The 72,089-nt window shown below is 41.8% G+C and overlaps 1 protein-coding gene across 3 annotated transcripts; it reads right to left on the bottom strand.

Moving 5' to 3' along the window:
- Positions 1–12,819: 12,819 nt before the first annotated feature.
- Positions 12,820–48,733, bottom strand: LOC148017227 (uncharacterized). Of its 3 annotated transcripts, none has more exons than XM_087663122.1 (7): positions 48,478–48,733; positions 47,461–47,602; positions 47,230–47,377; positions 47,075–47,150; positions 13,483–13,594; positions 13,303–13,394; positions 12,820–13,181 (listed from the first exon to the last, which is right to left on the bottom strand). In XM_087663122.1, the coding sequence occupies exons 1-7, from the start codon at positions 48,520–48,522 to the stop codon at positions 13,134–13,136; spliced, it is 663 nt and encodes a 220-aa protein (XP_087519248.1). In that variant the 5' UTR covers positions 48,523–48,733; the 3' UTR covers positions 12,820–13,133. The 3 variants fall into 3 exon arrangements, with proteins under 3 accessions (XP_087519248.1, XP_087519249.1, XP_087519247.1); XM_087663123.1 differs by having other exon boundaries at positions 12,822–13,184; positions 47,075–47,123; XM_087663121.1 differs by having other exon boundaries at positions 12,827–13,184; positions 48,478–48,721.
- Between the last annotated feature and the right edge of the window lie 23,356 nt (positions 48,734–72,089).

Raw genomic sequence — 72,089 nt, 5'->3', positions numbered from 1 at the left:
GTCCCACTTCAAACCCCTATTAATTTATATATCTTTGGAAAGCTCTTAGTGAGTAGGTCCTACAAATGCAATCTTTGACAAGTTTGCAGTGCATTTGAAAACATGTACCATGCCTTCATTTTTTAAGGGAATATTTTGGTCAAACTCCCTTAGAAAGCTATGTCAAGACCTCAAATTTTCCCTAATGCAATATAAGAAGGCAATGAGTGCATAACTACACAACAAGAAAACTTCAAGCATTATGATGCTTGTCATACTCACAATTGGCTAGCTCCATTGAACCTCACAATTAACTAGCTCCATCAAACCTCACAATTGGTTGGCTCCATTAAACCTCTAGCCTTAATCGAGGAGGACTAGACAATATTCCTACCTAGTGTGTAGCATGTATCCCTAGGCATGCACACATCTTCTCATAGCTACTGAGTACATTGGGATTATCCCACCAACACCGAGGAAATTTTTTTACAAATAGCCTAGATGCAGTATAACATATGAAACTAAATGAGCACATCCAAATAATTGACATAACAATCAAAGAAACACAAAGATTAGCGTGGCTCAATAGCCAAAGAATAGTAATATTGATTAGATTATACTGCACACAAATACAAATTACAAAAAATTACATGTCAACCACACAAATATAAATGGCTCACTTAGGAAACACATAGATTAGATTATTCCCCCTCCATGCATCAAATGATTCCAAATATAGGTCCATAAATCCTCAACCATCTTGCATCATTTATACTATTTTGCCGTTTCCTCCTCAACTGATATAAAAAGGGATAGCTTGCTAGAGCAACCATTGTCTCTTCATCTTGAGCTTGTGTGAGTGTGATTGTGAGCTCTTCTCTCTTCTTCTACTTCTCCCCTTCATGACTCTATTGAATTTTGAATATTACATGGAAGCTCAAGAGTACACATGAAGAAAGGAACAACATACTGGACCATATGGATCCAAGCTTGGAGCTTGTCATAAGAGGCAAGAAAACATCAAGGTAAATGGTAAAGTATTTTGGAATAGACTGAATTGAGTGATTGGCTAGTTTGTATTAAGAGCACGGATGCTTAAATATGACCATCTCCATCTCAGATAGAGAGTAAAGTGCCAACAACGTGTAGTGATATGCACAATGATGCTTGCCATTAGAGAGTGGTTGAGATCATCTCTGAGAATTGACTACATTATTTAATACACTAGTCATTCCAAAAAAAAAAATATTCTTGCATAACTTCTTGATGTATAAGCTACATACAAATTCTTGTACATAACATAACTCTAAGAAGGTTGGAATCCTTGCACTTGCTAGAAATCTTAGCACTCGGCCAACCTTCTTATATACAACTTTGTCCCCCATTAAAATATATAATCAGGTCTCCTTGACAATAGCATACTTCCTCAATAATAACTTTGAATAGATATAGCTGCAAATCATTGTTTGGTAATGCGAGCATAGCTAAAACATTCTACTATGTAGCACATTGGCATATCTTTGCATGAATCGCAAATAACTTTCACCGCTCAAGAGACATTAGCATTGCTATGGTTTTTTCTACAAATCAAAGAGGTGAATGATTGCATGTTATTTATGAATTCTTCCATTGGCTTGGTGGAGGTCTTTGCATGCATCATTAACAAGTCCCTTTGCAATCCATAACTTGTTTATGTAGCCCTTTCTTCGAGGCCCAGTTTAGTCCATTGAGATACACCATTACAAGACCTTTGGCATGATCTTGCAGCTTGGCTAGTCCAAAGTGTACACATTAGCCAATGATAGGTTAGCCTTATATATCAAGTGCTTCTTGAAACAATATATTCATAAAACTTGACTATATGTATGCGGAATTCGATTATATCTACATGTTTTTACTCAAGTCTGTGCAAGAACATAGGAGAAATTCTTGTTAAAAATGTTGCTCCATGATGATGAATAATCAAATCTACACTAGAAATATATATTGGTGATCTCATATTCAAGTTGATGTGGAGTAAGTTTGTAGGGGTCATGTTACACCATGGACTATGGGGTCTTAATTTTTTAGAATGCCCTAGTGCAAAGAATGGAGACATTAAAAGAATTACTCATGGGTTGAAGTGGACAAAGTTAAAACATATGCAACGGATGAAAAACAAGGAAAATACCAATGTAAAGTTGAGGAAGAGAAGGGATGGATTTATGAGAGAAATAGAAAAGAGAAAATTCTAGTTAATAATGCAATGCTAATATAGTGAAAAAGGGAAAATTCTTAATTTGTAGTATAAGGTTGTCATGCTGAAATGCATTAGAAGCAAGACAAGTACTTTCATGCCACTTAACAAGATCCCCTTAGAGCAATTGGGCCTAGTGTTCCCATGAATGGATGCAAAAATTCGCAAGGCCCCAATGAGCGGAAATCATTAGGCATGTAACATGCAAAGCCAGGGTTGGTTTGTTGCTAGGGTCAATCCTAAGCAACTACAAGAGTATGGGAATAAGCAATAAGGGTTTCAAGATCAAGGATCAATGTGAAGGAAGTGATCCTAGAGTAGTGAAAGCAGTTAAACCAAATGAAATAGTGGAGACATGTGACAGTGTGGGTATTAGTCGTAGAGGTTATTGTGCTCTCTCTAAATTATGGTTTACAAATCTTAAATGTCGTAGAATAAGTGCATTTGGTTTGCCTCGGCCTCTTGTAGTTTCAATTGCTAGGACAACTATGAATCGTAGGATTCCACATGTTTTTGGAGAGTATATCCATATAGAAGGATCTGTGCGCTATGAAAAACATAAAACAAAGGCCTTTTTTGAATACAACACATTTAATCATATTTGGATTGATCTTAAAAGAGTCCAGATTGAAATGGTCCATATGTATAAATTTATTGTTCAAGAATATGGTGGTATTTTGAAGTTCGCACTAAAATTGGATGAAGCACAAATTCAAAAGGACAAAAGATAGAAAGATTCAACATATGTATCATGAACAAGGCATTGAATTATAGTACTACTAGGGGGCAAGAACAACAGTTTAAGATACAATCCGAGATGGAGCTTTGGTGGATTGGTGCAGCCCAAGTACCAACTGAAAGTCATGAAATCTTGAAATGGTTATTCTCTCATACAAGTATTCATGATATTATAAAGTCTCAAAGTGAAGGTGAAATGTTGATAGTCAATGGTGTTGGTAGTTTTAATGTTGAATGGCATATAAGTGTTGACTTAAAAAGTATCAAATGTATGCTTGGATTAAGTAATGGGACCAATGCAAAATATCATTATATTCATTGCATTGAGAGTTTAGGATCCAAAGAATGGAGTACTTTGCGGCCAGCAAGAAGAGTCCCGACTCGGAACTCTATAGATTTGAGCAAGTTCAAAAACATGGATGGATTATGGAATCCTATTCTCTCAATCTCTCTAAGGAACATTCATTTTTTTACATTACATGCAGAGATTAGAATAATTGATAAGTTGCATAGATTGCATCTTGACTATGTATATTCAATAAAACCAATATCTTTGTCAAATGACTGCATTGATAAATGTGAGGCTTTACTGTCAAAAAAGGATTTTCATGGAGGTCAAATTCACTTGAGAAAGGATCCAATAGTCTCAAGGAAAACAAGAGAGGTCTTAGCAGATGTCTCTATGGGGGGTGCAAAAGCTAGACAATTTCTAAAAAATCATACTACTAAACAAATGAAAGCATTGTGGGAGTGCTAGAGAGAGTTGTATGCAATCACAACAAATGTGGCTAGCACACCACGAATTGCATTCCTACGAATGGAGGTTTGGAGACACCTTCACATATTTTTAAAAATGCTCAAGGAACAAAAGATAACATCTAACTATTCAGAAGAGTACAAATGTTCAATTGTGAATCTTATTCAAGCAATTAAGGAAGCTTGGGGAGAAAAGGACATTACTTTCTACTTGGTAAGATAGACATAAATTTGAACCTTTTTGCTTTGAAAACAAGATTTAATGATTTAAACTGATTATTGCTTGGTGGGTTGTCACAGCATATTCTTATTGTTCATGGGTCTTATTTTGTGGAAGAGCAAGGGCCCCTAGCAACTTACAGTAGCCAAGGTATGGAGAAATCTCACTATCAAGCACGTATGTGTTTCTTTCGGAGCACCAAACATGGAGGAGGAGCAACAAAAACCAATGCCCTTCAGGAGTTATTCGATTGGTTTTTTCAAAGACAACTTCAAAGATCAAGAACACAATAAATGCCGTGGAATCTAAATACCAATACTATTTTCAAAATATTATATACACAGCTAGCTTTTAAGAGCCTTTACATCCTCGTCCTCCTCCAACATTTTTCCTCTGTAACGTAAAAAAATTCTTCTCTTGTATCCAGCTATGGATTTGATATATGTTTTATTTGCTACTAAAACATAAGATGAGTATGCCAGGAAGTATCCAGCCTTGGAGGCAGAGAAGCTGGGACCATAACCAAATATTCGAATAGCTGCTGTCTTATGCAAAAACATAACTTTGTGCGCATTGTACTGCAAACTTGAGTATCCAAGAATTCTTGTAAGTGCTTTAACATAGACAATTGACCATGAGGCCTCCTCTGAGAGAAAGTGCTATGCAAAACCAATAGAATATTGGGACCAATCTTTGATATATAATGCCCAAGTGCAACATCCTTTAGGGAACTACCACCAACTCTCGATCCTTTGGCTCTTCCCAAGAAATTATCCTCATCTGCAATCTCCGATTGTAAAAGCAACAGTCAGAATGAAAAAAATAAAAATATGTATATGGTTCCACAAAAATAAAAGAATGCATTACCATTTGATTTTCATCACTCTCAAGTTTGCTTGGATTCCATAAGCTAATTGATGTCTCCTTGACATCCTTGAGCTCCTTTACATATTCTGACTCCTCCCTTCCAAAATTGGAGATTCCAAGCTTCTCTTGAACTTGGTCGCAGCCTGTAACTCTTTCTCAGCATCTTTAACCTTGCTTAAACATAGGGAAAAAGGATTTGATGCATCTATAAACTTATCATCAAACATTTGAGTATCTAATTTGAGTAAGTCCTCCTTGGACTCATTTTCAACATCCACTATGCCTTTTGTATCTACAGATGCCTCTGCAATAACTGCCAAGTAATAATCTTCTCTCAAATTGAAAAGAATTTGGAGATCAAACAATAATATGTACTCCTTGTCTTTAATTGGGAAAGTAGGCAAAGATGGAACAATAAGGCTTGAAGGAGTGTCAAATGGCTCATCAACCTCTATAGTGGTCTCTTCAATTACTGTCTCTGCTTTGAATTCAACAACATCCAGGTCCTTTGCAACTAATTTTTCCATCTGGCTGTCTAGTTGCTCCTCAACATCAACTTCATCTACAATCTCTTTAAGAAGGCAACAACTAGATAATTTTGAGGTTTCTTTATGCTTTTCATCAGATCTTAGAGGGTATTTCACAAGGAAAAATACAATGAATGCAACAGCAGACTTAAGCATAAGCTTGCATTTTTTTGGGTGTAAACAACATAACTCAGGTGCATAAAATCTATCAAGAGAATGATAACCACATTTATTGGTAAACAAGGACTTCTTAGTGCTGCCTGACCTTCCAACTGGGGTGTGAACATACTCCTTGGAATCCAACTGAACAACAGGATATGCCAACTCTTCAAACTCTGCAAAATCTTCCTTGATAAACTCATGTGAGAAATTGAGAACTTGATCAAGGTCCCACCTAGATTGAAAAACTCCCTAGCTATTGGATAGAAACCAATGTCAATATTGTTTTCTATGAGAAAATCCAAAAGCTTCTCAAAGGCTATGACATCTATAATTTGAGACGGCCCTAGGATTCGTCACAGGAGACTTTGAAGCCTTTCCCTTCTTTGGATCCTTGCTTGAACCTTCGGTTGTCACAGACATATGACATGCTATTGAAACATCTGAGGCAAAAGACTCCTTTGTCATTGTGGGCTGAAGGACTATTTTCCTCTTCATAGATGTGGAGGCAAACATGTGTGACATCTCTGTACCAGACATCTTCTTGAGATTCAATAGCTCTAGACTGCTTGCCTATACAACGTTAATATCAAGGTATAATCCTTTTGAAGTGGTGCACTCACTCCATGTTGGAGGATCTAGAAATACGACGCAAATAAGAGCCTTTCGGAATCTCCAAACACCAATATTGCGTCATTTTTGCAAGAGTAGGAAAACGAGTGATGGATGAGTCAGCAATACGACTTGATAGGAAGAAAATCAAAAACTTTCCATTTATCTTCTCACACTGTGTTGGACAATATAGGAATAGGACGAGCTAGGAATATGACGCGATATTATTATGCCTATGGTGAGGATGATCTTGACGGAGGGGGGTGACGGAGTATGGACAAAGGGGGGGGATGTGGAGATTGAAGACGGAGGGGGGGTGCTGGAGTATGGACGGAGGGGGGTGATGGAGGGATGCGGGGGGTGACGGAGGGGGTGATGCAGGAGGTGACAGAGGGGGTGACGGAGGAGGTGATGTAGGGGGTGATGAAGGGGGTGTTGTTGATGAACAAGGAGACGGAGAGTGTGATGCAAGGGTTGACGGACATTGTTCGAGGCGCGAGGAAATGGAGAAGAAAAGTGCACGAAAAAAGTTGGGTTTCCTTAAATAGGTGCGAGGGCGGGAACAATGAATATTCCAGAAACCCTAATCAAACGGCCAATGAGAACTTGACACATGGAGATCAGCACTCGCGAGTATATAAAAACTTCTCAATTGGCACGAATGTGATTTCATACCTTACGTCAAGACTGCCATTCATCCAACAGCTCTAACGTATCCGACCGACAAAGGTGTCATACATTTGACGTTAGTGACGTCGAAAGCTGTTGAATTGTCTGAAACTATGCGATAGAATACTTCAGCAACTTAAGCAAAAACCTTCATTGCGTTGTATGGTGCTCAAATCTCCGAAACTGCATGATATCATTCATCTACACTTTTGCAACATCCTAAATCGTGTTGTATCAGACTTTACTGCTGCGACCGGGGAACTCGTGCTTTCGATTGCATTGGAATTTGCCAATACGAAGCGATTAGGGCAAAGCAGAAACTCAAATTCTCTCTATCGCGTTGTATTGGTCTAGCCTTTATTGCGAAGCGAGGAGGAGGAATTCAAGGCTTCCATCTAGTCTCTGTTATGATGCGATGGGAGACAATTGTCTTCGTGTTTAGCTTCCTTATCGTGCCATGTGGGTCTCGATGGCCAGAACAAAATAAACTCCAAGGAAGGTCATGGTGAAGAAATCTTTTGAAGAAGGTCTTGAGTTAACTGTTGAGGAGACAGTTGAAGAAATTATTGTCCCTGTTACACCAACTGGTAAAGTTTGTTCAGGTGAATCCTCAGAGAACAAGTTATCTGGTGAGTTTGAGCCCTCAGCTTCTCCTCACTCTCAGGTTTCCAAGGAAGCCCTTGTGAAGAAAAAGAGAAAGTCAAGATGGTTTTACATGCATAGATGTTTTGCAGAGTTCAAGAAAGCTCAAAAGTCAACTAGTCACCTCATTCCTAAGGCTACATTTTTTAGACTGGTCAAGGAGATATCTAATAGATTGTCCTCTGTTGCTTCTGTGGATGACCTCAACAAGAGATGGCAGTTGTCTGCCCTACTATGCTTGCAAGATGCAGCACATGATTTTCTAATAGATTTTATGAATGATACTTATATTGCAGCTGCCCATGCACATCAAATTACATTAATGAATAAAGAATTTAGTATGGTTAGCAGACTCAGATATAGGTTTATTATTGTTTATTATTGTTTGAAGTAAGGTCTTTTGCTTCTCTTTATTTATAATGAAATTTTCCAAGGGTCCTTATATTGCAATCATTCTCTTATTCATTCTTTGCTAAGGGTATATTTGTTATTGATCGACTTCTCTCTATGGATTTGTTTTCAAAATCTGATTCATATATTGCAAGGTTTTTTAAGGACTTCGATAGTGTCACAAACCATCTTTTTTTTTCCATATATTGAAATGTACTTTCTTCAACATTCTATCTCTTGATGATTTGTCTTTAAGGTTATTTCTCACTTGTGTTTTGATTTGTAGAGGACACTGGAGCCTAATCTATATCGACATTCTTGTAAGAGATATCATTTTTATGAATTCTCTTTCAAGAGTCTATGGCCAATCAAAGATGTATTGTCAATAAACACTTTTTATTTTATATTTTATTGGATAAAGTTTATAGTATTCGCTAATAAGTTAATATGTGTAGTACTGCTAGACTTGTTAATACTCACTTGGACACCATCTTTCAAAGCATTGTTGATCCTCAAAGACCTTTCAAGTCTCTGCTTCAAGAGGTCCAATTGCAAAATGACGTACATAGTTGTGGCTGGAGAGCGGTTTCAAATGCTTTGAGGATAATAGATTCAAAGTTATTGAATGTAGAGGGGATTAATGTAAGTTTTCTATGCTTTATCCTTTTTATAGTGAAAGTTTCTTGCTACTTCAAATAACTTGTGTGCTATGTTACAGTGTAGAGACTACCCTAAGGCATACATGTGGTGGAACGGGAGAGGTGTATTGAACTAGTTTTAGATAGGGCAATTACATCGGTGGACCCAAATTCCCCTCTCCCAGCTAAAAATTCCAAAGGACAGGCAACAACGAAGAACAAAGGCAAGAAAATGGCAACCACCAAGAAAAAGAAGTCTCCAAGGTCCAAACAAAAGGGGCCCAAAAATAAAGGGCGTGCCTAAGCTTTCTCCATTGAAATTTAGTCCATCCCCTCTAAAGCCCAAGGAAAAAGGGGTGCCTGAGGTAATTAAGTTCTTCGAGCAACCAAGGAAAACGCCTACTAAGAGAAAACTAGCGATGACGGATGAAAGTATGAAAGATGAAGCAACTTTTCCAAAGAAAGAGAGAAGTCTTAAGGATGGAGAAGCTAAAGAACAACCCGAGGATGGAAAATCCAAAGATCAAAGAGAAGCTAAATAATAGCCTTATAATTACCAGTTTGTTTATTTTTACTGAAGTAGCATTCCACTTGTGTATACATCTATAGTGCAATATTCTAATCCAAAATGTAATGCTATGTCATTCTGATCTTACCCATGAAAGACAATTTTTTGTTCATAGAATCATAAAGAATTATAAAGCTTGTACCAAGTCTTTCCTATTAAATTGTGCTGCAATTTTATAATGAAATCATTTTGGTCCACAAGCGACGATTTGTTATTCACAGAATCACTGCAAAGCTTATACCAATATTTTTTTAATAGTACTTATTAATGTGTATAATTCCATGTTTTTGGCATCAATATTTATGAGCAAAAGAAAGATTCAAAATGATTTATACATGCATATTTATGGTCTAAAACTCACAACACTAGGAGGCAAACAACTCATGCATGATACAGAGCTCTCATCTCTTTTCCCAATTATAGCACCATTTACCTTGAACTTATATCCAGGAGTAATATTCTCTAGAAACTCCAAGGTGTCTCTTACATCCTTAAGACTCCACTTTGAAGTAATGTTCACCTCCTTTACTTCTTGTGCGGTAACTTGTACTGTAAGTTTCAATGTCTTACAATCAATATCTGAATCTAAAGGAACCCAAGCACCCAATCTAAGTTTGTATCTTCTGTAATCAAAACCTATGATAAGAGATTGTCGAGATATATTATAGGACAAACCCAATGATTGAGGGCACACATTGCACCTTATAAAGTCACCTTTGTGGTCAGATTCATTGACTTTCCAACATAGACCTAAAATTTTATCCAAATCTTCATATGAAAATTTTCTGTTTAGCCATGAAACCTTTGTCCGTTGTAAACATGATGTTTTAAAGCAAGCTACAAAAACATGCAAAGGTAAAAACCATGATAAGCGTACTCTTCTGGAGATCCTTCCAGGAGTCATAGCCTTTTGAAAATCTTGAGAAATCTTGAGTTTAAAACTCTCCATTATTGCTTCATTAGGCATCTCCCAATCCAAAGATGAGAGGCTTGGTAACTGCAGATCTTCAAGGTATCCATACACACCTGCTCTTGAAGAAACCACATATTGTGCATAATACATAAAATTTTCACTTTTATGAAAAAAAACTCATGGTCTGTAAATTTGAGTTGTCTGTAAATTCTTTATGAGTATATAACTTTTTTTCACTTTTATGAGTATACTCACATGAATTGTCTGTAAATTCTTTATGAGTATACTCACATAAACTTGACAACTCAAACTTACAGTGTGCTTATTGGAAAAAACATTCCCGTGGAGCCAAGTACATACCTCTAGCCATGTAAACATGTTGCACCAAAGCAAACCAGCCTTGAGGCGTGGGTTTGAAGGCAAAGATACATCTTTTCCAATGATATTCGATATCCCCTTGTTTTGTTTTTTTCACTTTGTGAAAGCCTCTGTAAAATTGTAGCATTGTAACCCAATCATTTATAGTAAATGTTTTGAGCTCCCATTCTCCATTTGCGCTCTCGCTATACATGATACAAGAGTTTATGGAATGAGGACGCCTTGTAAACACCATGTAAAAGACGAGTATGCAGACAATGTGCAGAGAAAGAAACCTAAAGAGAGGTCAAGGAGACAAATTAAAAATACTATGAGCGCCAAGAACTTTCTATTTTGCCTCACAAAAAAGTTAACTGGGGATGGCACGCTAGAGGAAATCATGTACCTAGCAAAACAAGTGATGAGTCAAGGCTCTGTAGATGACACGATGATGATGCTTGAGGCCAACAAAAACAAGTTGAACAATGCTCTAGAGCTCCAAAAGATCTACAAGAAGGCCATTAGGTTTACAATTAGTCTTAGAAAACACTCACTTATTTATCAATGTTTTCAAAAAGGATGGGAAGATAATATGGTGAAAAGAGGTCAAATCTTCGAATACCTTGGTTTCCATTAGTTATTGATGTCATGGAATTTGACACAAGTACTTTGGTTTTCGAGAAAATGAGGAAAAATATAAACCTACAAGTGTTCAACTAGATAGCCACATCATCTTAAAATGAAAATTGTCAAGATCTTCTACCCATCATTAAGGTTTTATTTGCCTTTAATATCTTGGAACAAAACAATGCAATAAAGATGGGGATGCATTAATTGGGAAATTTGTCTGGGGCAAGTGTCACAAGTGAAGGTACCCTAATCCCTTGACCATGGGGTCCTTCAAAAAGGATTACATTATGTGGAGGATTGCAACTAATCTATACCAACATTGAAAAACAAGCATCAAGAGTTGTTTGTCAAGTCCTCTAAACTCAAAAGCACCTTGGGCAAAATTGCTTATGGATTCTCTCCTTTTGAAGAATAGGAATTTTGCAGCTTCATGGAATCTCACCAAGGAAGACTTAATTATCTCCAAAGCAATATTCCATATCAAAGTGTTTGGTTTGTTAGCTGATATTCTAATGTATGGAAGGAGCTCCTGCACAATGGGACAGCAACTGTAAGGAAATTGTGGGTAAAGGTATGTCTCTGTTCTAGGCTTGGTATATTCATGAGCCACTGGCAAAAGTCCGGGGGGAAAGTAGCATTTCTGATGCAAAGCAAGATTTTAGTAGAGTAAAAATATGGGCAGGCAATGACAGGGATCCCATTTCTTTTCAGGAGGCTACTGTTCGTTGCACCATGCCTGACAGCTGTCATTTTGTATGGGACGAAGTGAGATCCAGAATTATGGGTATGAAGATTAACGAGGGCCAATATTCTGAGAGGTTCAGAGGCATCACAAATGGCCAATCACTCCATGCAATATTACAAGCTGGCAGAGTGAGGAAATAGCTGGTTAGCAATGAATGAATCATTGATCCATTTGAGCGCAAGAGCATGTGGTGGCTATCACCCAAAACTGGGCACTCAAGATGCCACTGAAAGAAAGGATCTTTTGTTGGATGGTAATCATAGGACCTTGCTTTGTTGGGGATAGGTCGGAAAGAAAGGAACTCACCAATGGAAGATGCCCATGTGGTGAAGCAGTAAACATGTTACACGCCTTCCAGGTTGGGTGTGTAGCTAGCAGGGTCTGGAGGCAAGTCCTCCCAAAGCTCGGCATGCATGTTGGTGGCAGAAGTACCAGGTTGGCCTGCTTTCTTGTACAACTCGAAGGTGGAGTAATGTCAGAAAGTGTGTTTTTCAGACTTTAAGGGTTTTTACTCTTACATCTCTTGGGAAGCAAGAGTTAAAACTATCTTGCAAGGTGTCAGAGAGGATCTTGGATGGGAGCAAATTTTGCATAAGCAAGTCGGTTTTGGAATCTGAGTAGCATCATGTCTGAGTTTTTGTGATCAGCAAAGTTCTTTATCAATACAATCATATCATTCTGCATTTAAAGTTCTTCCAAATATAGCAATCTACATCATCGTGCCAACCAACATTTTCTTCCTGATTTGTGCGGTTGATCATATAAAAAGGAAAACTAGAATATTAGGTCACCACATCTCTAAACGTAGAAAACTAGGGCATCACATTCCCACCTTTGCTCAAGCACCTGTATAAATTCTCTGCTCAAACTGTTCTGCTATTGGTGGCATCAAAACAGTGAGGCAATTGTGATGAATTACCATTGATCACTGGAATGACCTTAGATGCTGACTAAATAAGAAAAAAAAAAAAGATCAGCACAATACACATGCATTGATTCAGAAACCCCATGTTGCCTTAAGAACTGGTATCATCCCCTCTATCAAAGCCTTCATTACCACCTGCAAGTGCACATTCAGATTGCTCGATTGCGAACCCTTTATGCCGGCTCTCTCCAAAGATGCCCAGTGTAGTACTATTGATTTGAAAGACGCAGCATGGCCCTTTGAAGAGGAGAAAGTTTATTTATATAACAATTAAACTGATGGTAAAAGATGCTCAGGAACGTGGAAGCTGCAACTCATATACAAAGAATGAAAGAACTTTCCAGCTAATATTGTGGTGTCTGGTTACATTTGAGCTTTTGATTTGAATTTTGGCAATAATGCCTTGCTTTTCAGCAGAACTGAGGATACGTGGGGAAGGCTATGATCATACACAAGGCCTTCACAAATGTGCAATGAGTGTAAATAATACAACTCATGCTGGAACACCATCGAAAAGACCATCAATTCCACATGTTCCAACATCTTGTGACAAGCTGACTTCTCATTGCAGATACTCGTAAAAATTCTTCATAGAAAGTGGGGGCAGCCCCTTCTGTTTCAAAATATAAAGATCTCTTACAAGCAGACCATGGTTTAAAAAAGGCCCATCACAATAACACAGATTTCAACAGAAGAAAATTAAAAGTACACATTTTCTGGAATTACAAAACCTTAGTACGCTCGTGATTCAAATAGCTCTGCACAACAGCCAGTTGCTGAGAAAGTTTCTCCAATGCTGTTTTATTCGGAAGCTTATGATGCTCTGACAAAAGAGAAACTAAAAAAATCAACACATCTATGTACAGCAATACAAAGGATGTCCATATCACTTTCAAGTCCTAAATCATCACCTAAGACCACCCGATTCAAACCGTCTGCAACATTCTGTCGATGCTCCATGCTGAGTAGTTCAAAAACAGGAGATTTTTCTGGCTCCTCATATGCTAATAAGGTCACAAAATCCTGCCATATAGTTTCAATATATTGTTGGCTACAAACAAAACACAATTCAAAAGTTAACTATCAAGGTGCTCTTAACATCATATGAAAGGTACTTGCATGAAACTACACTAACACACAGACCCATTCATCACAGAGATGATCAGAGAGTGCAGAGAGGGTGATGCAAAGAAATCTCACAGAAAGAGTGTGTACAAAGAGAAGATACAAATGCAGCCAAATCGTGGCTGCCAGGAGAAAAATGGGAGGAATAGAACATGTACATAATCCCTGTCCCAACAGCAATAAATGTTGTGGCATCCACTTGACGACTCAAAATCTGCTGATGCCTTCAGCCTAGGGCTGCCACCCAACTACCTAAGATCTCGTGCAGCTGTGAACTACTACTAACGTGCAAGCACTTGCCGGTAATGGCTGAAACTCAGCTCATGATGGCCATTCCAGCTCCTCACGATGTGTTTCCAGCAAGAATGAACAATTCAATATAGTTTCAATATATTGTTGGCTACAAACAAAACACAATTCAAAAGTAACTATCAAGGTGCTCTTAACATCACCATATGAAAGATACTTGCATGAAACTACACTAACACACAGACCCACATCACAGAGATGATCAGAGAGTGCAGAGAGGGTGAGGCAAAGAAATCTCACAGAAAGAGTGTGTACAAAGAGAAGATACAAATGCAGCCAAATCGTGGCTGCCAGGAGAAAAATGGAAGGAGGAATAGAACATCTACATAATCCCTGTCCCAACAGCAATAAATGTTGTGGCATCCACCTGACGACTCAAAATCTGCTGATGCCTTCAGCCTAGGGCTGTCGCCCAACTACCTAAGATCTCGTGCAGCTGTGGACTACTACTAACATGCAAGCACTTGCTGGTAATGGCTGAAACTCAGCTCATGATGGCCGTTCCAGCTCCTCACAATGTGTTTCCAGCAAGAATGAACAATTCTCTCTCTCTCTCTCTCTCTCTCTCTCTCTCTCTCTCTCTCTCTCTCTCTCTCTCTCTCTCTGTGCCTTCATTTTTGCTCTCCCAACCTTCCATGTTTTTCCCAAACTCACTTTGGAAAATTTAATAAGTAGCAGCCTTTCCAAATGAATTTCCAGCATTATCCACATTATTATATTAATTTTCAATCTAAAATTACTGAAAATTGATATAGAAATTATCTCAATGCCCAAAAAAATAGTCTCACCAGCTCGTAATTAAATTGGCTAGGCCACTTCATCTCCCAAGTGTCCCTGTGCCATTATTGGCCATTAGATCAACATTAAGTACCATTAAACGTCACATCTCTAGTGTCACCAATGAACACTTATGACCAAATAAATGACTTAGGCCAATAACCAGCGCTAGATATCACCTAGTATTTGTGCCACATAACTAACTACAACTTTTGCCTTTGACATGTGCTGATTCCCTCAGGTCTCAAGCTCATTAATTTGCACTAACCTCAATTGCACCTCACATGTGCAACATTTACTTACACATGCGATTAAAAATTCATCTACATGTTAAGTAAGGCTTGCAAAAATACATGTCCTCATGACATTCTCCGTATCAAGCTCAAACAATTTACGAAAATTTTCAATGTAATCATCGATTACGAAATGGTTCCAAATAATGGATTGAAAATTTGGCCATATTTCTAGCTTTGGAAGTAGCCCCTATCAGAAGTGGATGCAGCTATGGAAGCGTAGAAGACTCATATAATAAACTACACAACACAAGAAAAAAGAGAAAATAGAAAAACAATGAAAAGGGAGAACTCAAAGATATACTCAAGAAATGGAATCCATATACCAAACACAACAATCACATACAATAGTGAGTCACTAGCCACATGAGCACTAGCACCGGCTCCCTCTCTCCAACACAACCTACACTAGGAATCTACAAGTGATGAATGATCTGACTGAAGAGGAGAGAGTTGTACAAATAGCACAAAAACATATCATAAAGATGATCAAGTCAGCCTAAAACCAACCTTCCTTTTTGGAAAGGGTGGTAATTCCCAAATCAAGCACTTAATCACAACAATCAACAAATAAACATAATTGAAATGCATAATTTACCTTAATAATCTTGAACAGTAGACACCCTGTTGGCCCCAAAACTGAAGTCCCTTTTATTATTTCTTTAACTTCAATAGCCAATGGATATATTACAAGCCGAGATTCCACGATCTCCTTGGCTGATCCAAAAGCCCCTAAACTCTAATTTCTGCAAAAATTTAGGGTTAACAGCAAAAATCCTTTGCTATAAACCAAATTTGGTTGAGATTTGCTCGAAACGGCTGAGAAATGTCGAGATCTCTTGAGAATGCATTGGAGAAGATGAGAGAAAGCCAAGATGAGAGAGAAATCTGATTTTTTTCACAAGAAAACCCTAAAATCTGCCTATTGCCTACTCCAACATGCATTTAATGCACTCACCTACTACTAAGCACCTCCAAAATGCTGTCATCTGATCAACAATGTTATTACCAACCCCTAGAAGGTATGTCCATACTATCCCCTACCTGCTGAGATTCCCAAATGATTGTCTTCTACAACAAATCGATATTCTCTAATCAAAAAATGGACCAACAACCCCCCCTTCTCTCTCTCTCTCTCTCTCTCTCTCTCTCTCTCTCTCTCTCTCTCCATGTTGTAAATTGACTGAATGACTGAGTCCCCCAAAAACGTTTTCTCAATTTGCATGGGCATTTTTGCCAAATGACAGCCTTCTAAACCCATTTTTTAGTATTATCCAACCATTTAATTAATTTTCAAAATTAAATAATCATGAAAATCAATTTCAGCCCTTCTGACCCTGCCCAAAATTAAATGAGCCCATCCATAATTAAATTGGCTAGGTCATTTGCAACATGAAGTGGTCCCCAACCTCTCTTGACTCTTAGACTGGCATTAATTAATTGATTAATGCTAGTCCCTAATGTCACCACTCACACATATTGGCCAAACAACTATCCTAGGGTCAAAACTGACACAAAGTGACCACCAAAACCCGGTTGGCATAACTTATCACAACTTTTGCCTTTGACACCCCACTGCATCCTTAGGATACTTGGCATGTTACCATGAAATAACTACCATGTGCATCACGTGCTAAACAACCTTGCACATTTGATTAATATCTTAATCAAATGTTATTGGCAAGATTAGAGCAATTCAAAATTTCATGTCCCTGTGATATGGCCAATATCTAGGACCATCATAAATGCACGTCAACCAACAAATGATAGCCAAAATCACCATAATAATGACAATAAAAATACCTAAAATAGACTATAATACCTAGGCCACAAATAGACATGCCCAGACTCACTGATGAGTTGACTAAACTGCTAGCACCCTCTCTCAAATCATGGGTGATCTAATCTTATATAATGATCAATGACAATGACTCATCATAGTCTATAGGACAAAGACCACCAAAATAGAACCATGGATACCCAACCAATGGATGATCAAGCCACTACCAAGGTGCCTCAGAGTGAATATGATATCAATGTCAAACATACCAAAACCTGAAGATAGAGAAGAATCGTAGCAACTCTTTATGTCTATCAACAATGCTCGCAGTAGCATACATAATCATACAACCAAAAATACCACTAAGCATACAAGAGCATGGATTCTCCACCTTTGGCCAAGACCTGTATAAATGAGCTCCATCTTCTCACTCTCCCTCTCTGGCACTAGAGAGCCATCAAGGATAACCGCATCAAATGCAACTAGGTAGCAGGAGGGATTGTCAATCCCTTCCCTTGATTTGAAGAAGAGGACCCCTTCTTCCATGCCTTGGCCTTCGCCTTGGTAGGAAGGATCTAAGTTGGAGTCAGAGGAGAAGGGTGACTCGAAGAGCAAAATACGCATGGGCATCATCAAAATCCCATGTAAGCATAGCTTCCTCGTGGTTTTCTTGGTCCCAATCATGGAGAAGAGAATGAGGTTGAGAATGCTCAATAGCTCCAAAAACCATGTACCATAATCAATTATGCACAAACCATGCTTTCGTAACAGCACTCCACGTCAAATAGTCGAGGCCATGAAGTTTATCATCAACTGAACAACAAGGATGTACCATTTGGGGAGGATGGGAAGAAAAGATAAAGAGGAAAGAGAGATAGGTAGAACAATCAAACAAAACACGGATTGCACAAATGTCTAGTTCACATGCAATGTAAATAGAAGCCAATAAATAAGCGACTCCAAAATCTGAGAAATACTGTCAAAAGGCTGAGATCATTGTCACCCAGCTTTCACAAGCATTAAATGCACAAAACACAGAAGCTGCAGACCAAAACGCAGATAGACACGGCATTAAATGCAGTCATCAGTATTAAATAATGCAAAAAATCAGAGAACACAGACAGCTGAGATAGAATGCAGGCTGAAGGGGCAGAAAATCAGGTCATTTGCAATAGGGACAGGTCATCTGGGTTGCAGCACAGTAGGAAGCTGATCAGCAACAGATATGAGTGAGGGCAGACTGTCCACTGCGGAAAACAGCACCCGAAGCCCGAACATGGATGTTTGATACCAAGTCAAAAGTGGATGTAGCCATGGAAGCGTAGAAGACTGCTGTAATAGGCTGCACAACACGAGGCAAAACAGAAAACAGATGAAACACTGCAAAAGGAGAACTCAGAGATATGCTTAGAAAATGGAATCCATACACCAAACACAACAGTCATGTACAATAGTGAGTCACCAATTGTATGAGCACTGGCCTTGCCTCCCCCTCTCCCACTAGACCTACAATAGGAATTTGCAAGTGATGAATGATCTGACCTTTTTTTTTTTTTTAGGAGGGGGGGGGGGGGGGGGGGGGGGGGGCGCGCCCGCGCTGCGGCGAAGGGGGGGTGTTTTAAATAGCACAAAAATATGCCATAAAGATGATCAGGTGGCCGGCACCACCATAAATGCAGGTCAGCCAGCAAATGATGGCCAAAATCACCATAATAATGACAATAAATATGCCTAAAATAAACTATAATACCCAAGCCACAAATAGACATGCCCAAACTCACTCATGGTTGACGAAACTGCTAACAGCCCCACCCACCAAGCATACACCTCTCCCTGAAACATGATTTGTATCTGTCTAATACCCTAAGCATCATTGATCCACTACAAATCAATATAAGTTGTCCATTTAGCAAACCATAAGTCCATGTTGGTCTCATCACATTCCTTCTTCTCCCCTTTAAAGGGGCTGCGGGCACAAATGGAAAAATGGGGAGAAGAAGAAGGTCCTTGCATGTCTTTGATTTGAGCTTGGCGAATTGCCACTAGCAATGAATCTCCATTAAATTTCATGGAAGGAGATGCATTGGGATGCTGCCCATGCGTGTGTTTAAGTTTGGGAGAAGCCACAAGAGAAGCCGTGAAAGCATCCTCAATGTGTTGAGGTTCAATAAGAGCGGGTGTATCAAAAGGAGACATTCCATGAGAAGTCATGGTGATGAGAGAGAAGGAACAGACCGAGAGAGAAGAAGATTGAGAGAATACACAAGAAATGTACCTTGTCGTACCCACCACCACCATGCATGTTCCTCCCGCTAACAGTGTCCATACCACCCTAAACGAGATAAAAGCATTCAAGCAAGCATGAACCATCACGATTTTGTGAGCAAAAGTAGTTTTGTGCACAACATCGAATCTTGCACCAAATTGATAGTTGATGCTCTAATACCAATGAAACATCCCCCTGGGATCCAGCTTGCACGAGATATGATGCAAGCCACATTCACGAATATAAGGGACTGGACATCAAACTCACCTCCCAGCCATAGATACAAACAAGTTCTTCCCCAAGCCTTGGAGCTAGCAACACACCGGGTCACAACCACATCCCAAGGGTTGGCATCCCATACCACCAACCCACACTATCCCAATATATGGAGTGTCAAAGTGCAACCAATGCCAAAGTGTATCACCAAACTAAAAAGAAAAGACGGGAACATAGAGAGAGAGAGAGAGAGAGAGAGAGAGAGAGAGAGAGAAAGTATATAACACTAAGACTGTAGAGTATGAATGCTGAAGACTGAAGAAAAATCTGTACAATGGGTTGTCAAAGTATCACCACTTGAAGCTCTCTAACCTATAGAAAACTGAATGTATGTGACCAATGGGCTGAATTGCCTAAATAGGCAGAAAACCCAGCATATTAATGACCAGTCACCAGTAAAAACTAGCCGACTGCTTATCACCAACTGTAGCCTAAAACTGGCCACCTGCACAAGAAATGCAACAAACAGCTACATGACATGTGGCACTGCCTATCTGCCCTGCCTAGACTGCCCAAAACACTCCCAAATATTGGCGACTACATAATGAAGAGCAGCTTGAGAAAGTGCGTTGGTAAACAAATCTACTATATTATCCTCTATCTTACAATACTCCACATCTATGGTCTTGTCCAAGAGCTTCTCACAAATGTACCCCTCAAGAACCGCAATATCCTCAAGGCAGCCTACCAATGAGCCTGCTTAGGTTCACTCATAAAGCCTGCAAGCAAACCAACTAGGAAGCATAAATCTAGGTGAACGTTGATGAGGGGATATCTGAGAGCTATCTTGTCTCTATTGTGCTTGGTGGAATTCCACAGTCCTATCAAACATTTGCTACCACCTTACGACCGGTTTCTCAGGGTAATGGGTGTTGAGCTAAAAATGCATTACAAACTGAATAGCTCTTTAAAACATCCCCAAAGCATGTAAATAAAAGTTTCATTAAACAATGCACGGTCCTAGAGAGTTTCTATGTCCCATAAGCAAAATCCTAATTTGGGAGGATCTTTCTACATCTATAAATTGACAAGCTGCCCACCATTCAGTCTATCCTTGTGTGTAAGTTCCTCACTCTACCTTGCAAGTTTTGACCATCAGCCCTCTTCCACTAGCTGTCTAGCCCCCAATGACTGTTGCAACATGGCTTACAACTGTTGTCCAGCCTTCCACTACTCCCAGTGATCAGCTGCCACCATCTTGAGGCAGTTACACTGCTGTGTTTAGCAATTCTCAAGCCCTAGAGATTGCTGCATTCTGGTTTCCAGCCTGCTGCCCTTCCATTTCAAGAGTCGGCCTAATTTGCATTTGTATCTCCATTAGGTCGTTTGTGTTTTCAGCACTTTTCTTCATCAGTCTTTGCTCCAATTCCTAGTTATTGCACTCCAGATCCCCGTCTCCAATGGACCACACGCATCTACACCTCCCTTAACCCGCTCCCACAAGAGCCAACGACTGCTGGGGACAGCTCTTCCCTTTAGCATTCTGTACATTCTCTCATCCATTTACAGCATTGATTCGTTCACTCTCACTTTCTTGTTTGTTTGTGTCTAAAGTTTTGTGTTGTGCATTTAGGGTTTGCATTTATTACATTATAGTTTGAGTTATTGTGTTTCAGCCATGATTGTACGTTCTGTGTTTTCTCTATGCAAACCCTAGCACATCTTCATATGGTATCAGAGACAATGCCCTTTTAAAGAGTATCCTATGGATGTTGTGGAGAGCTTGGTTTTGTGCGAGATACATGAATAACACGTAAGTGATTCACAATGGCTCAAACAACTCCATCTTTGGATCCTCTATCCCTCCCTTCAATGGAGGCCATGAGGAGGCATTATGGTCTTGTTTTGGAGAATCCCCACACTATACCACCCTCTTCAGTTGCAGAAATGCATGAGTCCCCATCTTATGCTAATGAGTCACCTCCTTTGAAGGAAAGGAGAAGTGGAAAGGAATCACCTCCACATTTAGACCAGATTCTGCCTTCCCCGATTGACCCTAAATATGGACCACATCCTGATGCCAATGGTAAATCTCCTTTGAAGAAAAAAGGGGGCCGTACACTCACTCTCTCACAAAGGCCCTCTTGGCGCTTCTTGCCTAAAAAGAATAGGTTTGGTACATTTTGCTACAAAACCAACCATGTAGATAACAATTGTTGCTCCAAGGCCAAGGGTCTTAGACCTAAACCCAAAATCACCTCATCCCCAGCTAAGGGTCTTCAACGAACCTCAACCCCTTTCAGCAATGGTAGTGCCACTCCAAGGAGGTTGAGAGGGCGTCTTCCCCATGGAGGTAGCGCAATTTCTCCACCCTATGGTATCAATGGTCATCAATGGCTAAACATCGGTGCAATCGATCCTAGATCTTCCCCTCATTCAGTGCCTCCTAGCATCTCAAATTGGCTTGGTCATTACCTTCCCCTAGGCTAGTCTCTTAGGAGTCCTAGGTCATCTTTAGGAACCTTAGGCTAGTTTCCTATAGGCTTAGCCATACTTTTCAAGTCTTCCGTAACACACTTCCTTCTTTCATTCACTACCAATGCATCTCACTATGAAACATCCAATATGTAAGTTTTTTTCCTGATCTTTTCATGTTGGGTTTTGCATTTCAGTTGGGACTAACATTGTAGGTCCTACCTAGGCTAAAGGTTTGTTTTTCGGTTCTTGCCTTGGTGAGTATGATCTCAATTAGCATGGAGACGGAGATAGTATCTTCTCTTCCAAGATCAGGTCTTGGTCATCCTCCTTCTCTTGGTAGTTATCATTCTTTCCTTTCAACTAAGATGTTTTTTTCATTTAGCCATCATTTTCTGCACTTCCAATTTACTTTTCATGACAAATGGACCACTATTTTGGTGGTTGTGCCTTTGTACTCTTGGCTAGCATCAAAACCATCTTCCAAGGTTGAGTTTCAAGCATACCTATGACACTTGGTTAGCATTGGAGCCCTCTTCTAAGATCAAGTACAAGTCCATCCCGGCTGCATTGGTGGCTAACTTTTCCCCACTCTTCTAGTTGGGAAGGGTTATGTCTTCCTTCTTCATCCATTCGATCTATTTGCTGGTGGATTGCTCTCTTGGGGCTTTCTTCGCTAGCATGGAGCTCTCTCCCAAAGTTCAAATTCAAGCTTACCTACACCACTTGATTGGCATTGAAGCCCCCTCCCGAGATCAAGTATGAGCATATTCCACGTACCCAAAAGGCTGAGTCTCATTTGGCCATTCCAGCTAAAGGGGTGTCAAGTTTACCTTCACCGTCAAATTCATCATGGTTCTCCGCACCATATGAAGACCCACGTCAATTTCCTCTTCCTCCTTTGACATCAACATTCGTGGCTGAGAGGGATTCCTACCCTTCATTGGTATTCCACAAGTTTTGGCATTTGTCTTCGACATCGGCCTCACTTTCTTATTGTACCTTCCGTTTGCATTGCATGATCAACATCATCCTTGTAAAAGGATGCTTGGGCAAGTGAATAATTTCCCCACGAGGGACACTATCCAAGTGACACCTACTACATCCTCATGTACCATTACCCTATGCATCTCATTGTGCAGAGCACCCCTAAGAGGATACTGAGCTATTTCCACCCAGTTCCTTTACCGCCTTACCACCAAACCCTCCATAATTCTTCCCCCTTTTTCCTCGTCAAACATGCATGAGTGGTGGGGATAGCTTGTTTGTTTTCTAATATGGTGGATCTAACCATCCCTTTTTATTCTCCTCCCCGTGGCACGATTACTTGATAGGTTGCAAACCATATCTTCTCCCATCCACCCAAAAAAAAAAGGGTTCAATGTGGTTTTATCTACCTATTGGGCTCCCTTAGTAACATGACCATTGCCTCTGTAGTTTTAGTGGGCTACGCAGCCGACATGCACCCTTTGTATGATGCCCTAGTTACATTGGGGTGAGACACCTTCGAGTAAAAATGGGCTTGAGCTTTTCTTCCACTCCCTTCTTGATTCCAATTTTGGGCTTGAGAGGGTGTTGTTGAGTTAAAAATGCATTACAATTTGATTAGCTCTTTAAAGCAGCCCCAAAACATGTAAATAAAGGTCTCATTAAATGGTGCACGGTCCTAGGAGTTTTCATCTCCCATAAGCAAATTCCTAATTTGGAAGGATCTTTCTACATCTATAAATAGATAAGCTACCCACCATTCAGTATATCCTTGTGTGCAAGTTTCTCACTCTACCTCGCACGTTTCAGCCATCATCCCTCTTCCACTAGTTGTTCAACCTCCAACAACTATTACTCGCGGTCTATTATTATCATCCAACCTCCCACTACCGCCGATGATCAGCTGCCATCATTTTCATGGAGTTACATTGCTGCGTTCGCCAGTTCCAGCCCCAGAGACTACTACATTCAAGCTTCCAAACTATTGCCCTTCCATTTCCAACATCCGCCTCATTTGTGTTTGCATCTCCATCAGGTCATTTCTGTGTTTTCAGCAGTTTTCTTCATCAACCTCTACTCTGACTCCTAGTTATCAAGATCTGTCTCCAGTGGACAACACACATCTACACCTCCCTCAACTTGCTCCCACAAGAGCCACCGATTGTTGGATAACTCTGCCCTTGAGCACTCTGTACATTCTCTCATTCATTTACAGCATTGATTCGTTCACTTCAGAGTTCTTTTTCTTCTTTCTTTGTGTCGGTGTTGTTGAGCTAAAAATGCATTAGCTTCACTTAAACAGCCCCAAAACATGCTTAATTAATGAAGTAAGCTTGTTTATATAAAAGAAATGCAATCCTAGAGAGTGTCTGTGTCCCATAAGCACAAACCCACTTGGGAGGGCCCAAACTTTCTATAAATAAGTATGCTACCCTCCATTCAGGAACAAATCTCGTTTTTGCAAATTTCAAGTGTTTTCAGCTTGCTACCCACACCCCTTTCGCGGAGGACATCACAATCTCAGTTGTCCCTGATTGTCATCTATAGTTTGGCGCCTAGTTCCAGCCTTCTACCCGCAGTTTGCAGCTGTTTACAGCAAAGTTACTGTTGCTGATCACTCTTCAGCTACCGCCTGCTCAGTTTTCTCTCTCCTCCCTGCTGTCACTGCTGCTTTTCTCTCTCCTCAGCCTGTCACAGCAGATTTTCTCTCTCCATTGCCTGCATTTGCTATTTTTTCTCTCTTGTAGTTAGTGTTTTTAGTCTTTCTCTCTCCTCACTAGCGTTTTTTATCTTTCTCTCTCTTGCACTCTCATCTGCATCAGATCCAACCTTCCTTGGCTGCATTTGCCGGTGTTCGATATCCAAAGGTTGCCTTGCTGCGATGCACGATCCATTCGGTGTACAACACACTCTCTAGCTCATTACCCCTGCCTTGATCCTTCAGATATAGGAGTTCGAGGTTCAGTATTCATTCACTGCATAGTGTATTTGCTGCATGAGCATTGTACATTCAGCAATCATATCACTTCATTTATTTTGCGTGTTCATTGTCTCTAAGTTACCCTAACCCTAACTGTGTTCTTTTATCAGTCTGTGCTTTGTCGTACAGTTTTTGTTTGTGTTTCTATGTTAGGGTATTTCCTTACATGTGTTTGTTTGTGCTTTTGCATTTTGCATTTGGGGTTTAATGTTTGCGTTTATTGCATTATTGTCTGAGTTATTGGGTTTCAGTCATGTTCGTACATTCACTATTTTCTCTATGCAAACCCTAGCAGATCTTTACAATGGCACAAATTTTCTCTTGATGAGTTGATTGCACTTCTATTGCAGAAGTAGCATCATCTCAAACACTCTGATGCTACCTCGAATGATCAAGCCTTTACCTCCTCTCATCATAGAGGCAAAGGGTGTTGAGAAACCAAGTCACCACACTACATTTCCCCTACTTCATTCCTATTTTGGTTTCCATTTACAGCCCCGAAAAAAGGCTTTATTTGGATCATTATTTAGTGTCGAGCACTACCTGAATTTCCCCTACTTCATTCCTATTTTGGTTTCCATTTACAGACCTGAAAAAAGCCTTAATTTGGATCATTATTTAGTGTCGAGCGCTACCTGAGAGACTTTAGTGGGCACCATTCGCAAGTTGGGGCACCACTCAAGATAATTTGTGCCTATAAATATGGCACTAACTTCCCTCGTTCTTCATTCCTTCTAACACTCTTATCACTCTCTTCCATATTCTTCTCTCCTTTCTCCATCCTCTCCACTATCGTTCACACCCTGTGAGGAAGACATTACAATTTGTGGCTTTTGCAGCCATCTCCAATAGCATTTTGCAGCCTACATCATTTGGCATCAGCCCTCCTCACCTAACGCCATAATCAAGTTTTGTTTGCAGCAGATTTGGGCTATTTACAACTATTGGCTGCCTAGCAATCGCCTTGATAGCAACAATCATCTTGGAGAGATTTCAGCATATCCTTCATCTCTGACAACTCCTAAGGACTGCATTTTGCTCCCTCTATAGTTGCCTGTCCTTTCCTTCACACTTAGACATTAACCTTCAATATCCTACTTCCGAAGGACTGTGTTTTGTTCCCTTCGCTATGCAAATTTCCTATAGGTGTTGACGCTTGATTCAAATAGGACAATGCAGTTATCTTCAGGGCTTCAACTCCAGTACATTAGCTTGATTCACTTAGGCTGGGTTCAGACGGAGGCAGCAACACTACAAACCATGACCAACCTTCCGCCTCCTTTGTGTGAACAATAAAGCTAGAGGCACAATGTGCTATAAGAAGGTAAAGAGAGGTTTTTTCTTAGTGCCAAGGCTCTTCCAAGGGGGAGGGGTCGGTAGAAAGAGGGTAGCTCCGACAGAAAGAGAAGGGAAGTCTCAACCATTTGGGAGATGCCACATCAAAAGCATGCCCCTTTGATATATCTCTACCGCCGCTCGTCTAAACCCAACCTTAGCATGATTCAGTGATTCATCAATCTTCTCCTTCTTTTGTGTTTTCTAAGTTTCTAGTCTCTCTCAATGTTGCCATACACACTATGATTCTCTCCGCAAACCCTACTATCTCTCTGGTTTGCTTCCACAGCAGTCATATTTTGACGTGGTATCAAAGCCAAAGACACTTCAAGAGCCAAGAAGATCCTTTGTATCAAAGAAGGCAAAGACAAGTTGCATGAGTGGCAACATCTTTTGATTACCCCATTTCTATTGCATCACCATAAGTTACCCTTATCTTCTTCTCCTCCCTAGCCTCTCTTTTTTAGGTTGACACTCTAGTTGAAACCATCCTTCCTCTTCAAATAGAATGGTAAAACCTAATCAAGCACTTAATTACAGCAACTAATAATTGAGATAAACTGAAATGCACAATTTACCTTAATGATCTTGGACATTGGACATCCTGTTGGCCCCAAAACTAATGCCCCTTTCGGTATTTCTTTAACTTTGATTACTAATGGAATGAATACAAGCTGAGATTCCACAATCTCTTTTGTTATTCCAAAAGCCCCTTGTAATAATAATCAACAAACAATTCGGGCCATTTGCCCCTTGACTTTTCACCCAGGACTTGCACAATTGGAACCACAAATTGGCCAAATGCCGTCCCAATTTACAATGAATGGGCTAGCATGTGAATTCCTTGATAATTACACAAATTTTAGGAGTTGAATTCAGTGAATGATGCCTTCCCCTATTAGCACAAGTTCTAAGGTAGCTGTCAAACCCTCATTTCTACAGAAATTTAGGGTTTACAGCAGAAATCCTCTTGCTGTCCACCAAATATGGCTAAGATCTGCACCAAATGGCTGAGAAATGCTGACATCTTTTGAGAAATTATTGGAGGTGAGAGAAAGCCAAGATGAGAGAGAAATCTCATTTTCTTCACGAGAAAACCCTAAAATCTGCTTGTTGTCTGCTCCAACCTGCATTTAATGCAATCATCTACTGCCAAGCACCTCCAAAATGCTGTCATCTAATTAGCAATGCTATTGCCAGCCCCTAGAAGATGTCTCCCTGCTGTCCCCTGCTTGCTGAGACCCTCAAATGGCTGTTTTCTAAAGCAAATTGATGTTCTCTAATCAGAAAATGAACCAACAGCTCCCTCTCTCTCTCCCCAAGCTATAAACTAACGGAATGGCTGAGAACCAACCCCCAAATACGTTTTCTCAATTTGCATAGACATTTTTGCCAAGTGGCAACCTTCTTAACCCATTTTTCCACATTATCCAGCCATTTATTTAATTTTCAAAATTAAATAATCTTGAAAAGCAATTTTGTAGGAATCGATTAGGCACGGAGATCGAGGCAGGCTGTCATTATGCGTAGTGAGAGAGAGAGAGAGAGAAGAGTAGAGAGTGAACACGTTTTTCGATACAATGACGAGTGTACCATTTTAGGTTTTTAGATATATATATATATATATATATATATATATATATATATATATATACATGAAAGTACAATGTGCTAAGGGTGTGTTCACACCCGTGCACATGTAAAAGGCACAATGGCCCTTTATTCCCAACAACCTCCCATCTAAAGGCAATGTGCCTTAAGAGGAGAAAAGAATCAGCTAAGTCTAAGTATGTACAAAGCTGAAATAAATATATCTATCCAACTCCCATCATCTGTCGACAATGAACAAACCGCTCTACTGGAAGGTCTACAGGGTTATCATCTGTATGCACTTTGACAAGCTCAATGCTCTTGCTGTCAAGTACATCTCTAATGAAGTGGTACTTCACCTGTATGTGCTTTGTCTTTGCATGAAAGACAGGATTTCGTGCTAGCATGATAGCATCCTAACTATCACAATGAAGAACACGTAACTCTGAGATGCCAAGTTCTCCCACCAGACGTGAAAGCCATAAAGCCTCCTTACATGCCTCAGTGGCAGCCACATACTCTGCCTCTGTAGTAGACAATGCAACACACTTTTGTAGCCTGGAGATCCAAGAGACTGCTCCTCCTATGAAAGTAAACACATACCCAGAAGTGGACTTCCTGCAGTCCACATGACCAGCATAGCCTGCATCCGTAAACCCAACAACAGATGCCTTCTGCTTTCCAAAGCAGATGCACAACTCCTTTGTGCCTTTGAGGTATCTCATAATACCTTTCACTACATCCCAATGCTTCTTGCCAGGGGTTGCCATGTATCTGCTACCACTCCCACTGCAAAGGCAATGTCAAGACGTGTAGCAACCACAGCATACATCAAACTGCCAACAACTAAAGCATATGGTATCTTGGCGATTTCAGCCTTCTCATCATCAGATGTAAGACTGTCCTCTGCACTGAGTTTCACATATGGAGACAATGAAACCCCAATTGTTTTTCCCCCCTCCATATTGAAACACTGCAAAACTTTGGAGATATACTCCTGCTAAGATAGATAGAGTAAGCCTTTCGATTTATCTCTAAGTATTCCCATGCCAAGAATGTGATTTGCATCACCCAGATCCTTCATGTCAAAGCAGCCATGAAGACTTTGCTTCAATGAATCCAAGGCATGAGTATCCCTGCCAGCAATCAGCATGTCATCAACATACAAAACCAAGATAATCAGGCTGCCATCTGCTGCCTTCTTGGTGTACAAGCAGTGATTCACTTGACTTCTATCAAACTTATGATACCATTCTCTTGGTGCTTGTTTCAGCCCAAACAAACTCCTTTTGAGTTTACATACCATTTTTTCTTTCCCTTGTTCAACAAACCCTTCAGGCTGCTGCATATATATGTCTTCATACAGATCACCATGTAAAAACGCAGTCTTTACATCCATTTGTATGAGTTCCATATCTTCAACTACAACCAAGCCCAAAATGGTTCTCAATGTAGTCATCTTGGCTACAGGGGAGAAAATCTCATCAAAGTCAATTCCATGCTCCTACTTGTACCCTTTTGCAGCCAATCTTGCTTTGTACTTTGGTGAGAAACAAGAAGTGACCTTCATCTTGTAAACCCATTTGCATGGAAAAGTTTTCTGCCCTTTAGGCAACTGCACCAAGTCCCAAGTGCCATTTTTTTCAAGAGATTCCATCTCTGACAGCATGGCTTTATACCATTTCTTGCTGTCATGTCTGTCCATTGCTTCCTTGAAGCAAGACGGTTCACCACAGTCTATCAATATAACATACTCAACCACATTAATTGCACTAGGAACAAACCTGTCAGGTTGTCTAGTAGCCCTAGACAATTTCCTAACCCAATGGTCATTGTTTGCTGGCTGTTCCTGCAAACTTCCATTTTCAGCATGCTATCCTGGCATTTCAGCCTACAAATCAGCATTAACAGCTTGATGTCCTGGCTGTTCCTACACATGTAATGGCTCATTTTCATGGGCAATAGCTGGCTGATCATTTCCAGCATCATTTCATGCATTTACAGGTTCATTTACAGCAGGTATTTGTTGCTGTACAGTGGGCACATTTTACTGTTCAAAAGGTATTTCTTCCCAGAATACAACTCTACGGACCTCCTCAGTCTTTTCGAGCTATTCGTGCATGAGATCTTCCCGGAAGATAACGTCATTGCTGCGTACTACTTTCCTTTTCTTGGGATCCCACAATTTATACCCCATTTTACCCTCGTCACCATATCCTAGAAAAATGCATTTACAGGACTTTGGCTCAAGTTTGCTGTGTTTTTCTTTATGAATGTGCACAAAATCCTCGCAGCCAAACACTTTCAGATGAGCATATGAAGGTGGCTTGCCCGACCATGCTTCCCCCCCCCAAAAAACTTGTTTGGTGACCGATTAATCAAGTGAACGGCTGTCATAACAGCCTCTGCCCAAAAACCATGGGGTAATGCAACATGAGACAGCATCGTACAGACCTTATCTTGTATGGTCCGATTCATACACTCTGCAACTCCATTTTGGGGTGGATTATGAGGGGCAGTGAGCTCCCTCTTTATCCCTTTGTTGTCACAAAATGCCTAAAAGGCCTTGGACATATATTCCCCACCATTGTCACAACGAAGACACTTAAGTGTCTTATATGTCTGATTTTTAGCCAATGCCAAGAATTTTTTTAACTTGTCAAGCACTTCATCCTTGTTACGAATAGGGTAAACCCATACTTTCCATGTAGCATCATTGACAAAGGTGACAAAATATTTATTTCCCCCGAAAGATAATCCTGGCATTTGACATACATCCGAATGTACTAACTCTAGAGGAGAAGATTTCAAGGAAAGAGACTTTTTGTGAGACGTCTGTACATGTTTGCCATAAATGCAATGATCACAATGCTCAAAATCACCATAACGAAGACAAGGCAAGTAACCCAAACGAGAGAGCACTTTCATTCCTATTTGACTCATGTGTCCCAACAGGCCATACCACAAAGAAACACTTGGCTGCTCAGTCAAGGCAACAACATGGTCACGCACACTAGATACATGAAGTGGATACAAAATATTACTCTTGCAACTTCTGGCAATAACCCTAGATCCCTTATAGATCTTCCATTTTCCATCACCAAAGGTGGTATGAAAACCATCATCATCTAGCTGCCCTGTGGTAATCAAGCTCTTCTTGAGTTGAGGTACATGCCGTATATGCTGAAGTGTAAAGACAAAGCCATGCTGAAACTATAACTGCACACTGCCAATACCTGCAATCTCACATGCATAGTTGTCCCCAAGATGGACAACACCATGTCGACCCCCTGTATAGGCGGAAAACCACTCACAATGAGGGATGACATGAAAGGAAGCACCTGAATCAAGAATCTAGGTATGCATGTCATCATCTATATCTACAAGTAAAGCATGTGCACAAAAATGTGAAGAGACAAAGAGTACATCACTCCCACTGTCACTATCATGAGTGACTACATTCACCTCTTCAATTTTTACATTGCTCTTCTTAGGCTAATTGTCCTTCTTCTCTTCCTTGCAATCATATGTCTTCTTACCTTTTCCTTTCTCTTTCTTCCATTTGTAGCAGTCACGTTTAAAATTACCCTTCTTGCCACAATGATGGCATTCAACATCTTTGCCACGTGATTTACTGCATCCCTTGCCATCATATTTGCCCTTTTGCTATGATCTGCCCCTAGTATGCAAAGCACTGGAAAACTTACTGGATGCATTGTTCTGTCGATTCATCTCTTCCATAAGTAAAGCACTCTCTACATCAGCATACAAAAGGATTACATTAGAATTCCTTATAGCAGTCCTAAATGTATCCCAAGTCTCTGGTAGAGTGCAAACCAAGAAAGTAGCCTTAAATTCCTCATCAATCATGAACTTCAAGGCAACCAGCTGGCTGAAAATGGAGTTAAACTCGCTCAAGTGAGTAGACATTGCTGTACCTTCTTTCATACGCAAATCCATAAGCTTTTTCAGCCAATACACTTTGCTTGCAGCACTCTTCTGTGCATACACTTCTTCCAATCTAGTCCATATAGCATATGCAAAATCCAAACCTTCAATGTTGAACAGCAAGGCATCAAAAATCGATAGCTCTATGGTTGAGAGTGCAAGCTCATTCAACTCATCCCAATCATCCTGATCCATGTCTGCAAGCTTTGCCCCTTTGGTTTTGATCGGCTTTGCTTGCTTCTTTTGTAATAGGATATTGTAGCATTGCTTTTGCCAAACTACAAAATTGGGTGCGCCTTCAAGCTTCTTTATGTGCACCAGATTACTGCTGTCATTGCTGCCAGCCATGATTTTCAGCCCAAATGTGACCAAAAAACCAGTAAATGCAGGCCCAAACTGTCACCCGAGTGACCAAGGTACAAACAAGTACCAATCAGCAATAAATGACCACACAGAAGTACAGATTTCAGATCTGTAATTAAATTTACAGAAGCGCCAAACCAAGTGCTACAGCATTATCCAACTGATTACAGCTGTCCCAAGGGCATGTGCATCACATTACATGAGAAATCCCAAAATTTCAGCTGCAATTTCTGTTGTACATGTACCCACGGGCATGAAATTTGACACGAACAGTCAAAAGCCCCACGGGCATGAAATTTCAGCTGCAATTTCTGTTGTACATGTACCCACGGGCATAAAATTTGACATGAACAATCAAAAGCCCCAAAATTTTGTGCTCAAAAGCGTCAAACACACATTTGCATTTCCTCTGTCATGCACAGGACTGTCCAGTTTTGCCAAAATAAAGCAATTTCAGCAAAACCCCAAATTTTACCAAGTGTTGATGTCCAGATTGCATGGAATTCAACCTAAATGTACATAAAATGATCAAATGCTGCACAAATTTTGCCCAAATCGCAAAAGCCCCAAATTGCACGAGGTCCAATGTGCCTCGATGTTGAGAAATTGGGTTAATTTCAGCCCAATTTGTGCATGTACATAAAAAGCCCAAAATGTCGGGACAAAATGTCACAAATTCTTGCAATTTCTGAGACAAATTTGCTTGTCCTGCATCAAATTTCCCAAATCTAGAAAAAGCCCCAAATTTCTGGGCCAAACGTTGAGAAATTTCACTCAAATGAGCAAAATTTCAACAATTTTGGCGAAATCCCCAATTCAAATGCGCACAATGTCTGCAATTCCAGCGCAGATACCTCAATTTTTCACAAACAGTGCTCAGTCTGGCGAAGCCCCAACTTTCTAGGCCAAAATTGCACAAATTTGAGATTTTGTGCTTACATGCGCAAAACCCCATCAGTGGATAAAAGCAATTTCAAAAAAAAAAAAAAGAATTTTTTTGAAAAATTCTGATGGGTCTGTTGACCCGCCAGCCATCGTCGTGAGCCTGAAACCCCTCCGGCTGGTCGCGCTCATCAGCACCCGCCCGCTGGTCCCGTCCGGTCCGCTGTAGTCACCGTCAACAGTTGCAATCGTTACCACGCCTGCTCCCTGTTCTGGTCACTACCCACTGGTCTTCTCCGTGAGCCCCACTGCTGCCTGTCGTCCGCTAGACCACGCTGGTCAATTGTCACCTGCAGTCGTTGTTAGCTGCTGCACCAGTCGACTGTCTCTCCAGCACATGGGCCTGCCTGCAACTCTCTTGCTCGCCTTTGAGCTGTCTCTTGCCAGCTCTAGTCTTCTACCTCAGCCTGATGACCGTATGCAGCACCTTGCACTCTGACACCAGTTTGTAGGAATCGATTAGGCACGGAGATCGAGGCAAACAATAGTTACGCGTAGTGAGAGAGAGAAAGAGAGTGCAAGAGAGCAGAGTAGATAGTGAACACGTTTTTCGGTACAATGACGAGTATACCACTTTAGGTTTTTAGATAGATATATATATGAAAGTACAATGTGCTAAGGGTGTGTTCACACCCGTGCACATATAAAAGGCACAATGGCCCTTTATTCCCAACAAATTTCAGTCCTTCTGATCTTGCCCAAGATTAAATGTGCCCATCCATAATTAACTTGGCTAGCCCATTCACAACTGGAAATGGTCCTCAACCTCTGTTGACCCTTAGATTAGCATTAGTTAATTACTTAATGCTAGTCCCTAGTGTCACCACTGACGCTTATTGGCCAAATAACTGTCTTGGGGTCAAAACTGACACCAAATGACCCCCAAAGCTTGGCTGGCATAACTTATCACAACTTTTGCCTTTGACACCCACTGCATCCTTGGGGTCCTTGGCCTATTACCATGAAATAACTACCATGTGCATCACGTGCTAAACAACCCGTAAATGGAATTTCTACGGACCATGCAACCTTGTGGGATCGACTCAACTCTCGAGCTCGATCCTTCCTCTTTATGAGTTTGCAGGACTCTCTCCTTGTGCATGTTCACAGGTTGAAGACCGTGATGAAAGTATGGTAGAAGCTTGCATCTTTGTATCAACATAAGAAAAGTTTGCCCACAAGATTTTGTCAGAAGTGGAGCAGCGGTGGAAGCATAAACATGTGCTGAAATAAACTGCTGAAACACAAGACAAAAAGAGAAAAGAAAAGAACACGATACAGGTGAGAACTCAGATGTATGCACGGGAAATGGAATCCATATATCTGAACACGAGACAGTCGCATACAACAGTGAGTCACTGGCTGCATGGGCACTGGCACTGGCTCCTCTCTCCACAGAGTCTGCAGATGGTGAAGATGAAGTGACTGACTGAGGAGGAGCCACTGAGTATAAATAGGCTGAAAAAGTGGGGAGCAATAATGCTGGTCGGACAGCATTAAAGCTGGCCGACTAGTGCATAAAAATGCCCCACTGGCATAAAATGCCACACTAGAAAAATACCTAAAATACCTAATAAAAATGCCCAGCCCAGATCAAGCTCAGACTCACACATGAGCTGACAAATACTCTGCTAACACCCTCTCTCAGATCATGGGTGATCTGATACAATACAATAGTACAATGAAAAGGGATCAGAAACTATACAACATAGAACCACCAAGTAGAACCATGGATACCCAAGCAGTGGCTGATCAAGCCACCACCAAGGTGCCTCGGAGAGACCCTGATGTCGATGTCGATCGTACCAAACACCTGAAAATAGTCTACACTAGCCTTGTCACATTGACGACCCGCGAGACCCTCTTATGGGAGGAGCTTTCACTACTTTCCTTGGAGCATGACGAGCGACTCAGAGAGGTTGGGGCCCATGGTTCTGGCTCCACCAAGGCATTTACTACAAGTACAAGTGGAGGAAAGAAAAAGAAAGCACAAACCAAGGACAAGAGGCAGGAGGACAAGAAGGATGAGAAGGAGAAGAAGCCCAAATGCCCACACTATGGAAAGGGCACTCATCCCAAGAAGCATTGGCAAAAGTACCCCATTTGAAGCCAAAGGAAAAGGATTCAAAGGATTTGAAAGCTGTCCCGACAACCACAGTGTTTTGTCTTTGTGCATATACTTGCCGAGGAGGATACAGCTCTAGCTTCTTCCACTCAGGAGAAGCTTGGCTCATTGACAATGGAGCATCTTCTCACATGACCTACAGACAGGATTGGCTTCAAGACCTAAGTGCCAGATGGGGGCACGTCAACACTGGTGACAAATCTACAGTTCTATTCGCAAAGTAGGGACTATTCCTTTATTGCCCGACACGCAATCTTCTTCAATTGAAATTCTCTATGTAGCGGATTTAGGTTTTAACCTATTGTCTGGTCATGGTTTTACACGGCTTGGGACCCATGTGGTCTTTATACAAGACGCGGTGACAATGAAGGATGCTTCTACAGGTACCGTTTTTGGACAGGCTCTCAGGAGGGTCAGCTTTACACGCTCACAGCCTTAGCCACGCGGTCTTCCCTCGAGCTTGGGGTGCTTTGGCATGCTTGTTATGGTTATCTTCACTTTCATGTGATCAGAGGGGCTTCTCATGAGATAGTGGAGGGACTTCTTGATTTTTCTTCTATTCACACTTGGTGCCCTAGTCGTTTGCGGGGCAAACAACATAGGCAACCACATCCCCTGGTTGCCACTAGGAGGACTTCTTCACTGCTTGAGTTGATTCACACCAACCTTTGTGGACCTATGGACATGGCCTTCCTTGGGAAAGCCATGTCCAAAGTTCATGGAATACGAGCAATGTTGGTGAGTTTATTTCTAACCTCTTTTCTTAGTTTTGCAGGAATCACGGCATTCGGGTGGAGTATATCCATCCGAACACACCTTCAAAGAATGGTGTGGTGGAGCGTGTGAATTGGACCGTGCTAGAGATGGCCCTGGAGCATCAAGGTCTTCCTCATACTCTTTGGGGTGAGGCACTAGCTACTGCGGTTCACATCCGCAACCACTTCCCAACTTCTATGTTACAAGACACAACTCCTTACGAGGCTTTCTTTGGTCGCAAGCCTTCCATGTCTCATTTTCGCATCTTTGGTTGTAATGCATTTGTCCATGTGGACAAGAGGAAGAGGACGACGAAGCCTAACTCAAAGTCCAAGAAGCTTATCTTCGTGGGCTACAACACTACGACGAAGGGCTATCGCCTCTACAACCTGACGACATGGAAGCTTGAGGTGAGTGGATGTGATCCTCGATGAGACTTTGGCCTCCGAGGATCCTATTGATGGTTCTATTGCAAGTGATTCTTCGTCATCGACTAACCCTCCCCCACCCTCAAATCCACCTCTCCCTTCCAGGTTGCCTCTTCACACCCCTTCTTCATCTTCGGCTCCTCCCCCTCCTTCTCCATCCTCTATTCCGACTTCCCTACCATCTCTGACGAATGCAACTACTTCTACTTCATCGCATACTTCCACCCCTTCTGCCTCCACTCCGCAGTCTTCTAGGGATGCTCAACCATCAGAAGGGGAGCCTTCTTCAAATGAGGAGATACCTTCCCTTGGTGAGGGGGAGTCCCTACTCTAGACAGGAGTATTAGAGGTACCAAAGGCTCGACAATCTCCCTCGCAGTAGCAAGATGAGCCTATTCAGATTCCCTGTTGGTACTGATAGCTCATGCAAGATTCAGGTGTTTCTCACTATCTTGCTTCTCCTACAGGTCCACGCAAATCGGTTACAGGCCCAGCACGATAGTTCACGTTGTGTGAACTATGCCCTTATGTCAAATTCTTCATGACAGTGAACCTACCACAATTGAGGAGGCTCTTGCACAAGATATTTGGTGTCAAGCCATGCAGGAGGAACTCGATTCCATGGAGTGTCATCAGACTTGGGAGTTGGTTCTACATCCCCCAAAGCAAGTCATAGGTGTGAAGTGGGTCTATAAGACCAAGTACCTTGCAAATGGTTCCTTGGACAAGCACAAAGTTAGGCTTGTTGCCAAGGATTTTGCTCAAAGGGCACAATTGGACTATTTTGAGACTTTTGCACCTATGGCTCAAATGTCTACTCTTCGGGCTGTTTTGGCTCTTGTAGACAACCATCGCTGGCATGTTTATCAGATGGACGTAAAGTCTACCTTTTTGAATGGTGTGCTTGAGGAGATTTATGTTTCCTAGCCTCTTGATTTTCTTGTGCAGGGGAAGAAGGACCATGTCTACACATTGCGGAAGACCCTCTATGGCCTAAAGCAAGCTTTCAGAGCTTGGTACCAAAGGATTGATCGCTTCTTTCTTCAAAGTGGCTTCCATCGATCAACTCATGACCCCAACCTATACTTCCAAGTTGTGGGTGACGTGTGTTTTGCTCATCTTATGTATGGATGATCTTATCATTGCAAGGAGCCATACTCAAGAGGTTGATCATACTCCACAGATTTTACGACAAGAGTTTAACATAATGCATCTAGGGATCCTTCACTTCTCCCTTGGATTGGAGATTTATCAAATGGCATGGGGAATTTTTGTTTCACAGCACAAGTACATTTCCGAGCTTCTCTTGGAGTTTGGTATGGCCGATTATCGGTCTATTTCATGCCCCATGGACCCAAAGTCCAAGCTTTTGGCAGCCGGTGTTCCTCTTACAGATGCCACTTGTTACATGTGTCTTGTTGACTCCCTCACCTGGTTTATTTATACTCGGCCGGGTATTTCTTTTGTTTTGGTTGTATTTCCTTCTTTCATGAAGACTCCCACTCGAGCATTAAAACGCAGCCTTGCACATTCTTCATTATTTACAAGAGACTCAATCCTACACGTGTTAGCCTGCTCTATTTCATTCTCAGTCTGTCATCTCCTAGTTGTGAGCTCCTGTCAGAGTCTGGCAGGAGACAGAGGAACTCTGTCAGTTTATGTGTTGCTGCTTTTTGTGTGCATTCCCTTCTCGGGTGGCAGTCAGCCTTTCTTGGCTGCTTTTTGTGCCAATTGGCCAGATTAGGGCCAATCGGCCAGTTTAGGGCCAATCGGCCAGCTTTTGGGCCAGTCGGCCAGTTTTAGGGCTGTCGGCCAGTTTTAGGGTTTTAGGGCTGGGGGACTATTTATAGCAGTCCCCCCCCCCCCCATCACTCCCTTATTCTATCCTTCAGATTCAGCGCACTCTCACATGGTATCAGAGCCGAAGGAGAGTACACAGAGTTGAGATTTACGCGGGATATCACCCAAATCTTTGCGTTTGCTGCTGGTCTCTTCCCCAATAGCCAAGGCAGCCCTTCCAGGAGGTCACCATCCGTGCGTTTGCTGCAGGCGCCCCCTCCAAATGCTGCCATCATCATCAGCCTGATCTGGTGCCCTCACTGACGCTGTGGGCTGCGTGCAGGGACTGATCAGTCTCCTTCCGCCTTCCCGTTTGTATTCAGCATTCATTTCAGTCAATGCAGATTTCTCTTCCTTATTTTCTGCTTTCTCTCTCTCTCTCTCTCCCTCCGTGTTCGTATTCCCTCTTCCGCAGCGCACTCTCACATGGTATCAAAGCCGAAGGAGAGTACACAGAGCTGAGATTTACGCAGGAGGTCACCATCCTTGTGTTTGCTGCAGGCGCCCCCTCCAGAGGCTGCCACATCATCAGCCACCTCTTCCAGCTTGCGTTTTCAGTCAGGGCGGCCACTCCTACAGCTAGGCAACACTCCTCCAGCCTACGCCTTGCTGTTCTGGCTGTCGTTCCATCTCCAGGCGGCTCATTTCCTACTAGCGATCTATTCCCAGGCTGCGTTTTGGTGTTGGCGGCTTCTGTCTTGGTGCTATTCATCAGACAACCTTGCGTTTTGCAGCTCCAGGTGTCTGTAGGCCTCCCTTGCCTGCATTTTGGTGATTGGTGACCATACTGCTGGTCATTCTTTGGCATTGGCAAAGTTTTCTTTGGTGTTTGGTGTTTTGCAGATTGGAAGATGTCTCATCAGTTTACGGGCTTTGAGACCTCAGGTGATGAGCTTTTGTCTCGACACTCATCTGAATGGAGGCATGATTTCTATCACGAGGACCGTCGTCCGGAGTCTATTTCTCTTTCCCGTCCCCCTTCTATTCATGTATCTCGGCGAGCCCCTTCCGGTGGGCCGAAGATGCAGCCTTTGGTACCCCCTGTACAGGTACCCGTACTTCCTCAGCTGCCCAAAGAGGACCGGTTGGATGGCTCCAACTTTTCTCTATGGTCCTGCAAGGTGGAGTGTATCTTGGACTCCTTCGATCTTTGGGAGCTTGTTTCTGTTCCTATTCCCCGGCCTAAGGTGGATCCCGCAGATGGGACATCTATGGATCGTGCAGCCTTATGGAATCAGCTCACTTCTAGAGCTAGATCTTTCCTCTTTCTGAGTTTGCAAGATTTTGTCCTTATTCGTGTTCACAGGTTGAAGACTGCAGCAGACGTGTGGAGAAAGCTCGCGTCTCTCTATCAACAGAAGACGTTTGCCCACCGGATATCTCTCGAAAAGAAGTTGCGGATGCTCGCTATTGATGATAGTCCTTCCATGAAGGACCACATCAACAGATTACAGGATAAGAGGGATGAGCTTGCATCCCTCGGTCGAACGATATCTTCTGAAGACATAGCTATGATTCTCTTGGCTCAGCTGCCATCGCCTCGGTTTGATGTCTTCTACACCAGCCTTCTTACTTCGAGGACCCATGCCCAACTTCTATGGGAGGAGCTATCCCCGCTTGTCTTGGAGTATGACGAGCAACTCAGAGAGGTCAGTGCTAGTGGATCCAACTCCACTAGAGCCTTTGTTGCAGGTTCAGGAGGACAGAAGAAGAAGAAGAAGTCAAAGGATAAGAAGAAGGACAGTTCTTCAGGCTCTGACTCAAATTCAGAGAGACCGAAGTGCCCACACTGTGGGAAAGGGACACATCCCAAGGAGACATGCTGGAAGAAATACCCTCACCTTCGTCCGGGAGCGAAGGATGGATCTACATCGGAGCCTTCTTCTACCTCTACACCAACTGTTACCCATGAGTCAGTGTTCCTTCATATCCATGCTTTGGAGAAGGATCCTTCTTCCGTGGTTGCAGTGTCTTCTGCGCAGCCTTGGTGAGTGGACAATGGTGCTTCGAGTCATACGACTCCCCAAGGTGATTTGTTACAGGATCTCCGTCCATCAGAGGGTTCAATCACTGTTGGTGACATTTTATCGGTGCCTATTAGTGGTGTTGGCACATTGCCTTTGTTTACCGACCGACCTTCGAGCTCCTTTTCACAGGCCCTACATGTTTCAGATTTGGGCCTTCCCCTCCTCTCAGTTTATGGCCTTACGAGGCTTGGCACACGAGTGATCTTCACCGAGCATGCCGTTGTTATTGAGGATTCTTTTACAGGAGCTGTCTTATCTACAGGTTGGCAGGAGAGCGGGCTTTACAAGCTCCATTCCCCTTCTTTGATGCAAGGTCCTCCACAGCAGTCTATTGCTACACCCGTTCCCGCTTGTGCACCTTCTATTCCACAGGTTCCTTCCCATCCCCCACCTTCTCCTCCGATGGTTCCCTCGTACCCCCCATCCCTTTCAGAGGGGGACAATCTCGATGATGCGGCTGTGGATTCCCTGGCCCCTAGTGTTTTAGAGGGGGATTCCCACGATTGTGAGGAGCTCCTTCAGTGGCAGTCTACATCGACGGACTTCATCGACATTGGCATTCCTCTTGCCACCCCAGGATCCGTTTCTCCCTTGGCCTTCCGCCACATCCAGGATCTGAGAGGGGGTGTTAGCAGTCATGTTTGTCATGCCTTGTCATCTCCTGCCTGTGAGCCTCAGTCTGAGTCAAACGAGGACATTAGGAGCTCTGACATGTCTGTCATGTGTTATGATGGGGGAGGCTAGTCACTCTCAACTGGCTGTCTTAGGATGTGCATTTCTTTTTGGCCCCTTTTAGTGGGCAGCCACTGGCTGCCCGGCCACTTTTTTGGTCACTGATGTGGGGTGCCCATTTTAGGGCATTTTTAGGGTTTGTTCTTTTACCTATTTATAAGCAGCCCCCCTCCCCACTTGATCACTTGTCTTCTTGCAGATTCCAACACTCCTTCTCCCCCGTGGTGGTGCTGCCATCATCATCAACCTGATCTGGTGCCCTCACTGATGCTGTGGGCTGCGTGTAGGAACTGATCAGTCTCCTTCCACCTTCCCGTTTGTATTCAGCATTCATTTCAGTCAGTGCAGATTTCTCTTCCTTATTTTCTGCTTTCTCTCTCTCTCCCCCTCTATGTTCGTATTCCCTCTTCCGCAGCGCACTCTCACATGGTATCAGAGCCGAAGGAGAGTACACAGAGCTGAGATTTACGCAGGAGATCACCATCCTTGCGTTTGCTGCAGCGCCCCCTCAAGAGGCTGCCACGTCATCAACCACCTCTTCCAGCTTGCGTTTTCAGTCAGGGCGGCCACTCCTACAGCTGGGCGACACTCCTCCAGCCTGCGCCTTGCTGTTTTGGCTGTTGTTCCATCTCCAGGCGGCTTGTTTCCTGCTAGCGATCTATTCCCACGCTGCGTTTTGGTATTGGCGGCTTCTGTCTTGGTGCTATTCATCACACAACCTTGCGTTTTGCAGCTCCAGGTGTCTGTAGGCCTCCCCCACCTGCGTTTTGGTGATTGGTGACCATACTACTGGTCATTCTTCAACATCGGCAAAGTTTTCTTTGATGTTTGGCGTTTTGCAAATTGGAAGATGTCTCATCAGTTTACGGGCTTTGATGACTCAGATGACAAGCTTTTGTCTCGACACTCAACTGAACGGAGGCGTGATTTCTATCACGAGGACCATCGTCCAAAGTCTATTCCTCTTTCCCGTCCCCCTTCTATTCATGTATCTCGGCGAGCCCCTTCCGGTGGGCCAAAGATGAAGCCTTTGGTACCCCTTGTACAGGTACCCGTACTTCCTCAGCTGCCCAAAGAGGACCGGTTGGATGGCTCCAACTTTTCTCTATGGTCCTGCAAGGTGGAGTGTATCTTGGACTCCTTCAATCTTTGGGAGCTTGTTTCTGTTCCTATTCCTTGGTCTAAGGTGGATCCCGCAGATGGGACTTTATGGCCTCAAGCAGGCTCCTCGTGCTTGGTACCAGCGGATTGACCGCTTTTTTCTACAGAGTGGTTTTCAGCGCTCCGATCATGACCCCAACCTCTACTTTAGGGTTGTGGGTTCTCTTTGTGTTTTGCTTATCTTGTATGTAGATGATCTTATTATTACAGGGAGTGACACTCAACAGGTGGAGCATACTCGGGCTATTCTACGGCAGGAGTTTGACATGACGGATCTAGGGATCCTACACTTCTTTCATGGTCTAGAGATCTATCAGATGGCACAGGGCATTTTTATCTAACAGCACAGGTATATCTCCGAGCTTCTTTCGGAGTTTGGTGTGGCCGAGAGTCAGCCTATTTCATGCCCCATGGACCCTGAGTCCAAGCTTTTGGCAGATGGAGTTCCCCTTACGGATGCCACTCGTTACAGGTGCCTTGTTGGCTCTCTTATCTGGCTTATTCACACTCGGCCGGATATCTCTTTTGTGGTGGCTTTGTTGTCTTCTTTTATGAAGACTCCTACACATGATCACTGGAGGGCAGCCTTGCATGTTCTTTGGTATTTACAGGGGACTCGATCCTACGGAATCATGTATGGAGGTGGGATTACTCTTTCTGGATGGAGTGATTCTGATTGGGCAAGTGATGTGGGTTCGAGACGATCCACTACAAGTTATGCTTTCACCCTTGGATCCGATGTTGTCTCTTGGAGCAGCAAGAAGCAGCCTACTGTGACACTTTCTTCTACAGAGGCTGAGTATCAAGCCTTATGTACGACCGCTATGGAGGCAGTTTGGCTCCGTCGCTTTTTGCTGGCAGAGATTGGCTTTTCCCAAACAGGACCTACGGAGCTGCACGTGGACAACCACAGTGCCCTTGCTCTGGCCAAGAACCCGGTGTTTCATGCTCGCACAAAGCACATTGAGGTTCAGTACCACTATGTTCGAGAGCGGATCGTGGATTCGGAGCTGGCGGTGGCCTATTGTCCCACGGCGGACAATGCGGCTAATCTCTTCACGAAGCCTTTGCCTCACGCTTCTTTGCTTCATCACATGCGGTTGTTAGGTCTTCAGACCCTCCCAGGATTTTCCCAAACAGGACCTACGGAGCTGCACGTGGACAACCACAGTGCCCTTGCTCTGGCCAAGAACCCGGTGTTTCATGCTCGCACAAAGCACATTGAGGTTCAGTACCACTATGTTCGAGAGCGGATCGTGGATTCGGAGCTGGCGGTGGCCTATTGTCCCACGGCGGACAATGCGGCTAATCTCTTCACGAAGCCTTTGCCTCACGCTTCTTTGCTTCATCACATGCGGTTGTTAGGTCTTCAGACCCTCCCAGGATCTGAGAGGGGGTGTTAGCCTGCTCTATTTCATTCTCAGTCTGTCATCTCCTAGTTGTGAGCTCTTGTCAAAGTCTGGCAAGAGACAGAGGAGCTCTGTCAGTTTATGTGTTGCTGATTTTTGTGTGCATTCCCTTCTCGGGTGGCAGTCAGCCTTTATTGGCTGCTTTTTGTGTCAGTTTGCCAGATTAGGGCCAGTCGGCCAGCTTTTGGGCCAATCAGCCAGTTTTAGGGCTGTCGGCCAGTTTTAGGGTTTTAGGGCTGGGGGACTATTTATAGCAGCCCCCCCCATCAATCCCTTATTCTGTCCTTCAGATTCAACGCACTCTCACAACAGGATCATGTATGGAGAGGGGGTTACTCTCGCCGGTTGGAGTGATTCTAACTGGGTAAGTGATGTGATCTGCTAGCATTTGCCCCCCCTACATGCAAAGGACCAGGAGACTAGCTCTTTGGCAACCTTACTCAGGTCAAGCTTGAAACTTTACATTTTCGGTAGGGTTTGTTACATCCACTATGGAAAGCAAATCCACTAAGGGAATTCGAGATCCACTTTGGGAAAACATAATCCATGATGGAAAATTTTTGCAAAACATTTTGTTTATAGCAACGGAAAGTATATTCTTCTTGCTTCTTTGGCAACCTTTGGTGATCACGATCTTCTTGGTGTCTTTGATCTTCTTTCACTCCTTCTTGGTTTTCATGCCCTCATCCCTTCTGTTGATGCATGGTACTTCTCTTTTAGTCTTCTTGACACAGTCTTTTTGCTTCGTGCTTTTATGATTGCTTTGACTTGACAAGCTCTCTTTTGACATACATGACATAGATTTTGGGATACATGATCTGTGAGATTTATTTGGTTTGGACTCATGGCTCATCATTACATTAGTATTGATCATTTGAGCGTGGTGCAAACAACTCTCTCCGAATGCGGGAAGGTGTGAATGGACTGGTTTTGGAGAAGTGTAGGTGGGAACAAGTGTGGGAGAGGGAGGATGAGCTGGTGTGAATGGCCTTTAATTTAACCTTAGTATTAGCCTTCAGAAAAAAACGAAAAGAAGATAAGCCCTCCACAACCCCTTCTTTATTCTCTGGTTGCAACGCAATGGATGGGGCGGCCAGCTCCAAGGTCTGCTGAAATGAGATTTGTTAAAGATCTTCATTCTTGTCCTCTGTTTCCGACATCACTCTTTTACAATCCTTTATCCTATCACCTGATTGGTTCAGTCTTTCAGTTGATCCCAGCAATCTTTGTCATTGGTCCTTGGAAGTTGCAACGGTGTCAACAAGTCCTACCTCCAACAATTCGTCTTGAGAAGCAAAGTAGCTATTTGTGGATACTAATTTCTTCACTTCCTTTTTCACATTGTTTAAGTTTGACTTGTACTCTCTAAGCTTCGCCAAAAGGGTAAACTTTTGGTTTGGCTGCAAACTTCTGGCTTCCAAGTCCATTCTGCGGATCAAAGATTCTGCTTCCTCCAATCCTGCATTTAACTTTGCAAGTTTTTGTTTCTTTTGTTCTCTAGTAAGAGCCGCCAAGGAGGCACACTTTCTCAAAAGATTGGTGAAGAGCTCGTTGTACTACCTCTCGTAGCCATCGAAGATCTCGCTCATTCTTAGAGGCTTCTCTCTGCTGGACCTTTTGAGATTGAGTCCAAGGAGACCGAACGGGGAGGAATCAGAGATCCTCTGATGCCTTGATCCCTCCCTCCCTTCTTCTTCTGCTACTTGTCCTTTTCAAGGCTGCGGATGCAACATGGTACCGATCCATTTCCTTGCCAAAACCAAGGGTACTAATACACTACACAAGCAAATTGTCTAAAAAGCTTATCCTTGGGCCTCTCTTTTGTCTGCATGTCTCTCTTACACAGTAGAACAACACCACCAACATCACAAGGTAGGAAAGGTCTTTTACAACTCTACCATGTTCCACATAGAAAGAGAGAGAGATTGGAATGAAAATGGACTTATACAAGGAGAAAAATGAAGGAGGGACAAATTGTAGAGCTTATAAAAAAGAAGAAATCACACCACTAGCTACCTAGCTCAGCCATGGCTCTAATACCATGTTGAGAATCATGGACCTCAAACTAGATGAGCTATGGCAGATGCAAATCAAACACACAATACATGATTAGAATGTGAAATTGTAACTCAAGTGAATTAGGTTCCAAGATAGATTAGCTTGGACTCATAAAGACAATCTTGAGTGACTCAAACTGATTGTACCATTACATTGAAATGAGTGTCAAGTACATGCCTTTACAGCTTTTTGGATAGTATCACTTTTCTTCTCTGTTCTTATGGGATTTTGGGTATCTCTTCCTAGAGATTCTAGAGCATACATCTTTGTCATCTCTCTCATACAAAGCCACTTATGGGCAAGCATCTATATCAGGAATCATTTGCTTTTCTCAACATAACATCCATGTTTCGTTTGCATCATTTACTCCATGAGAGCTTATTAAATACACCTTGTATTTTTCTCTAAGTTGTTTGGGTGTGAATGCACCCTATTCACAGGCACTTTTTACCCTCTTGTGGGAGGGGTTTTTTCCTAGTAGTGTGAACACACTTTAGTGTGTAGGTCTATAAAACCTTAGGGTTGTACCTTGTATTCTCATTCTTGTGATTCATTTTAGTGAAGGTACTCTTGCACACTTCTTTGTGTGTCTACTCTCACTCTCACTCTTTACTCCACTTCTTGTCTATCAAGTTGTCCATTTGATCCAACAAATATTTCCCACAATGATCATAATTTGTAGTTTGCTAAATTTGATACTAACATGTCAAACAAGGAACTTTCAAAAGTTGGCCTTATATCAAAAGTGACTGATGATTGTGACCTATGGTCTTTCGAATGGAAGCCTACTCAATTGATTATCCAAAAGGATCCTACAACATTTGCATTATACTCCTCCTTCAATACTACTATTGGATACTTACATTTACCTTACAACTTTGGATATCATGAACAAAGTCTAACAACTTATAACAACAATCTTAGGACCTTGTTAATATGATCCAACCGTCCAATAATGAATGCGCTTCATATTTTGGACCAACTTGTGATCAATATTTGGTCATTGTAGATCTTGTAGCTCAATCACTAAGCAAACACGTCAAATTCTAGGTCAATTTGTTAAATGGATCCTATGTTGTGCAATAGGGCTCATCCCAGATCAATAAATTCTATATGGAACAAGATATGATGCACACATTCCTAGACAATACTTGTTGGATGTATCAAGCGAGAAGATGTTATGGGAAAAAAAAAATTTGTGAAAATATGGTTAACCAAAATCCAACCAAAAAGAAAAGTTTATATTAAGGAATCTCCTGACATGGTGCCTAGAGGATCACCACATGAGCAATATCCCTCCCCCCAAGGGCAAGCCAAGTGTCAAAACAATATCCCTATTGCTAAGTATGCATTATAAATAATCTTGTTGTTGGAGCCAAATACCCATAGAGAGTGATCATGTTAACAAATGCATAAAAATTTCCACTTAGGATGTGGTAGTGCCGCTATTTTGGAGGATGCAGGCCCATGATAAGTAGGTGAACTGCAATGCAATGATAGTGTCCTATATAATTTCACCATAAGATCTCCAAACTTAAAGAGAAAATACAGTTTTTGAAGGTCATAGTTAGACATACTGACTTGGAGCTTTTCAGTGTACTTCTGAAGTTTCCCAAATGGTGTCAGCTCCCTTTGAGCAAATTCCAAGGCACCTGTACTGTTTGAGTATTTTAAAATAATTATAGTGACCCGGACATCTTATAGTGCAAATCTTGTTTGAACTGTTGCAATATTACCAGTTCCTGGCTCGGACAAGCTCAACAAAATGAAGGGTTAAAAGATCAAAGAGAACATCTCTGTTCTTGAGTAGCAGGTCAGGATCCAGCTGATTCAGAAGGTCAATAGCTTTTAATGCATCTCCCTTAAGAGCACAACTGTAAATTGCTGCAAAATTCCACAATAGACAGTCATAAATACAATATTGAGGCAACCTCACCGCAGTTATTTAGATAAGAGAAAAAACTTACTCTTCCGTTTGTCAAGCTCTGTAGCCCAGTCCGCAGTCCACTTCATACCAGTACTGGAAATAAAAGCATCTGCAGTTTCTTTGAAACAATTATGCACCAAATAAGAAAGTACTATTTGCCGCACGTCATCTTCACTCACAGCCTGTTTTGAATGCAAGTTTGAAACATCCATTAGAAATGAAAGAGGCAGAGGATTGCAAAAAGGACTAAGTTGCAAAAGAAAGAAGATAGTAACCAAATACAATCATGAACTTGGAATGTGTGCCAGAATAGCCACACACAGTACAGAGGAAATGCTTCCAAAAGAACTACAAGTATCCATAAGTTTCCTTCCTTTTGAAATGTTGAACTGCCATCTTGTGGCTTCCCTTTAGGGAAAGGCCACACTATCAAGATCATGTTCTAGACGAAAAAGTTGGATGAGAAAGCCACGATCCTGTATTAATTGAAGTTTAACAAAGTAATTGAGTGCACTTATCATAAGTCTAACTTCAAGTTTCACACCGAAAGAAAAACAGAAGCAATGCTGAATTTCATGACCACTGTGAAACAAGGCACAAAAATACCGTCAGTATAGCTGATAGCCAGATTGATGACAAATGTGTGCTGCTTTACTGAAAGCAATGGAATCAAAACATCACATGCATGTGGCAAGAAAGAAGCCTAGTAGAAATCAAGACCAAAACACGATACACTAGGACAGAAACGGCCATATTGAATCCCCACAAGCGTAGGTTCACAATCACTCATCAAACAAAAGAACCAAAAAAAAGAAAGATCGAACCCTAGGTTACTAGGCTTTGAGCCATTACTCCGATATCATTCAACACTTTACATCATAGAAACCCTAGGTTATTAGGCTTTCACCCATTGCTCTGATATCATTCAGCGCTTTCTAACATCCAAACGGACCAAACGGATAAATCAAAGGAACGATCGAACCCTAGGTGACTAGACTTTGAGCCATTGCTCTGATATCGTTCAGCACCTTCCAGGGTAAAGACGGACAACGTTTACCAGGTGTTCATAATCCACGGAATGCAGCTCCATTGGTACTGGCATAGAGAGCAGGTGGCTGTCGTCACGATGAGTCTGCGGCAGCCATGAAATACGCGCCCCTCGACAAGGCTTCGATCTTCAGGCAGAAGTCTGTTATTATTGTTATGTTGTTGTTACAATGTGACCATCGAATGAAAATTATAATGTGGAGCTAGCGGACACATTGTTCTACACACTTCTTCTAAGGAAGGTGCAACATGTGATTTAAATGCAGTAGCTGGGCGTAAATGCACTAGCTGGTGACACCCACTACCGCGCTTCACGCAGTTGGCATCATTGCGAAACTTGCAAGGTGTAGCTTCACATTTTGGTTTATGTTTTCTATATCTTTATTTTTGTGAAACTTTCACATTATGCAACTTTTCGCATCACATCCTTAGATACATCCAGAGCTTAGATGCATGCTTTAGCTAATCCTAACCTCAAGTTCTTGAATTTCTGTAGAACCTACATAAGATTCTGTCACCTTCACTTTGCTCATAAACAATGAAAGTGGCATGCTTTGTGCAACATAACAGTGCACTTTACATGTGCATGCTATCACGTGTGCATGTGTGGGTGTGTATGTGTTTTTTTTGTATATATCAAATGGAATCGCATATCATAAAGTAAATCATACTCGCAAATCATATTTCAAAGAATAAACTATAATCAAAGAAATGTTACAAACACAAAGCATTAAAAGTGCCTTACTCATGTGTGTCCTCATTTGTGCATCTTAAATGATGGTGGAGAAGAGAGAGAGAGAGAGAGAGAGAGAGAGAGAGAGAGAGAGAGAGAGACTATTGGTGGAATTATAGCTAGTGAAGAGAGGGAGATATATCATCTAGTGTAACTATACCTCGTGGGGGGAAAGAGAGTACTTTGAGAGGGCTTTTTAAATTTCTTTTTAATTTCAAATATGCAAAGTTGGCATGTTAATAACAATCATATGAAAGCCGTGTTGGGGGTTTCAAGTCTGGGAGATCTCTCCACGAGGTGTACATGTTTATATGCATTCACTCGATATGTGTATTGATTGAGCTTTTTATCAATACACTCAAGTTTAAGGGGCTTTGGTGGGTATTGGCTTAAAGTCTTCTTGGGTTGATACAAAATGTCTATATTTACATCATGTTGTGCCTTTAAGCGTGTGGACACACTTGCACATGTAAACATGTGTGACATGTGTTTTAGGTACTTATACAAACATATTGACCAACTCCTTGCTTCATGATTGGGGTATTGGCTTAGAGTCCACCTAAGTTGGTTGGAGAATGTGTGTGTGTGTGTGTGTGTGTGTGTGTGTGTGTGTGTGTGTGTGTGTGTGCGTGCTTCGTTATGCTAAACTATGGTTTGGTTTACCCAATGACTATATATGTTAGGAAATTTACTTTTGGCTTTACAAAATAGACATTCACATGATATTATTTATTATGATATAGGGTTTCTATAGAGCAAATATCTACTATGTTTTTCTCTAGCTAGTAACTTAATGTATTTTTTTGAGCGTGTGAACTATGGCAAATGTACGATGTATGAAAACCAAAAAATACACATCTATATGATATAAGAGGGGAAGAAACATGTGAATTGCACCCATATGAATATTATTGCCACATGAAAGAGCTTGAGGAAATATGTTTAAGTATGTAGGCTTTTTTGTTATTATTTGTATAATTGCTCTTGCTATTTTTATGAGAAACTTCTTATTGGCAATCAGGCTAGTATTTTATTATAATTGCAAAGGCTAGTATATTATCTATATTGTTGCATGTCCCCTCTGTGTGTGTGTGTGTGTGTGTGTGTGTGTGTGTGTGTGTGTGTGTGTGTGTGTGTGTGTGTGTGTTAGCCATGGTCATGGTCTCACACTTTATGGATCGTGTATTATGCCCTTAACATGGTTGGACCTTAGTTATGTTAGTCTTATGTGTGAGGCAGCCTCTATTTCTCTCATGAAGTTCATTGCCTCATGAAGTGCAGTTTTGGGGCAGTTGCAAAAAACGTGACATGATGAGGCATTTTGTGTATTCTTCTTATCGATCTGGTAATATGGATGTCTATGCCTGATGTATGATGAATTTATTTGATTATGAAGAGAATCTAGTAGTTGGTGCCATCATCTATGGTGTCTTTGTCTCATTTGCAGCATGTTCTGTGTGTTGTACTTCTCATTTTCTGATCTATAGTGATGAATATAGTATGTCTATGTTTCTATATGGTTAGTTCTGAGTGTCCATGGTTTTTGGATGCGATATTGAGTATTTAACCCGTAAAGCATTCTTTGTCTTGTTATGTATTCTGCATAGATAGGGTAGCAACACTTCAGCGATCTTGCCATCGTCATCATGAACCTCTAGTTTGAAGATTTGTCAAAAATGGCCTTGTTTTATGGAAGAAAACCGAATTTCCTGTATGTAGTTCAAAGGGTTTTCTACATATAGATTGTGTCATTCTTTTCCTAATCATGTGGTGGAAGACCCAATAAAAAATGACTTTGTTTGAGACCACACATTTGAATTTTATGCATGAAGCAGAGGTTGCTGCATGAAGTAGTTTGTTGCATGAAACAATTTTTGTATGGAGCAGAATTTTGTTGAAAGTAGTAAAACAAAATCAGAGCCAATATAATTCAACTCTCCTTATGACGTTCTCTATTTGTGGATGTTAAAGCATAATCAAAATATTTTTCTTTGATGATACATACCTAAAAATCTAGCTGCTTCTTAGAGCAGGGGTAGATTGCTTAAAGCAGCATGATGCAAATTAAAGGTTTAACTTTGCATTTCTACATGTATGTTAGAGAATTACCCATACCTATCAAATGTCATTCTAACCCGAAGCAAATCCAGATAATTAAGGGAGTTATTGGCAGGACAACAACAAGGATTATTGCGGAACAATGGTGGGGAAGCAAGAGGAATTGACACCTGGGATGAGGAGGAGTTTCCATATTTTGGAGAAGGGGTCTAGGATATCGGTACCTCTATTGATACCATTACAACATATCATTCTCCTGCCACATCTAATGAATCTCCTCTGAGTCCCATTGAAGAGGAAAATGGAATACCTAAATTGGATTATCTTTCAACTCCTCCTAATAGAGTAGCAAAAAGATTGTACCATTTTATTGAGGACTAGAGTACTTACAACAAAGAAGTCTCTTAGTTTTGACCCCTTGCCTCCAATAAAGAGGAAGAAGTCAAGAGCTATGAATCCTAATCCACCACTTAACCCTAAGGTTAGGGCATCTAAGTTCTCTAGTAAAAAGAAAGAAGATCCTGACTCTTATGTTGCACAGTTTCAGACATGCTGGGTGGCTAATGGCTTCCATAATATGTTTGGGGATCAAGTTAAACTACAGCAGTTTGCAGCAGCTTTTAAAGGCAAAGCTATGGATTGGTATAATACATGTGATGCTGGGCACTTCACTACATATGATAAATTGAAGAATGTTTTTTTAATAAGATTTAGAAATATATAAGACTGCTCAAGATATTTTACAAAAGTTGAAGCAAATCAATCAAAAGAATATGTTAGTGCAAGATTATGCCCAAAAATTCAAGAACCTAGTTAATAGGTTGAATCAACAAGATAGGCCTTCATTGGATTTGCAATACTCATACTTTGTTAAGGGGTTGGATAAGGGTATTGCAGGAGCCATTGCTAATGTAGAGGTGGAAAATAATAATACCATTGATGCATTGGCTGAAGCAGCACAAAGAGTGGAAAAAAGGTTTGGTATGAGTAAATCTAAGAAGAAGAGTAATCGCAGTTCTTCAAATTCTGAAGCAAAATATTCTAATTCAGATGATAGTACTGATGGTGAGGATAACTCATCAGGTTCTGAGATAGATTCTGAATCAAGTGATTCAGATGATGAAAATAGTAAAAGAAGGCAAAGATGGCATAAAAAGAAATCTAAGAAGGATAAGAGTTATTCTAAGGGTAAGCAGAAGGGGAAAGAGAAAGAGGACAAAACACCCTTGGAAAAAAGATTGGAAAAGAAAATCAAGAAGTAGCTGTTGGAGATGGGAGTAATGACCGCTTCCAAGAATGTGAAGTCATGTAGTATATGTCAGAAAGTTGGCCACATGCTGGTACAACCCAACAATGCGGAATACAAGACAACATACATCACTCCTAGTGGAACCAGTAAATCAAATTGTACCAAAAATGGTACAACAAAGAGGATTTAGAGGCTTTGGAAGACAAGGTCAGCCACCTAAGCAATGGGGTAATGACCAGTCACAACAGTGGGATAATGTTCAATAGAGACAATGAGGGCCTTGCTACTATTGTGGCGAGCAGGGACATATGTTAGGACCTAACTGTGAATTATGGGTACGCCATAGGGCTAAAAGGGGAATGCAGACCAAGGAGCAGCAAGAAATGCAACCTGCAGGACTACCTCGTGGACACGCATCACCCGCAGCAGTAGTCCTTGTAGAGTTACTTGCAGAAGCCATGGAGAGCCACGCAGTAAGCCATCAGTTGAACCAGCAAGGTCAAAAAGTGTTACAAAAAAGAAGTGCCATGCAAGGGTGTTTTAAATGTAACTAGGCATGGTTTACACTCATAGGTGGGCTGTGATTGCTCCAATTGTATAGTTATGGAAGATTGTCTGAATGAGATAGTAGTTTTTGGCCATTACCATGGCAAAAGCTAAGCAAAAATTTAATTGGGAAGATCAGGAAAAGGCTCGGGAAGCGGCCTCCAATGAAGTCATGAAGTTGCAAAAGAAGCAACACTCAAACCAACTTAAAGCTATAAAATTGCCTCATGAAGTTCAAGATAGTCAACTGCTTCATGAGGAAAATCAGCAACATATGTTTATGACAGGAATGTAGTTCAATATGCAGCCTCAAAGTTTGGACCCGTATGAGGCATTGCATGGTTCCCATGAGTTGTTTGCTACATTAACTAAGTCTTCATTACAGCTAACTTTGGAACAAAACCTTGATTTAATTCCAAGATAAAAGGAAAAGCTTCTAGTTAAGACTATGTCAAACCAGGATAAAGTGTTGACAAACTATGCTATAGATAGGAAACATACCTCAGAATGTCAAGCAATGATTCCCACATAGATGGAGGTGGTAGATTACAAGGTTCCGACTATTCAAGTTGAATACTTGGGTAGCAAGTTTGATGATGTCCTTCTAGATGGAGGTTCAGGAGTTAACATTTTGCCTGAAGAAATGTATCTGGCACATAAATTGCAAGGACTTGTGGCAGCACCGTTTCAAGTTAAAATGGCATATCAAAGAAGACTTCAGCCATTGGGAATATTATAGAATCAGATTATTCGGGTAGCCGGGTTGAAGTTCAAAGTCAGTTTTGTTGTTCTCCGCATGGAAGGTTTAGGGGATTCATATAATATGCTGTTGGGGAGACCTTGATTTGGATTAGCCAATTTGAAGCAGGATTGGGATTCATCAGATACAGCAATCATTCATCATGGAAGTAAGGAGGTCAAGTTGTCTACAATTAATCAAGTTATTTTGAAGGCCAAGTACCGTCCATTAGTTGCTTAGACAATCAATGTTGCACCTGAGATTGAAGATGATGAGGAGGAACTTTTTCTACAATCTAATCCTACAATTGTACCAGTCTTTGCAGTGGATATTGAAAAGATTTTGTCCCAGTATAGTGTATTTCCAGTAATATCATCATTAGAAGTGGTTTTACACACAGAACATGACAGTTATCCCATGCAGCAACAAAGTAATTTTATTCAGCAAAATAGTTGCCCCATGAAGCAAAGCAGTGGCTCTATAGAGTAGAGTAGATGAGTGCGTGCGAGAAGCGAGCTTTTAGAGTGAGCTTTTGAGCGAGCTTTTTTTGGCAACCTCAAGTTTTATTCCACATAGTCCACTTGGTCCTCTTTTTCTTTTGGACATATAGCAAGCACCAATGTTGCTCCTCCATTGCTGCCACCACCACCACCACCACCATCGCTACCACCACCACCGCCACCACCACCACCATCACATCTTACTCTCCCCCTCCTCATTAAAGCCACAACCGATTCTCCTCTCTCTCTCTCCTCATATGTTGGGGACCAACTAGCCACATCTCACTCCCCTTCAATAACATTACCGCCACTAGCACTGCCACTACACCACCACATCTTACTCTCCTCTTCCTCATCAGAACCACAATTCATTCTCCTCTCTCTCTCTCTCTCTCTCATATCTTGGAGACCCACAACATGCATCTCCCTATCCTCCTCCCCCTCAATAGCACCCTCTCTCTCTCTCTCTATCTCTCTCTCTCTCTCTCTCTAACAACACATTAGTAGTTCTCTCTCCTTCATTGCTTTGCATCACTACATTAAGCTTGTGTGATTAATTTTATAACATTATCACAATGTTAGTGGTTAAATTACACATACACAAGCAATATCACACTCCATATACATTCACATCTCCCCTCTCTCGATTATTTATATATATGCTATAATTACATCATGATGCATTAGTACTTCTATTGTACACATATAAGCAAAACCAGATACACTTACACATTCCTCTCTCTTTCTCTCGTGCGTGCTCTCTCTCTCTCACACATATGTTAGGGACCTCACTCCCCTCAAAAACATCTCTGTCTCTCTGTCTCTCTCTCTCTCTCTCTCTCTCTCTCTCTTTCTCTCTCTCTCTCTCATATGTTGGGGATCCCATGGCATCCATTTCCCTCTCCTCCTTTCTGAATAACAACCTCTTTCTCTCTCTCTCTCTCTCTCTCTCTCTCTGTCTTTTTCACCCCCAACTCTGTCATTTATCATCTCTCTCTCTCTCTCTCTCTCTCTCTCTCTCTCTCTCTCTCTCTCTCTCTCTCTAACAATGAATTAGTAGTTCTCTCTCAACTCATTTACATCACTAGATTAATCTTATGTGTTTATCTTTGATAATATTATCACAATGTTAATAGTTCAATTACGCATGCATATGAGATATCACACCACAAATACATTCACATCCCCCCTCTCTTCTTTGCACATATTTTATAATTACATCTTGATGTGTTAGTACTTTAGTTATGCACACACGAGCAAACTATAGACACATCCACTTATACTTGCACATTGCTCTCTCTCTTCCTCATTTGATTAGGCTTACATATAGATTGAAGTTATGCATTCATTTACAGTAGACCCTTGCAAACAATTGCTTCACAATCTCCATAAAATATAGCTCTGTATTACTTCATTACTTGTAGTTGTTATTCCTTTCAAGAATTCTTCATTTTAAACTCCAAACTTCAACAATCAAATATTTTAATATACTAATATATTTCACATTATACTGCATGAACTTACTACAAAAACAAATTTCAAAATCCACAAATACATTTGCACGTTAGTGAACTACTATATGCAAAGTAAATTAATATATTTTTTGCAAACATTAAATATCAATCCAGCTCCATTGCAGGAGGGTGAAATGGGTGTTCTCTAACAAACTCCTAGACTCCCTCGTGAAAACTTACTAGCTCATTCAAACATGAAAGCATGTATTTCAAGAGGATGATATTCAAGGGATTTTCCTCAGTCAAATAGAGAAGCATCTATTTGAAGAGGATGGTATCCATGGGATTTCTTGAAATGTAAATGGATATGTAAAGGAGTTACGTGGGTTACATTGCATTTTCTTTATGCTATCATCCACAAAGAGCATCATTGTAGGATTAAAGTGTGGCCAATCAATGTCATCCAAGCATTTTAGAAATTGTGGCTTCACCTTGACTCCTTATTGAAGAATGAGTTACAAGAACAAATGCACTGTAGATATCACTTTTCTACAATCAGCCATATTCTCTTTTGAAGAAGACATAAAAGTGTGACATATTCTAAAGAATACATATTGAATTACTCACCAAGAATCTGGATCCTTATGTCTCTTGCACATTTTTTCTTCGAGTATTCTTGGTATAATGTATTCTCGTTGGAGGAAAATTAACCTTTACGTAGTCGAGGTAAGATAGGACATCTTTGTACACCTCCTTGTTCCACTGTTGCTCAATTTGGTGATCCTTATATATGAGCTACTCCTTCTTCAAGTGCACCTAATCCCTGTATTTCCTTGGCAAAGTTTGCAACATCCCCTTCTCCAATTGCCTATACATGAACCTACCATTCATAGTTGTATTACATATAGAGAACACATTGACAAGATACCATTGTAAATATACTTCTATAGAAGGATATGGAGTTATGCTTGTAGAGAAGTCTCCATGCTACTAACTTGCATGACTTCTGAGACTCAATATCATCATTTGGTTTGAAATTCTCTTTATCTCCTATGTGAACTAGAAGAACAAAACTTTATCCACTTGAATATTGTAGTAGTTTCCTAAAGAGAGAGAGAGAGAGAGAGAGAGAGAGAGAGAGAGAGAGAGAGAGAGAGAGAGCTTTGAATCACAAATCCCCTACATCATCTCTCTAAGGGGACATGAAATTTTTTGTTGCTAGACAGGGATTGCCCGCAACCCCTTCTCGGTGAAAAAATTTTAGAAGTTGCCTCAATCTCTCTAAGGGGACTTATGAAATTTTTTTTGGCTAGGAAGGTTGTTGATAGCTCCATGTTTAGTTTAAAAAATTTAGAGTGGACTTGTGAAAAAAAATTTCACCAAGAAGGGGTTGTTGACAACCCCTTGTTCGACAAAAAAAATTTTCACGTCCCCTCAAAGAAATGATGGAGGAGACTTGTGAAAAAAAAATTCATCTCAAAAAGGGGTTGCAAGCAATCCTCTTCTTGACAAGTTGCTAGCAACCCCCTTCTCGACCAAAAATAAAGTCAAAGCAAGTCACATAATCTCTCTCTCTCTCTCTCTTCTCTCTCTCTCTCTCTCTCTCATTCGTCTTTGTGTCTCTCTCCCCTCTCTTTATATTTCTATTTAGTAATTAACTAAAAAATGATTAGTACTTTAGGTATTACCTAAGCAATAAATTAAGTTTTTTGCATTGTGTATTTGGAAAAATAAAGACCTTATCAAAGATTTAATTTTTTAATACTATTGAAATTATAATTAAAATGTGACTTCTTAGTCTAATTATACTTGGGCTAAAAATTTTTAAATAGAGGAATTTGATCTAAGTTAGAGAGAGAGAGAGAGAGAGAGAGAGAGAGAGAGAGAGAGAGAGAGAGAATGTGTATGTATATTTTGATAAAGGTCCAAAGTTATTAATGTAAGAGAAGCCCAAAGATAGTATTATATTATTATAGGAGAGAGTTGCTATAATTGTTTTAAGCCATGCACATAGAGAGAGAGAGAGAGAGAGAGAGAGAGCTTTGAATCACAACTTCCCTATCTCATCACTCTGAGGGGACATGAAATTTTTTATCGCCAGATAGGGGTTGCCAACAACCCCTTCTCGGTGAAAAAAATTTAGAAGTTGCCTCCATCTCTCTAAGGGGACTTATGATTTTTTTTTTGCTAGGAAGGTTGTTGATAGCTCCATGTTTAGTGAAAAAAATTAGAGAGGCTATTGTCTAAAGATATGTAAGAAAAGTCCAAAGATAATATTGTAATATTGAATATTTGATAAGCTATTAATATGTAAGAAAAGTCCAAAGATAATATTGTAGTATTGAAAGAGAGAGAGAGAGAGAGAGAGAGAGAGAGAGAGAGTATGTGTGTGTGTGTGTGTGTGTGTGTGTGTGTAGGTGTGTAAATATCCAAGGCTATTAATGTAGGAGAGGGTCTAAGGTAGTATTATAGGAGAGAGTGCTAGAAAAATTTGAAGCCAAAGAAGGGGACGCCAAATACTACAATACTACTTTTGCTCTCCTACATTAATTTGAAAAAGGTACCTCTCTATCCAAACTACTTTTCATATTTCTTTCTCTTCTCTCTTATTAATGATTTTTAAAAAGACACATCTTTCTTGTCTCTCATCAATAATTATTTTTATCTCCTCTCTCTCTCTTATCCAAAAGCTATTTTTATCTCTCTCTCCTCCCTCTCTTCTCCATTGAGTCCTAAAACCCTTCCATTAAAATTCTTTACATTCAAAGTATCTAAAATATATTTGTTATTTTAAAGACTAGGCAAACCATTAATGAATTACCTAGTTAAGGTGGATTAGAGTTTATATGAGCAATAATATTTAAAGCTATGTCTTTAGTTCTCAAATATACACTAGATAAACCTATCTTGATTGTTCTCTCTATGTGTATGTGTGTGTGCATGCATGCATGCATGCGTGCATGTGTGTGTGTGTGTGTGTCTCATTAAAAACCTATTTCTTTATCTCTCTCATTAATATATATACATATGTATGTGTGCATGTATTTATGTGTGTATATTAGAAGTTTTAACACGTGCACACACACATATACACACATATGATTAGTTCAAAGAAGTATAACTATATTTTATAGCCTATGAGTATTAATATTTCAACAACATGGTGTCAACTTAGTAAAGACATGCACAATGAGAGACCAAGATGATGGTCTCTCTCTCTCTCTCTCTCTCTCTCTCTCTCTCTCTCTCTCTCATTAAGCATATTGACTGAGCATCGAATTTATACTTGTTTTCACCAATCAATATCCCTTTTTGCCACTATAATAAATAATCCAAAAATATACAAGCTTTAATAATGAGTGTTTATTTTTTAACCAATGATCAATAAGGTTGCTAGAGCCATGTATAAAGAAAAATGTTTAGTGAGTATTTGGAATGGATGCAAATGAAGATATGTTTATACATCAACCCATGCTTACCGAAGAGAACTTATATCTCATATTTGGAAAGAGAAGAACTTTTCTAACGTCGCCATAGTGTGATCAACAAAGCAAAGACTTTGCTAATTGTTAGAGTAAATGCATTTTATTTTATTGAGAAAATACAAACATATATCGCTTTGGTTAGCTATGATAATATTTTACTATCATTATTAGTCAATTTGCGAAACAATAGTACACTTACCAAAGATAAACGTAATATGAATCTAGATCCGGATTGCTTGCAGAAATTGTTTTGTATTGTAAATATGAGAGAGAGAGAGAGAGAGAGAGAGAGAGAGAGAGAGAGAGAGAGAGAGAGAGAGAGAGAGAGAGAGAGAGGACTATTTATAAGTAAAAACGAACTATTTCTTGCGACACATGTCATAATCCAATGTAAAACAAGTTCTATTAAACTTAGAGTACTCGTAAAAATACTTTTGTATTGCAAATGAGAGAGAGAGAGAGAGAGAGAGAGAGAGAGAGAGAGAGAGAGAGAGAGAGAGAGAGAGAGAGAGAGAGAGAGAGAGAGAGAGAGAGCTATACATAGGTAAAGAGAGAATTGTTCATTGGAACACATGTCACAAGACAATAATGTAATACAAGTTCTATAGATTTGGAGTGCTTGCACAAATGTTTCTAGATTGCAAACATGAGAGAGAGAGAGAGAGAGCTATTTGTTAAAATACCATTTATAATATAATATAATATAGATTCTATCAATCCATAGTACTAGCACAAATTATTTTTGGATTGCAAAAGAGAGAGAGAGAGATGGAGGTAGTGGTGATGGTGAGATAGGTGGCATAATGAGAGAGAGAGAGAGAGAGAGAGAGAGAGAGAGAGAGAGTGTGTGTGTGTGTGTGTGATGTATGAGTGAGTGAAGGTGGTGGCGAGGGTAGTGATGGTCGTGGTGGTGGTGGTAGAGCTAGCAATGGTGTAGTGGGAGCTCACGCTCAACTGCCAAGACCCATGGACCGCTTATTGCTTCAAGTGTTTCAAGCGAGCTCTAATGGCTATCTCTCACCTAGCCGACACGCCGTCGATCCTATGAGCATAGTGAGCTTACCTTCATGCTGATCGAGTTGCCTCCTCTCTCGCACACTCTGATAGCTCCACGATCCAAGTGCAAGCTTCAAGCAAGCTCCATCCTCCTACTCCAAGCTCCAAGCTCCATCGCCGTGAGCAATATAAGAGAAGAGAAGAAGAGGGGAGAAGATGGAGAGCTTCTTCACCCCACGGTCCCTCACCCTCACGCGTTCACTCTCTCGCACTCTCACACTTCCTCTCTCAAACACAAGCTCAAGCAAGCAAGCAAGCAAGAAGAAGAAGAAGAAGAAGAAGAAGAAGAAGAAGAAGAAGAAGAAGAGGAGAGCTACTTTTGGCCATACACAAGAATGAGCTTCTCATTCACTTTTCAACTTTATATACAAAACCCTAAATCCCTTTTGGGCGGTCATCCCCTTTTCCCCTTTTTTACATGGCCGACCGTAGCCTAGGCCCTTTTTCCCATTGTCCTTCTATCTTCCTAGCTTCCTTTCAACCGCCCGTCTACATTTACAAATTGCACGGGTGAGAGCTCGGCGCTCCTTGAATTAAACCATGATGCGCTTGTACTCTTTTACAAAAGTTTTGACTTGCGCTTTTCCTTGTGCGCCTTTCTCCCTTATTTAGGACTCTTCTCCTTGTGCGTCTTTGTCTTCCATTTCTCTTTGCCTTGGCCTTTGCCTTTGTCTTCTGCTTTAGCTTTTCCAGATTTTCCACATTCGTTCATTTGAGGGTTAACATTACCCCCCTCCTAGACGAGTGCCAGTCCCATGGCACTCACCATCGTAGGTAGCAGGCGTTAGCATGCACCGAAGATGTGGGTGGCAAGGATGTCTGTGGTTGCTATGGTGGAGTGTTGGTAGTGGTGGGGAGGAAGCTCGTTGGGGGCACGTTGGTGGGTTAAGTGGTAGGTGGTAGGGCAATGGGAGTTGGTGGTAGGGCTGTTCTTCGGGGGGGTTGCACTGATGGAGTACAAGTGGTGGTTTGTTGGGGATTCTATACATGATGATTCTTGCCACAGGGTAATAAGGATAGAAATTCAGAGTTGAGTGTTGATGAAGAGCGAATGACACTTTCGTTGGAGTCTTCAATACATGCAATTGAAAACCTCTCATAGGTGGTTTCTCCCCAGGGGTAGTGCCTATCTTCTTTATCGTGCACAAGACATAGTTTAATTAGTTTGGGAGACAGGTCGAACTCTAAGCAAGCTGAGAGTATTATCCTGCACTTGAGGACCCAAACTGTGCATATACTTCGGTGCAGATATTATGTGAGTGCTCGTGCATACTTAGATATTACGTAGGTAGGAGACCGCGGGCTAGTTTCTCATAACAACATGTGGATGAAGCAAAGTCGTCCATGGTAGGAAGAAGTACATGTGAAGGTGTATGCGACATCCTGTGCATTGTGATTGCATGACATAACATAAAAAACACAGGGATATTGCACTATCGGTAGTAGCTGGTAGACATTGGGCCTGTGCGATGAGGACAATGCACTTTTCATGGCCATTCGTGCAGTGCTTACCACAATTGATTGCAATGGTATTAAGGCAGAGTGCAAGAGGGAATTGTGTAAACCATAGGTAGGGGGCTAGGGGACTAGGGACGGAGCCAACTGACCAAGGTCACTAGACGCTCCTAATTTGAGGACCCCTAGGTGCTGTGTTGTGATCATGGGTGCTTCTTATCTTTTCGTTCTTTCATTTTATTTTATTTTCTTTTTTTTGTTTTTTTGTTTCTTTTTCTTATGCCTTTTTTCTTTCTTTCTACCTCTTTTTTTTTTTTTTGACTTGCCTAAGTACAACCATTGCAATATGTTGAGGCTATCAACCTTTCAATGGGTTGGAAAATGTCAAGCTTCGAAGGCTCAGGAAATGGATATGACAGTGATGATTGTGTCCTAGCCTTGTTGTTAGAGAAGTCGTTGTTGCGATGTTGGTACGATTGAGGTAATAACTGTCGTGAGCTCACTGTAGAGCTTGACCCAAGAAGAGAGCCTAGCCCATGACCATGCTTTGGTTCGTGCGATGTGGGCACTCACAAGGGTGATTTTTCGCATTCGACAGTGTGGCTTTGTTGCGGTTCTTTGTGCAGTTGGTGGTCTTGCAGTGACTTGGGCATTGAACACGTTTGCACGAAGACCTATGTCATCCTGCATCCACTTGTCACTTCATGAGAGCATATGCAATTCGCATGCGTCAAGTACAACGAACAAATGCAATCATGTCAAGATATAACTTTTCAAAATGCTATGATGCTGATTGTAATGCCTATTCCAATGCTTGTTAAAGACGTGGCATATATTAACGATAGGTAAAGGAAGTGTGTACAAGTGGGGAGCCTGCCTCTTTAATCATCAAAAGACAAAAAGTTATGGCAGGATGGCTTGTTAAGTTGCTTGTATATCATAGGGGCTACTCAATTTACACAAGGCGGGGTGAGTTCGGGTGGTTAGGCGAGTGAGGCTCTGCTGGTGAGGGGCGCCTGTGAGGTTGGGCACGGAAGATGTCGGTCGGGACCTGAATGGTGTAGTCTCTCACTGCGACCGTTTCCAAGATGCTTTTGAACAATGCATCGAATTCTTCCTTGTCTCGAGCTGCCCTTTCAGCCTTTGAGCACTTGGTGCCCGAGCGCCTGTTGGGGACTTGCACAACCGGTGTTGCCACACCTTGTGTGCTTCTTTGAGCTTCTACTCCCCTGACCTGGGGATTCTTAGGCCTACATCCGGGGCGGTGTCGCTTGGGACCTTGTTTCTTTGCATACCTTTTGAGAGTAGGCACGTAGCGCACTGACGGAGGGGCGTGTGCTGCATGTTCCCGTGGAGAGCAGAGAGTGTCTTTGCAAGCCAGCTGCCCTAGGTGCTCCATGTCTTCCTCGTAGGGGGATCTGCAAGATGTGAACCAAGGATTAGGCCTTGATATAGTATAAAACCATTCGCATGTAAGGGATTATAGTGTGGGTTATCAAGCGCATATGACGAGAAGGGGAGGGGTGAGGCATGCAGTGCTTGTTGTAGAGGGATAGCCCCCATGATGATGTTTATTTAGCCTCCAACCATTAGTAGATCTTGGCTCATGGTAAGTTACGTGGATTAGTGGTCATGGATTGGGGCAGGGCTCATCCTTGGAAGGATAGACCGGAAAGGGAAAAAGGTGTATAGAAGGGATTGCACCCTGTCTACACCATCAGAGATGTTGGTCAGGGTTTCCTATGGTGGTAATGAGGGGTGCATGCCCTCCGCCCGGAGGTGAAAATGGTCACACAACTTCTAAATATGTGGTGAGAGGAGGACCTGACGAGCTTAGCCTGTTGACCCCAACTCTTCTCCCTGCGCTTGACTATTATTGCTTGTGTGTGTTGATAGTGTTTATACAGGGTCACAAAATTCATTGTTTATTTATATACATATCCCTGAATCCATGTCACTTTATGAGGATAAAAGCCAATTGTAGAACTCTAGATTGTACTGGAGCATGGCACACGCATCTAGTACTCGTGGCAGCTTACTCAATACCGATAGATATTTTGCAACATCGAGTAGCATGGAACCTTGTCCGAGTCTACTAGCAACATGTAACTCCTCCTTAGTGAGAACCTTATCAAACAGAGAGTTCTCTTGGATAGGTTCAGCTAAGTCCGTACCCTGAATGGCAGTCAGTACTCGAAGAGAAGTTGGTGCCACATAGGTTGGGTCTCTTTGAGACCACCATTTGGCCAATTGCTCCTCTGAGACTGTCATGATCTGGGCTCCTAGTTCGGCCATTGCAACACGATTTTCACACCAACGCTATTCAAATTGACTTCGGCCCTCTAGTCGCTTTAGTTGCTCTATCTCTAAGAGATTTGGTTGGCAGAGCGCATCATTGAATGTGATAGTTAAGCGTAGTTTGTCGGCTTCCTCGCTAGAGATGAGTCGCATGCGTTCATACAGGAGCCTGCTATATTGCTTGTCAAGATGTTCTTGCTCTTTCCAAGATAAGGGAAATGGCAAGTATTCTTCGAGCTGCTCTTTAGGGAATGCTTGCATGTTTACCAGGATATAGACACGTGCAAACACTTTGAGCTTAGCATCCAACTCAGTTAAGCACTCTGTAACACTTCTATGTTCAACGAGGGCTTTCTCAATCGCTATCTCATGCAAGGTTCTAGGGGTTTGCCTGGGCTTTAGCGTAGCTGGGGGCACATGCCTAGACGCGCAAGTTTGGCCAATGCTAGGATTTCTTATGCTCTTGGGTTTTCCATGTTTCTCCTGAGGCTTCGTTATTGTGTCATGGTTCTCCTTGGATGTGATTGGTATAGGTTTGTCACCCTGTTGTGACAACGTTGTATCCACTCTTGATTGGTTAATGCAAGTTCTATTGTCGGTGGATTGAGTGTTGCAAGCAGCCATTGATGGTAACAACTGCTTTGATTTTTCAGAGCACACGGATGTGTCTGAGGTTTCACCATTATTAGGAGAGGCATCAATGGGTTCATTGGTGGATGGACTCGATGCTTTATTCATAAGCTCTCGAGCGCTCTTCGTCTCAATGTTCTTGGGGTCCACAACCACCTGCAACTGTTGTTGTTTTCGTTGTTTTCTCCTCTTTTTCTTGGTCAGTGAAGGTGCATCTCTCAACGACTTAGGATCCTGGACTAGGTCAACTATTGATGTGCTTGGTTGGGTCTCAGCATTTCCTTTCTTAGGGTGTCCTCATGGGACATAGCCGTGGCCTGCTGAATAGTCTCGCCAGGTTGTGAGGGTACAACTGTTTCCCTTTTAGGAGAGTCTAGCTCTTTAGCCAATTTCCATGTGTTTAACTCCTCCAGCCTAGGCTTTAGGCACTTTGGAAGTGCTGGAGTTGTCAAGGAAGTTGGTTGCGACACCTCCTTCACAGGTAAACTGCTAAGGACACGTTCTGCAAGGGGCATTGTCATAGCCAAGGGCTATGACTGATGTGATCCCTGATTGGAAGTAGTAGCGACTAGTCCAGTGGGCTGGCTACTCTTGGTGGATTGCGGTGTCAAGTCCCTAGGGCGATCGGAAGTGGTGACACGTCTTTTGTTTCCCTTTGAGCATTCATCTGTGTAGATCGACGAGCATGAGTTGATCTGGTCACATTGGGTTGCACACGCATATCCTTGGGCGGAGAGCTACGGCTAGTGTCATGTCCCCCCTCTTGGATATTTGGAAGCTTTGATGGAGATAGAGATTGGAAGTGAGCAACCATCATTGACGACCGCTGTTGTGCTTCTTGTGTCTATTTGGAAAAAGAGGATGTAGGAGATCTAGGACTCTTAGGTGGACTTGGCACTGGCTGAATGATATGTTCGAGGTTATTAGATGATTGTGCCATTTGCTTTGTTGAGCGATCAGCCTTGCCGTAATGTTGTGCCTATGATGCCTGTTATCCTCTTGGAAAATCAAAGGCTCTTTGAGCACTAATGGCTTTTGTGCATGCTCAATGGCTACATATGACATCTTCTTATTAAGCATGTTAGACTGAGGCTCTTTCTTTCGAACACTCATGTCTGGTTTCTTGTCTCGAGACCTAGAGTTTCTCTTAGATTTCCTCCTGTGCTTCGTTGCTTTTGATGCAATCTTGCCTTCAGTTGATAGAGATGGTTTAGCAGGGGATTTTGGTACCCAAATCTATCGGTTACCTGCGTAATACCCTTGAGCACGTAGCAACGCTTTGGATATCCATTGCGGCGTTGTGCTGACCCTCCATCAATGCCTTCGTCTATAAGGCTTGGGCTTCTTTTGGGGTCTTCTACGATATTTGTAAGTCCAACGCCCGTCTTTGGCATTGTCTCTTGACCTTCTTGTTTCAAGCATGGTCTCACTCACTGGTTCTCGTTATTCAACCTGTGCTTGTATCAACTCTTCCAACAAGTCCTTGCTCTTGTTAGTAGGCTTGACTGTTACGTCAGCACCTTCCTTACCTTTCCCTTGAGGTTCGATGAGGTCACCCTTGCTAAAGGTTGAGACTATCCTCACACCCGGGAGTGTCAAGTGTATCCTCTATGTCACCCTCACACCCAAGCGTGAGGTCACCCTCACACCCAGGAGTGTCAGGTGTATCCTCTGTGCTACATAGTCAGCCTCACATTTGGTCACCCTTTTGAAGGGTCTTCCCAGGAGGGTTTCCTTACCATATTTAATACTATTTGGAGGAATATGAAATAGGATAGACAAGCTTTTAGTTTCAATTGTTGCAAGGATATTGCACTTCCCTATGAGTGCTTGTGGAGGTCCCCCATAAGGGCTAAGAGTTGCATTAGTCGATGTGAGCTCTGGTTGGCCTAGTAGGGTCCATGCCTCATAGGTCAAGACATTAAAATTTGCTCCTTCATCAATTAGAGCATCGATAGTATGCTCTCTTTCCACGGTGAGTTTGACCCTAAGATAAGCAGGTGGTACTATGTCTTCATCTTCCGGGTCTTGGCTTGTAAATTTAAGCCTTCTGACAAACGCTCTTGAGTCCCCAACTGCACGACCAAATGTGGATTCTCCATTGATGTCTTGGCTCGTCACAGTGCAGTGCTATTCAAGGAGCATCTATTGTCAGGACTGTCATATCTAGTCATTCTCGCTATAGTAGGTTGATGTTGTTGCTTTCCACTTTGACTAGATGCAGTCTGAATGCAACATGTATGTGTTTTTGCAGTGTGGCCTTTTTGCCCTTGTTGGCTAGATTGGCCCATTGAGATTCTAGGGTCTCTGTTTCTCTTGGTTCGGGTATGGGCTTTTGGTTGCTCTTTTGTCAATGAGAATCCATGTTCGTGTAAGAGCCATTACTACACTAGGGTCTAATTTGGAGGATCTGTCTCACGACACACGTTTTCTCTCCAACCTACTTGGGGGAGGTGCGGAGGGGGCAGAGTCCCCTCTGCGGGGGTCCGTGGGGGGTAGTCCCCCCCAGCCCGTAGGGCCGTTATAGTAAACACCATGTGCAATTTGGAGGACCATTTAGCCAAATTTTGAACTACTTGCTCTAAGTTTCAGCCTAGTGATGGATCTGTGATATGCCTTTAGCTCTACGTAGCCTTTGGGATCAATTTCGGGGTTCAGATGCATCAAAATTTGTGTTCTGGATACCTGTCCGATTTTGACAGTTTTCTGTCTAATTCTTAGATGTTCAATTTTCAGGAGTCCGATTATCAGAATCGAACGTCCAATTTTGGGTTGGTCCGATCTGCCCAATGGTCCAATTTTGGTCACGTCCGATTCTTATAGTGGTCTGATTCTAGGAATCGGATCGGATAGGGTGGTCCGATTCTAGTAGTCAGACGGTTTGACTCTAGGAGTCGGATCGAAAAAGTGGTTCGATTTTTACGCTAGGACCAATGGTCCGATTTTGACACATGGTCCGATACTTTGGGTGGTCCTGTCCAACTTTGGGTGATTTATCTGAGCGAGTTTCTTCAGTTATTGAATACAATCCTCAATTTATGGTCACTCAGTGTGCGTGTCGCTTCTCGTGCACTTGTGCTCAATTAGGCTTTCAATTTCCTTAAGTGCATTCGAGTGCAAAAATTCAAGGTGAGTGCAGCAAACAATCTTGAAGTATCTTACGCACTCTCGCTTTGTTTCGGGCCTGATAGGCTTGTTGGTCAATTTTCTGGCCGCCTTGACAGGGTTCAGGGTTTTTCTAATATATTTTCTCATTTGTTTTTGGCCAATCAGGTTTTAACTGCTGAGCGCTTTGCATCTAGGTCTCTAGGTCTTGTTGCTGCCTACTTCAAGCTGCTAAGCGGCTACTCCCTATGATTTTGTCTATTCCGTGTGCCAGAATTAAGTTCTGAGCATCAGAAGGACTTTCGACAGTTTGCGCTGTTGAGCTCTAGCTGGGTCAGGTCAAATTTCTGAGAATTTGATAAAAATTTACACTCGGCCCACTGGTCTGAATTGCAGGGTCCGAGTGGGTCACTCGGATGGGCCGAGGCTCTTAGGCAGAGGGCCAAATTCGTGACTCGGACGGGCCGAGACGCAGACTCGGACAAAGTTGCTCAGATAGGTTGGCTCAGACAGGCCAAATGCTTAATTCGAACGAGGTTACTCGGACGGGCCGAGGCACTTGGGCCGAGGGCCGAATATGATACGTGGCCGAGGGCCGAATCCTATGGCTCAGACGGCCAAGGGCCGAATTAGTCAATGGTCCGAATGGTCGACTCGGACGGGCAGAGTAGATCTGGGCCGAGGGTCGATTAGGGTTTCGGGTCGAGTGGGCCGAACGAAAGAGGGATGAGGGCCGATTCTGGGACTTGGCCCAGAAGCGACCGCTCGGACTGGCTGAACGCGGCGCGGCGACAACAGGGAGAGGTTGATTTTGCTCGATTCTTGTGATTTAATCAATCATAGCAAGCATGAACCTCCAGATACTATCTAGGGGGATAGGGGAAGGGATTCATATACCTGAATAGAGCGGTAGGCTCGTCCATGGTGCGACCGGATCGAATCGTGCGATGGCTCTCTCTCTCTCTTTCTCTCTCTCTCTCTCTCTCTCACACACACACACTGACATGGTCACAAATGAGCTCTCCCTTGGCCTCTTGGCTCTTATACCCCTTTCCAGGTATGGTGTTGATGCCCCCAATCACTCACTTGCCGATCTTGGCACATCACAAGTGAGCTCTTTACCATTTTTTGCACGATTTTTGCCCTGTTTTGCAACAGTAAACCCTACCCTTCTCTGATGCGATTTCCTAATCCTAACCTATGCTAAATGCAACAAGAATCGAAAGAAAAAAAAAAAATTTCTCCATGTTTTCCAATCATCAAACAAACAAAATATCCCAAAATACTTACTTATTTTGAAGATTAAAAACACCCAAACTTCCTACCTATCTCAAGCTCCATTTCGGGGATGAATCCCTTACTTCGATACTTGATATGAGGCGCGCAAGTGCTCAAGCTTGAATCCGTTGGTCCCGGCAATGGAATCAAAATGTAGTGGGAGCTCACGCTCAACCGCCAAGACCCATGGACCGCTTATTGCTTCAAGTGTTTCAAGCGAGCTCTAATGGCTATCTCTCACCTAGCCGATGCGCCATCGATCCTATGAGTGTAGTGAGCTTACCTTCATGCCGATCGAGTTGCCTTCTCTCCCACACACTCCGGTAGCTCCACGATCCAAGTGCAAGCTTCAAGTAAGCTCGATCCTCCCGCTCCAAGCTCCAAGCTCCATCACCGCGAGCAAGATAAGAGAAGAGAAGAGAAGAGAAGAAGAGGGGAGAAGATGGAGAGCTTCTCCACCCCACGGTTCCTCACCCTCACGCGCTCACTCCCTCACACTTTCACACTCCCTCTCTCAAACACAAGCTCAAGCAAGCAAGAAGAAGAAGAAGAAAAAGAAGAGGAGAGCTACTTTTGGCCACACACAAGAATGAGCTTCTCATTCACTTTTCAACTTTATATACAAATCCCTAAATCCCTTTTGGGCGGTCATCCCCTTTTTCCCTTTTTTACATGGCCGGCCGTAGCCTAGGCCCTTTTTCCCATTGTCCTTCTATCTTTCTAGCTTCCTTTCCATCGCCTGTCTACATTTACAAATTGCATGGGTGAGAGCATGGCGCTCCTTGAATTAAACCATGATGCGCTTGCGCTCTTTTACAAAAGTTTTGACTTGTGCTTTTCCTTGTGCGCCTTTCTCCCTTATTTAGGACTCTTCTCCTTGTGAGTCTTTGTCTTCCGTTTCTCTTTGCCTTGGCCTTTGTCTTTGTCTTCTGCTTTAGCTTTTCCAGATTTTCCACCTTCGTTCGTTTGAGGGTTAACAAATGGCGGCGACGGTGGTGACAGTGGCGGCAGCCGACAGTGGCAATGATGGTGGTGGTGGTGGAAGTGGAAGTGGAGGTGGAGGTGGATACATCTAAGGCTGGAATAAGTGAACTATGTGGAATAAGAATAGAGGGGTTGCCAAAAAAAGCTCGCTCAAAAAACTCACTTCTTGCCCTTCCCCAGTAATGATTTTATACAGCAAAGTAGTAATTTGGTTGTGGAAAGCAATCTTATTCCTAAGGGAAGTAAAGACACTGATCTAGAAACCCTTAAAGATTGAAAGAAGCCTTCTTTGGAGGCATAGGAGGATCTAGACAAAGCAAGCCAGCAAGCTATTATAGATGCGGAGCTAAAATACGAGCATACCATGAGCAAGTCAGCTAAGCAGGTGAAGGAAGAGATTGACAAACTCCTTTGAGTTGGTTTTATCAAACCTGCTAATGAAGTGACTTGGTTGTCACCAATTGTGGTGGTGCCTAAAAAGAATGGCAAGATACGAGTTTGTGTGGACTATAGGAAATTGAATGCAACAACAATCACTAATCCATTTCCTTTTTCGTTCACAGATTCTTTATTGGATGATGTAGTAGGCCATGAGATATATAGTTTTCTAGATAGTTTCTCTGGCTATAATTAGACCTGCATGCATCCAGATGATATGGATAAGACAACATTTATAATAGAATGGGGAGCTTTTGTAAGTACTGTAATGAATTTTGGTTTAAAGAATGAACCTCCAGAATTTCAAGGTGCAGCTCATAAAACCTTTAATCCCTATCTTACATCTTTTATGAGGGTTTTCATAGATGATTTTTGTGTATTTGGCAAGAAAGCGGATCATTTGCAACATCTGAGGCTTTTTTTTGAAAGATGCTGTCAATTTGGCATGTCACTTAATCCTTTCAAATCTATTTTTGCTACCAAAAGAGGAGTTCTATTGGAACATATCATTTCAGAAGATGGTATGGCTATTGATCTAAGGAAAATTCAAGCAATTTAGAAGGCTGTTGTACCTACAAGAGTTCAAGAAGTAATGCGCTTTGTGGCGTAGGTAAAATGGAATAGTAGGTATTTGAGGTATCTAGCCCATATTTGTGCCCCACTTACATTACTTACTAAGAAGGGAGTTCAGTTTGTCAGGAGGTATGATCAAGATAAAGCTTTTGCTATATTGAAGAAGATGTTGGTGGTAGTACCAATTTTGCAAGCTACAATGGGATATTCCATTCCATGTATTTGTTGATGCATCTGACATTGCGGTGGGTGCAGTTTTGATGCAGGTTGATTTAGACCTGTCTATTGTGCGAGTAGAAGGCTTACAACATCTGAGAAAAACTATACTGTCATTGAACGGGAGGCTCTCAGAATGATATTTACATTATAGAAATTCAAATATTACTTGTTAGGGAACCAAGTTATTTTTCATGTGGATCATCATGCCTTATTGTATCTCATTAACAAACCACAACTTACAGGAAGATTGGCAAGGTGGATGCTACTTTTGCAAGAGTTTGACTACAAAATAGTACATACAGCAAGCAAAGAGCATGTAGTAGCTGATTTTTTGAGTAGACTTGAGTCAGTGGATCCTACATTGGGGGTAAATGATCAGTTGCCTAATGGAGAGCTATTCAGTGTTCAAGTAAGTCAATTCAATTCCTTCTATGATCAAATGCCACATTTTTTGCTTCATGGAGTGATACCTACGGATTTGTCTAGAGACCACCGTAGAAGGTTGGCATTGTAGAGCAGGAATTATCAGGTTTTTGTGGGAGTCCTTTATAGGAGGGGTATTAATTATGTGCTAAGAAGATGTGTAACTTTTCAAGAATAGCTTGTTGTTCTGCATGAGGCACATGTAGGACTCACTTGAGGACATTCTTTGGTGAGATTACAGCTAGGAAAATTCTTCAAGTGGGATTGTGGTGGCCAACTATACTTAAAGATACTCATCAGTATGCCAAGGAATGCATTACCTATATGACGGAAGATCAACCTCAATCTAGGGATCGAATGCAAGATCATCCAGTTTTACCTTTGAAACCATTTCAAAAG

This window comes from Lygodium microphyllum, chromosome 22 (genome assembly GCF_053477565.2).
Source record: "Lygodium microphyllum isolate KBCC chromosome 22, Lygodium_microphyllum_v1.1.10, whole genome shotgun sequence".
NCBI classification, from domain to species: domain Eukaryota; kingdom Viridiplantae; phylum Streptophyta; class Polypodiopsida; order Schizaeales; family Lygodiaceae; genus Lygodium; species Lygodium microphyllum.
The sequence above is the reverse complement of the archived record's forward strand: the minus strand, read 5'-3'. Positions and strand labels throughout refer to the sequence as shown.

Coding starts and splice junctions, on each gene's coding strand:
- LOC148017227 (XM_087663121.1), bottom strand. CDS start 48,522: ATGCCAGTACCAATGGAGCTGCATTCCGTGGATTATGAACACCTG. Junction 47,151..47,229: donor CTTGTCCGAGCCAGGAACTG/GTAATATTGCAA, acceptor ATACTCAAACAG/TACAGGTGCCTTGGAATTTG. Junction 13,185..13,302: donor TGAATCACGAGCGTACTAAG/GTTTTGTAATTC, acceptor ATTTTGAAACAG/AAGGGGCTGCCCCCACTTTC.